Source organism: Sturnira hondurensis, unplaced genomic scaffold (assembly GCF_014824575.4).
Source record: "Sturnira hondurensis isolate 20B ecotype Veracruz unplaced genomic scaffold, ASM1482457v3 Scaffold0011299, whole genome shotgun sequence".
Classification (NCBI taxonomy): Eukaryota; Metazoa; Chordata; class Mammalia; order Chiroptera; family Phyllostomidae; genus Sturnira; species Sturnira hondurensis.
This window is the reverse complement of record NW_028083930.1, coordinates 13,026-85,114: the sequence shown is the minus strand read 5'-3', so window position 1 is coordinate 85,114 and position 72,089 is coordinate 13,026. Positions and strand designations below refer to the sequence as shown.

At 40.2% G+C, this 72,089-nt stretch overlaps 1 protein-coding gene across 3 annotated transcripts; it reads right to left on the bottom strand.

The window, feature by feature from the left end:
- Positions 1–36,327: 36,327 nt before the first annotated feature.
- Positions 36,328–70,483, bottom strand: SLAMF6 (SLAM family member 6). 3 transcript variants are annotated; one of them, XM_037059777.1, is made up of 8 exons: positions 70,385–70,483; positions 48,202–48,525; positions 41,930–42,193; positions 41,190–41,300; positions 40,813–40,851; positions 39,684–39,763; positions 38,124–38,198; positions 36,328–37,769 (listed from the first exon to the last, which is right to left on the bottom strand). In XM_037059777.1, the coding sequence occupies exons 1-8, from the start codon at positions 70,431–70,433 to the stop codon at positions 37,767–37,769; spliced, it is 945 nt and encodes a 314-aa protein (XP_036915672.1). In that variant the 5' UTR covers positions 70,434–70,483; the 3' UTR covers positions 36,328–37,766. The 3 variants fall into 3 exon arrangements, with proteins under 3 accessions (XP_036915672.1, XP_036915670.1, XP_036915671.1); XM_037059775.1 differs by having other exon boundaries at positions 36,328–37,751; XM_037059776.1 differs by lacking the exons at positions 36,328–37,769; positions 38,124–38,198 and adding an exon at positions 38,230–39,147.
- Between the last annotated feature and the right edge of the window lie 1,606 nt (positions 70,484–72,089).

Sequence of the window (72,089 nt, the reverse complement as noted above, 5' to 3'; positions counted from 1 at the left end):
ATTGGATGCTTATTTTTCCCTTTTGTTCCAGATCATTGCTTTGACTCCTCGTCTCCTTCCTGTCATTGTTGGCTCTCTGAATATTTTACTTTATTTCACTCTGGGTATCTTTCATTTGTTTTTTCATTTTTCAACCAAGGTCAATCAGATCTATGAGCATTTTAATTACCAGGGCTTTAAATTCTCCATCAGATAGGTTGGCTCTCTCCTAATTGCTTAGTTCTCATTCTGAGGTTTTACTCTGTTCTTTCATTTGGTCCATATTTCTTTGTCTTGGTGCACCTGATAAGTTGTAAGGGAGCAGGGCCTTAGGTACCCACCAGGGCAGGACAACCCTCTTTGTTGCACAGCCTATGAGGGAGGGGCCAGAGAGGGAACAGTGCAGCTTGCCTGCTTATCTCTAGTGCACTATCCAGTGGACTCTTCTGTGAGACTGGTAGTTTCTCCCACCACAGCAGCTACTGTAGTCCACAGTCAGCTCTGAGTCTCAGTTTTTGCCTTCAGCCAACCCTGCCACCTTGCCATGGTTTTTCTGAGTCTGCCCACGTAGTCCGCTGCCTTACCGGTCTTGTTGTTCTGGTTGATTTTTTCCTTAATTCCTTGGTTGTTGGAGTTCCATGCAGTTTGATTTTCTGGTGCTTTTGGTTGTTTATTGATTTTACATTGGTTGTTATCTTCCTTTTGGTTGTGTGAGGAAGCAAAAGGTTTCTATATACACCTCCATCTTGGCTGGAACTACTAATTATTTAATATTTTTCCTTCCTTTGTCTTTCTCTCACTTTATTTTATTTTATACCATTCTAATTTCTTTTTAAACCTAATGGCATATGCTTCCTTCCTCACACTCCATTCTACTCTTCATTCCCTTTCTTTATTCATGAGGCAAACTTTACCTTCTCTCCTTTCATTGTTCCAACTACCAACTCTTACCAGTGCTCCTCCCTCTACCCTCTCAAAATCATTTCTCTTTCAGTAGGGCATCTCATATCCACTTTTTTTATAATAGTCTTAATCTTGATACACCCCTGTTAATACTAGTTCATTAGCTATTGATAGGGGATTGTGAGCAAGAGTTATATTTGTGGGTGTGGGTTTGTTTCTTGGGCTCTGTGGTTTTGTTCAGGCACTGCCTGCACAACAGCACAAAAGACATTGTGAACAAAGTGACCCCCAGTGGCAGGGAAGAACTTAAAAAAGAATGACCCCAAAACAACCAAAACTTAATTACATCCAGAAAACAACGATAAAGGGCATAAAGGACATCCCAAGAACATGAAGGTCAGGTGGTCAAGGAGACTGAACCTCTGTATCTCACAGGCCTCCTATCATAGAAGTTCACACCACAGTCAGAAACTCAAAACAGATCAGTTTAAGAAATTTAAGCAAACAAGAAGAGTCCCACATGCAATGGAAAAGCAAAGAAACAAACCCCAATTTAAAGTAAAGGAGGAACCCTCAGAAAGTATGCTAAATGAAATAGAAGCAATTCAACTCTCAGATATTGAGTTCAAAACAATGGTTATAGCCCTGGCTGGTATAGCTCAGTGGATTGAGCGTGGGCCTGTGAACCACACGATCGAGGTTCGATTCACAGTCAGGACACATGCCTGGGTTGCAGGCCAGTTCCCGGCAGGGGACACACCAGAGGCAACCATACATTGATGTTTCTCTCCCTCTCTCCTTCCCTTCCCCTCTAAAGATAAATAAATAAAAATATTTTTTAAAAAAAACAATGGTTATAAGGAAACTCAATGAACTCAGTGAGAACTAACAAAAATTATAAGGAAATTATGAGGAACTTAATGCAAACTATATCAGCATTAAAAAGGACATGGAAACAATTCAAAAGGGCCAGGAGGCAATAAAGAATACAATTTCTGAATTGAATAACACAGTAGAAGGAATAAAAGCAGGCTCAGTGAAGCACAGGATCAAATCAGTGAGCTGGAGGACAAAGTAAAAAACACCTCCCAAAAAGAGCAAGGAAAAGAAAAAAGACTGAAGAAGAATGAATAGGGATTAAGAAAAATGCAGGATAACATGAAATGGAAAAATATCCATACAATAGGGATACCAGAAGAAGAAGAGGAGGAGCAAGGGATAGAACACCTGTTTGAAAAAGTAATGATGGAAAACTTCCCTAATTTGATGAGAAAAGAAGCCACACAAGTCTAGGAAGCAGAGAGAGTCCCAATCAAGAGGATGCCCACTGCAAGACACATCATAATTAAAATGGAAAAATTTAACGACAAACAGAATCTTTAAGTCAGCAAGGGAAAAACGGGAAGTAACACACAAGGGAGCCCCAATAAGACTATCAGCTGACTTCTCAATGGAAATGCTCCAAGTCAGAAGGGAATGGCAAGAAATATTCCAAGTAATGAAAAACAAAGTTCTGCGACCAAGACTACTCTATCCAGCAAGGTGCTCAATTAAAGTAGAAGACCAAATAAGGGGCTTCCCAGACAAAAGAAGCCTCAAAGAATACACCTTCACCAAACCAGCACTGCAAGATATGCTAAAGGGATTGCTTTAAGAAGAGGGAAAAAAAAACAGTGAAAGAAAGAGAAACAAAGGTACAAAAGGAGTAAAATGGCAATGAATAAGTACCTATCAGAGGACAACACAGAAGATGGCGGTGGTGTAGAACAAAGGATTTTGCTTCCCTCCACGCGCCAGAGAAAAACCGGGCTGATCTGCAGAGGAGCGCAGCGGATAGCCAACAAGGTCCCAGCATATAGGAAGGTAGGACTCCAGAAAGTGTAACGGACACTGAATGACCAGAGGTTGAGGAAAGGAGATGACTGCAGATCAACAACGTATGAGGGAACAGTGCAGAGGCTGCAGGCCCTCCGCTGGGCCACTCAAGGGCCCTGGCTGGGCTGCCCTGGTCTCTGAGAGCCGAGGGCGGGCAACAACACTGGGAGAGAACTAGTCACTGGCACCCTCCCTATCCAGCAGGGCGCAGATTGGAAAACACCAGGAGAGATCAGTTTGCCTGTAGTAGCAGAGAGAGGAGCAGGCATTGTGAAGCAAACCAGAGAATTCTGATACCCCGTGGAGTCAGGCTGCGGTTGCCGGGTTGCCGGCTTGGGAAAACTGAGAGCCACCTGTGTGTTCCATGTAGCGTGGGGTCAGAGCCAGGTCTGCCACAGACCCTGGGAGTCTCAGGTCACTAGCAATGCCCCTGGAAGAGAGCCAGTCACCAGCTCCCTCCCTACCCAGCCGGCGCAGACTGAGAAGCACCAGGAGTCAGGCTGTGGCTGTCCGCTTGGGGAACTGAGAGTCCCCTGTGCATTCCCTGTAGCAGGAGGCCTGAGCCGGCCTCTGACAGTCTCAGGGTGCCTTGGGCCACTAGCAAGGCCACTGGAAGGGAACAGTCATCATCTCCCTCCCTACACAGCCAGGTGTAGACAGAAAAATGGCGGGAGTCAGGCTGTGGTTGCCGGTTTGGGAGAATTGTGAGTTGCCCTGTGTCTTCTGCCACAGCACTGGGAAAGGTACGTGCCCAAGCCTGCAAGACCAGTAAAGCCTGGCTGTGAGTGCACACCCTCATGCCAGGCCAGGGCTGGGAGGCCTGGGGAAAAATGTGCTCTCAGTGGGGCGCTGGAAAGCAGCGCCAGTCTGGATCTTGGCAGGGAACTGGCAAGACCAGTTGAGTTCACCAAGACGTGAGAAAGGCCACACTAATAATCCCTCAGGCTGCTGCAGCTAGTGAGACCAGAAGAAAAGGTTTGACCACCTGGAAACCAACAAGAGGAGTAGGTGAAAGCAGAGAATACCAAGACACCTGCAAGAGACTGCACCACTGAATTTCACAGGTATCCTGCCACAGAAGTTCACACCATAAACCCATGGAACCAGAACAGATCAATTTAAGAAGCTGAGACCAACAAGAAGAGCATCACAAACAATGGGAAGACAAAGAAACAATCCCCAAATGAAAGAAAAGGAGGAAGTCCCCCCAAAAATGTTAGATGAACTAGAGGCAAGTCAACTATCAGATATTGAATTCAAAGCACTGGTTATCAGGAAATTCAAAGAACTTAACACTAGCTACCAGAAACTACAGGGGAGCTACAATGAACTCTCCGCAAACTATAGCATCATGAAAAAGGAAATAGAAACCATCATCAAAGGCCAAGAGAAAATGAAGAATACAATTTCTGAACTAAAGAACACAGTGGAAGGTATGAAGAGTAGGATCAATGAGGCGGAAGACTACATAAGCGAGATTGAAGACAGGGTAGAAAGAATCTCCTAGATGGACCAAGTAATGGAAAAAGAGAATCAGAAAGAATAAGGAGAGTTTAAGATAAATGCAAGACAATATGAAACGTAATAGTATCCGAATAATAGGAGTACCAGAAGGAGAAGAAGAAGAACAAGGGATAGAAAACCTACTTGAGAGAGTAATAACAGAAAATTTTCCTAAGTTGAGGAGAGATAAAGTCACACAAATCCAGGAACCGCAGAGAGTCCCAAGCAGGTGGAAACCAAAGAGGCCTACTGCAAGACACATCATCATTAAAATGGCAAACCTCCAAGACAAAGAGAAAATCCTAAAGGCAGCAAGGGAGAAAAAGGAAGTAACATACAAGGGGGTCCCCATAAGGTTGCCTACCGACTTCCCAATGGAAACATTCCAAGCAAGAAGAGAATGGCAAGAAATATTCCAAGTAATGAGAAACAGAGGCCTACAACCAAGGCTACTGTACCCAGCAAGGCTCTCAATCAAGATAGAAGGCCAAATAAAGAGCTTCCAAGACAAAAGAAGTCTAAAGGAATATGTCTCCACCAAACCAGCTCTACAAGAATTACTGAAATGGCTGCTTTAGGAAAGGAAGGAAAAGAGAGAGATAGAGAGGAACAGAGGTACACAAATGACAATGAATAAGTACCTTTCAATAATAACCTTATATGTAAATGGATTAAATACACCAATTAAAAGACATAGAATAGCTGAATGGATAAGAAAGCATGACCCACACATATGCTGCCTACAGGAGACCCACCTCAGGTCAAAAGACCACCACAGACTAAAAGTGAAAGGATGGAAACAAATTTTCCAAGCAAATGGACAAGAAAAAAAAGCCGGGGTAGCAATTCTCATATCAGACAAAATAGACTTCAAAAAATGGGCCACAAAGAGAGACCCAGAAGGTCACTTCATAATACTCAAGGGGAGAATCCACCAAGAAGACATTAACATTGTAAATATATATGTACCTAAAATAGGAGCACCCAAATATATAAAGAAAATTCTAGAGGACCTCAAGAAAGATATTGACAGCAACAAAATTATAGCAGGGGATTTTAACACCCCACTGTCTAAAATGGACAAATCTTCCAAACAAAATATCAACAAAGATATTGCAGCATTAAATGACACCCTAAACAAAATGGACCTAATTGATATATATAGAGCCCTCCACCCCAAAGAAACTAAATACACTTTCTTTTCAAATGCACATGGAACATTTTCAAAGATAGATCACATGATAGGACACAAAACGAGTCTCAATAAATTCAAGATGGGATGCATTGGGATTTATTGGTACCAGGACAACTAAGTGTACAAGAATACTGGAAATGTAAAAGAAGTCTAGAAACAAGCCAGAAAGGTCTTTTTAAGGAAAAGATCATATGGGAATTATTGCTGATTTAGAAAATTTAGACATTTAGTCAGAATTTGGGTTTTTTTTAGTACCAGCTGTTTGTCTTCTTAAATCTTCATTGATTACTTTTGTAATATAAAGATGCCTTGCATTTGCTTTCTGATTCAATACTTTCTTAATAAGATTTCATTAATGAACTTAGTAGAAAGAAAAGAAAGTATTCTTTTCCAAAAACATATACTGTGTTCTGTCAGAAGGCCTGAAGTAATGCCCTGTACTTTGATAAAAATGGAAAACCTAGTTATTCATTGATTTCTTAGACACATTAGCACAAAATCCTCTCTGGAAGGGCCAACAAGTATACTTATAGAAGCAAGTAATTGATATACAAGGCAAGTGTCAATTCTACAAATCCTGACATTCCTACTAGGGCAAATTAAGTTAACACTTCAGGTTTTCTCATGTATCTTATATCACCTAAACTTCATGTATATTTTATTTCAGTTGGTTGCATATTAGTTGTCTTTAAAATAGCATGCATATTTCAATATTCTACCTGAGAACATAGTGAAGTATTTATACAAAGATTTAAAAAATGGTAAGTACTCAAAATGCATTGTTTCCTAATTAATTCATTACACTTTACTATTTAATGCTCTTGAGATTTTTTATATCTATTGTATGTGGATAGTGGAAATACAACATAATGGTGCATGTCTTTATGCAAATCCGTGCACAGAAATGGACAAGTGCCACAAATCAGGGTGTTGTGGTTTTGTTTGTTATTTTTATTGGAGAGGTGGTTGTTAAACATTACCAGCATACCAGTTTCCTGCTCCCCCCACCCCTGCCCTGGAAGAAAAATGAAACACACCTGTTACTCTATTACCCAGACCAATTTAAACTCTTTGTAATAGTAGTTCCCTTTTCAGAACAGCTCTGGGGCCTAGATCTGAACTAGGAGGCCTACTGAGGAGTTTTTGTAAACCCCACAGCCTTTTACTGCTCAGATGAATTTTACCCCAAGCAAAACATTTTCAACTGTTGCTGTGGCTTCCTAAAAGTATTCATTTACAAATTTTTGATTAATCCTATTTTCATTAGTGACTATTGAACACAAGTATTTAATATTAAAATAGCTCAGGAGAAGTCAGAGTGAAGGAAGAGGGCAAGGAAGTTTGTCACAATTTTGTAAAAACTTAATCTCCCTTAAAGGAAGGAGTTAGGAAAGAATGAGTTGTTGAGGGGAAAATGCTAAAAATAAAGCTAACTGAAAGGCTCCTTTCTGCGAGGGGGATAAGAAAAGTGAGGGAAGTGTGCCCTTCTATGGTTTGAGTCATTTCTATTTTAATTCTTCCTGTTTGTCCTTGCTTTTTCTACAAATTAATTATTGAGTCTCTTCGTTTCACACTTATGTCTCCTCCCAGGTCATGATTACCACAGCCCTGGTGTTGGGTATACGTGGTGGGGACTTTGAAGCACTTTGATGTTGAAAGCTGTTAGAAAACCGGAAAGGACTTTTAATTTGCAAACTTTCCAGTCGCTGTGAGCCTATCTGATTAAACACATAGATACAAGCCCCAGACCTAGTTCTGCTCTAAATGTTGCCTCCTCTCTCTCTCTCTCTCTCCCTCTCCCTCTCCCTCTCCCTCTCCCTCTCCCTCTCACAGGCATGCTTGCTCTCACTCTCCCCCCTCTATCTGTTCTTATTCTTTCTTTTTGATCAGTTCCCCCTCTGCCACCCTTTCTTTTTTTTTTTTTTTTGAGTGTTGCTTTCAGTGCTTTAAATGTCTCTATTGGAAGTGCTGTCACAAGGAGAGGAAGTAAGAGTCTAAGCATAAGATTTTGAGGCTCATAACTGAATTACTTCTAGTCAACTAGAGGCATGAGAAAGAGAGAGATAAGAGAAAAAGGCAAAAAAGTGTCCCTAAGAAACAGGAAACATAAAAATAAAACTTCTTAGTCTTTTTTTTTTACATTTTTCCAAATATGAGTACCTACATCTGAGAAAAATCATAGCTCAACTTTGTGTGGCTACTTTCTTCTGGAGTGTTCATTCAAGTAGCTGAAAAGGGCATGGGCTTTGTGGTGAGACAACCCTGAGAGTAATTGTGGCCTCCTCTTCACTGACTATTTGACCTTGTGTAAGGTGCTCAACCTCTGTAAACCTGTTTCCTCAAGACCTACACACAGGCATGCCATGAGGGCATGGCCTACCAATTATTAATGACCAGTGTCATCCTGATCAGTCACTGACTATGTTGTACAAGTTGCTAAATATATTTGATCAATTCAACTTAGATTAAATGGTGTGTGTAAAGAACCTTTCACAGAGTCTGCCTGTGGACATAATAGTAGATGTTCAATAAATTTTAGTTCTATCAATTTTTTCCCTAACCACTCACCCCTAAACATCATTATCAACACAGTTCTTTGGGGAAGCAGTAAAAAAATGCTACTCTTATGCTCCCCAGCTTAGATAAGGGAAAACTTAGGCAAGAGGTAAATGGACTAAAGACACAATAGTTAGTCACAGACACCATCACTTGATCAAGACATCTCATGCCTGATTTAGAGCTTTAACTACAAGATTCCAGACCTCCCTGGTGATCAATTAACAGTTTTAAACTGGAAAGAACTTAAACTTTGGAGTCAGAAAGATCTAGGTTCAAATACTATCCTTATGACTTGGTATACACACAATCTTAAACAAGTACACAGGAGGTTTTCAACATGCAGCAGAGTAGGTGGAGCTTGCATTTCCATTCTTCCAGAGCCAAACTGGAAATTTACCTAAATTGGGGAAAAATCACCCTGAATGACCAACTGAAGACTGGCTGAAGAGATGATTTATAACCAAGAAGTTGCAAAAGAAGCCACATTGAGACTGGTAGGAAGAGCAGGGAAGCAAAAGGGGCAGGCCCTGTTCCAATGGGTGGCAGCTGAAACACCAGAGGGATATATAAGCTGCAGGAGTTTCCCCCTGAGAGTCATGAGCCCTAAACCCCAGGCCTGGCTACCCAGCCCAGCACACCAGAGCCAGGAAAAGATACCCATATAGCATCGGGTGGTAAAAAGCTGGGGGTTTCTGTCCATGAAGGAGAGGCAGAGTCCACTGGAAGCACAGGCACTCTCAAAAAAGGTGTTCATAGTCACCCATCTTTACTCCAGTGGAGGGAGGACAGTGAGGACTGGAGTCACCTGAGGAGAGTCTGGGGCTTGTGCCTCTGGGGCGAGACATGATGGCACATGATAGCCATTATGACAGGTATGAGATAATATCTCATTATGGTTTTAATTTGCATTTTTCTGATGATTACTGACACTGAGCATCTTTTTAAATGTCTATTGGCCATCTGTGAGTCCCCTTTTGGATCAGGATCTATTCAGATCTTTTGCCCATTTTTTAATTGGGTTGTTTTTTTGGCATACAGTTTTGTAAGTTCTTTATAAATTTTGGATATTAACCCCTTATCAGATGTATTGGGGAATATTCTCCCATTCTGTGGGTTGTTTTTATTTTGTTTATGTTTTCCTCTTCTGTGCAAAAACTTTTTAATTTGATCTAGTCCCACTTGATTATGTTTTCAGTTGTTTACCTTGATTGGGGAGATATATCTGATTTAAAAATTGCTACAAGCAATGTCTAAGATTTTACTGCAGATATTATCTTCTGGGATTTTTATGGTTTAAGGTCTAAATTTAAGTCTTTGACCCATTTTGAACTTATTCTTGTGTATGGTATAAGAAGGTAGTCTAGTTTCCTTTTTCTGCATGTACCTGTCCAATTTTTCCATCACTATTTATTGAATAAACTATCTTTAGCCCATTGTATGTGTTTTATTCCTCTGTTGAATATTATTTGACTATAAAGGTGTGAGTTTATTTCTGGGCTCTCTGTTTTGTTCATTGATCTATATGTCTTTTTATGCTGGTACCATGTTGTTTTGATTTTATGGTCTTATAGTATAGTTTAATATTAGGTAGTGTGATTCCTCCAACTTTATTCTTCCTCAGGATTGCTGTTGCACCAGGCAAAATAAGGCCATTTGTGTTGATTGTTCTAGTTCTATGAAATGTGTCACTAGAATCTTGATATAAATTGTGTTGAATCTATACAATTGCTTTGGGTAGTATCAACACTTTATTTTTATTATTTATTTATTTTTTTAAATAACTTTTTCATTTAATTCTTGTTCAAGTACAGCTTTCTGTCTTATATTCCCAACCCTGTCCACCCCCCGCCCCATGCTCCCCACCTCCCTCCCTTTTCCGCCACCCACCCTTAGTTATTGTCCATGTGTCCTTTATACTTGTTCATGTGAGTCCATCCCCTTTTCCCCTATGATTCTCTCCCCTCTCCCCTCTGGACCCTGTCAGCCTGTTCCCTATTTCAGTGTCTTTGGTCATATTTTGCTTGCTTGTTTGTTTTGTTTAGATCCCTGTTAACGGTGATATCATGTGGTGTTTGTCTTTCACCGCCTGGCTTATTTCGCTCAGCATAATGCTTTCCAGTTCCATCCATGATGTTGCAAAGGGTAAGAGTTCTTTCTTCCTTTCTGCAGCATAGAATTCCATTGCATAAATGTACCATAGTTTTTTGATCCAGTCATTGACCAATGGGCATCTAGGTTGCTTCCAACTCTTGGCTATCATAAATTGTGCTGCTATGAACATCGGGGTGCATAGGTTCTTTTGGATTGGTGTTTCAGGGTTCTTAGGATATACTCCTAACAGTGGAGTTGCTGGGTCAAAAGGCACGTTCATTTTTAGTTTTCTTAGAAAATTCCATACTGTTTTCCATAGTGCTTGTACCAGTCTGTAATCCCACCAACAGTGAACTAGGGTCCCCTTTTCCCCACAACCTCTCCAGCACTTCTTGTTTGTTTCTTTGTTTATGATGACCATTCTGACTGGTGTTAAGTGGTATCTCATTGTGGTTTTAATTTGCATCTCTCTGATAGCTAGTGATATCGAGCACCTTTTCATGTGTCTCTGGATCCTCTGTATGTCCTCCTTGGAGAAATGTCTGTTCAAGTCCTTTGCCCATTTTTTAATTGGGTTGCTCGCCTTGTTTGAGTGGAGTCATGTGAGTTCTTTGTATATTTTGGAGATTAAACCTTTGTCTGAGGTATCATTGGCAAATATGTTTTCCCAAGCTGTTGCTTTTCTTTTTATCTTGATACCGCTTTCCTTAGCCATNTTAGGTTTATTCCCAGATATTTTATTTTTCTTTTTGCTATATCGAATGCGATTTTTTTTCTTGATTTCTGCTTGTGCTGCTTCATTGTTGGTATACAAAAATGCCTTTGATTTCTGGATATTGACTTTGTATCCCGCTGTTTTGCCAAATTCATCTATTAGTTTCAGCAGTTTTTTGGTAGAGGCTATAGGGTTTTCCATGTACACTATCATGTCATCTGCAAACAATGACAGTTTTGTTTCCTTCTTTCCAATTTGGATGCCTTTTATTTCCTTTTCTTGTCTGATTGCTGTGGCTACAACTTCTAATACTATATTGAATAGAAGTGGTGAAAGTGGGCAACCTGGTCTTGTTCCTGATCTTAGTGGAAAAGCTTTTAGTTTTTGCCCATTGATTATGATGTTGGCTGTAGGTTTTTCATATATGGCCTTTATTATGTTGAGGAATGCTCCCTCTATTCCCACTTTGCTGACTACCTTTATCATAAATGGGTGTTGTCCCTTATCAAAAGCTTTTTCCGCATCTATTGATATAATCATGTGGTTTTTGTCTTTGCTTTTGTTTATGTGATGTATTACATTTACTGATTTGCGTATATTGAACCATCCTTGCATCCCTGGGATGAATTCCACTTGGTCGTGGTGTATGATCTTTTTGATGTATTGTTGGATGCAATTTGTCAATATTTTATTGAGTATTTTAGCGTCTATGTTCATCATCAAAATTGGCCTGAAGTTTTCTTTTTTTGTTGTGTCTCTGTCTGGCTTTGGAATTAGGATGATGCTGGCTTCATAAAAAGAGTTGGGGAGTTTTCCCTCCTTTTGGATTTTTTTGAATAGTCTTTGAATAGGTGTTAACTCTTCCTTAAAAGCTTTGTAGAATTCTCCTGTGAAACCATCTGGTCCAGGGCTTTTGTGTGATGAAAGTTTTTTTATTACTTCTTCAATTTCATCTGCTGTTATTGGCCTGTTCAGGTTTTCTGCTTCTTTTTCATTGAGTTTTGGAAGATTATATTTTTCTTGAAATGTGTCCATTTCACTGAGGTTTTCAAATTTCTTGGCATACAGTTCTGCATAGTAATTTCTTACAATCCCTTCTATTTCTGTGGTATCAGTTGTAATCTCTCCTCTTTCATTTCTGATTGTGTTTATTTGTGTCCTCTCTCTTCTTTTCTTGATGAGCCTACTTAAAGGTTTGTCTATTTTATTTATCTCTTCAAAAAACCAACTCCTAGATTTATTGATCCTTAGAATTGTGCTTTTAGTCTCTATGTCATTTAGTTCGGCCCTGATCTTGGTTATTTCCTTCCTTCTACTTGCTCTGGGCTGTCTTTGTTGTTGTTCCTTGAGTTCTTGCAGGTGTTGGGTTAGGTTGTTTGTTTGAAATGTTTCTATCTTCTTTAGGTAAGCCTGTATTGCTATGAACTTCCCTGTCAGGACTGCCTTCACTGTGTCCCATAAGTTTTGAGGTGTTCTGAGTTGATTTTCATTTGTTTCCAGAAGTTTTTTTATTTCTTCTCTGATTTCAACCTTGACCCATTCGTTGTTTAATAGCATACCATTCAGTCACCATGCTTTTGGGTGTTTTGGGGTTTTTCCTGTGGCATTGGATTCCAATTTCAGTCCCTTGTGATCAGAGATAATGCTTGGTATGATTTCTATTTTTTCTGAATTTGTTGAGTCTCGTTTTGTGTCCTATCATGTGGTCTATCTTGGAAATTGTTCCATGTGCATTTGAAAAGAATGTGTATTTAGCTTCTTTGGGATGGAGGGCTCTATATATATCAGTCAAGTCCATTTCATCTAGGGTGTTGTTTAGTGCAGCAATATCTTTGTTGATATTTTTTTGGAAGATTTGTGCATTTTTGACAGTGGGGTGTTAAAATCCCCTACTATAATTTTGTTGCTGTCAATATCTTTCTTGAAGTGCTCTATGATTTTTCTTATGTATTAGGGTGCTCCCATGTTGGGTACATATATATTTATGATGTTAATGGCTTCTTGGTGGATTCTTCCCTTGAGTATTATGAAGTGACCTTCTGGGTCTCTCTTTATGGCCCTTTTTTTGAAGTCTATTTTGTCTGATATAAAAATTGCTACCCCGGGTTTTTTTTCTTGTCCATTTGCTTGGAAAATCTGTTTCCAGCCTTTCACTTTTAGTCTGTGATGGTCTTTTGTCCTGAGGTGCGTCTCCTGTAGGCAGCATGTGTGTGGGTCATGCTTTCTTATCCATTCAGCTATCCTATGTCTTTTAATTGGAGCATTTAATCTATTTACGTTTAAGTTTATTATTGAAAGGTACTTATTCATTGCCATTTGTGTACCTGTGTTCCTCTCTGTCTCTCTCTTTTCCTTCCTTTCCTTAAAGCAGCCCTTTTAGTAATTCTTGTAGAGCAGGTTTGGTGGAGGCGTATTCTTTTAGACTTTTTTTTTTTGTCTTGGAAGCTCTTTATTTGGCCTTCTATCTTGATTGAGAGCCTTGCTGGGTACAGTAGCCTTGGTTGTAGGCCTCTGTTTCTCATTACTTGGAATATTTCTTGCCATTCTCTTCTTGCTTGGAATGTTTCCATTGAGAAGTCGGTAGCGAGCCTTATTGGGCCCTCCTTGTATGTCACTTCCTCTTTCTCCCTTGCTGCCTTTAGGATTCTCTCTTTGTCTTGGAGTTTTGCCATTTTAATGATGATGTGTCTTGCAGTAGGCCTCTTTGGGTTCCACCTGCCTGGGACTCTCTGCGATTACTTGATTTGTGTGACTTTATCTCTCCTCAACTTAGGAAAATTTTTTGTTGTTACTCTTTCAAGTAGGTTTCCTATTCCTTGTTCTTCTTCTTCTCCTTCTGGTATTCCTATTATTCGGATATTATTATGTTTCATATTGTCTTGCATTTTTCTTAAGCTCTCATTTTTTCTGATTCTCCTTTCCATTATTTGGTCAGTCTGGGTGATTCTTTCTACCCTGTCTTTGATCTCGCTTATGCGGTTTTCCTCCTCATGGATCTTACTCTTCATACCTTCTACTGTGTTCTTCAGTTCAGAAATTGTATTCTTCATTTTCTCTTGGCCTTTGATGATGGTTTCTATTTCCTTTTTCATGTTGGTATAGTGTGCAGAGAGTTCACTGTAGCTCCCCTGTAGTTTCTGGTAGCTAGTGGTAAGCTCTTTGAATTTCCTGATAACCAGTGCTTTGAATTCAATATCTGATAGTTGACTTGCCTCTAGTTCATCTAACATTTTTGGGGGGACTTCCTCTTTTTCTCTCATTTGGGGATTCTTTGTCTTCCCATTGTTTGTGTTGCTCTTCTTGTTGGCTTCAGCTTCTTTAATTGATCTATTCTGGTTCCCTGGGTTTATGGTGTGAACTTCTGTGGCAGGATGCCTGTGAAATTCAGTGGTGCAGTCTCCTGAAGTTATCTTGGTTTTCTCTACTTACCCTGCACTACAGGGAATGCACAGGTGACTTTCTGTTCCACAAGCTGACAGCCATGGCCTGACTCTTGTTCCTTCCCAGTCTGCGCCAGCTGAGTAGGGAGGGAGCTGGCGTCTGGGTCTCTTCCAGGGGCCCTACCAGTTGTCCGAGACTCCCCAAGACTGTTCCAGAGCCAGCTCAGGTCCCGCACCATAGGAAACGCACAGGCAACTCTCAGTTCTCCCAGGCCAGCAACCATAGCCTGACTCCACAGGTTATTAGAGCTCTCTGGTTTGCTTCCGAATGCCCACCACTCTCTCTGCCACTACAAACACCAGATCTCTCCTGGTGTTTTCCAGTTTGCGCCCTTGTTGATCTGCGGTCTCCTCCTCGAGTCCTCAACCTCTGGTCATTCAGTGTCCACTGTACTCTCTGGAGTCCTGCCTTCTTATATGTGGGGTCCCAGTTGGGCGGCTGCTGCACTCTCCCGCAGATCAGCCTTGTCTTTCTCTGGCGCATGGAGGGAAGCGAAATCCTTTGTCCTACTCCACCGCCATCTTCCTGATCCCCCCTAAATAAAAACAATAGTGTCTTCTTTAGGTCAGGACAACTCTGGCCTTGTTTCCTCTCCTTACATGTTCTCCCTCTCTCCATTTTTTTGAATTCTTGTTGCTTCATTGTGTTCTGGTTCAATGTTTATTTCTTCCATTTGTTTCAAACCATTGATTTGAGTCCTGATTTCCTTCCTGTCACTGTTGGTCCCCTGAATATTTTGTTTTATTTCACTTTGGTAGCCTTTATTTGTTCTTTCATTTTTTGACCAAGTTCAATTAGTTCTGTGAGCATTTTGATTATCTGAGTTTTAAATTCTCTCTCCATCAGATAGGTTGGCTATCTCCTCATTGCTTAGCTCTCTCTCTCTCTCTCTCTCTTTTTTTTTTTTTTTTGGAGTTTTGCTCTGTTCTTTCATTTGGGCTATACTTCTTTGTCTCATGGCACCTGTTAAGTTGTGATGGGGTGGGGCCTTAGATATTCCCCAGGGCTGGGCAACCCTCTTGCTGCATTGTGTCACTGTCTGTGGGGGAGGGGTCAGAGAGGGAACAAAGAAGCTCACTTGCTGGGCTCGAGCCCCACTTTCCAACAAACTCTTTTGGGAGACTGGGAGTTTCTCTCACCACAGGAACTGCCATAGTCCACAGTGAGCTGAGTCTCAATTTCCTGTTCAGTAAGCCCTGCCTGCATGGCCAGCTGCCTCACTGTGGATTCTCTCCATCTCTGCCTTACCTGTCTGGTTGTTCTGATTGACTGTATCAATTCCTTGGTTGTCAGAGTTCTAGGCAGTTGATTTTCTGGCACTTCTGGTTGTTAACTGATTTTAAATTGGTTGTTATATTCCTTTTGATTGTGTGAGAAAGCAAAGGGTTCCTGCCTACACCTCCATTTTTTTGCTGGAACTCTCTGGCCTCTCTTTTTGTACCATTGATCTATGTGTCTGTTCTTATGCCAGTACCAGGCTGTTTTGATAACAGTGGCCTTGTAATATAGTTTTGTATTGTGATCCCTCTTACTTTGTTCTTCTTTTTCAAAATTTCTGTGGCTATTTGGGTTTGTTTATGGTTCTATATAAATTTTGAAATGTTTGTTCTGTATCCGTGAAATGTGTTATTGTATTTTAATAAGGAGTGTGTTGGATCTGTAAATTGGTTTAGGTAGTATGAATATCTTGATGTTAATTCCTCCAACCCATGAACATGGTATATGCTTCCATTTATTTGTGTCTTCTTTAATTACTTTCTGAAGTGTTGTGTAGTTTCTTAAGTACAACTCTCTTACCTCTTTCATTAGGTTTATTCCTAGGTGCTTAATTTTTCTCAGTACTTTAGCAAATGGGATTTATTCCCTGATTTCTGTTTTTTTAATATATTTTATTGATTATACCATTACAGTTGTTCTATTCCCCCCTTCATTCTCCTCCACACACACGCTCCCTCCCCCATTCTCCCCCCCTTAGTTTATAACCACGTGTCTCAAGTTCTCTAGATTCTATATTTCCCCACTTTTCTCACCCTCCCCCTATCTATTTTCTACCTACCATCTATGCTATTTTCTGTGCCTTCTCCCCCCTTTTCCCCCTCCCACCCCCCTGTTTCTAACCCTCCATGTGTTCTTCATTTCTATGGTTCCACTCCTGATCTACCTGTCCTCTTGGTTTGCTTTTGTTTTAGGTGTGGTTGTTAATAACTGTGTGTTTGCTGGCCTTTCACTGTTGATATTTTTCATCTTTTTTTTCTTAGATAAGTCCCTTTAGCATTTCATATAATAAGGGCTTGGTGATGATGAACTCCTTGAACTTGACCTTGTCTGAGAAGCACTTTATCTGTCCTTCCATTCTAAATGAAAGTTTTGCTGGATAAAGCAATCTTGACTGTAGGTCTTTGGATTTCATGACTTGGAATACTTCTTTCCAGCTCCTTCTTGTCTGGAAGGTCTCTTTTGAGAAATCTGCTGACAGTCTGATGGGTACTCCTTTGTAGGTGACTGTCCCCTTATCTCTTGATGCTTCTAGGATTTTCTCCTTCATTTTGGTCTTGGCTAATGTAATTATGATGTGCCTTGGTGTGTTCCTTCTTGGGTCCAACTTCTTTGGGACTCTCTGAGCTTCCTGGATTTCCTGGAAGTCTCTTTCCTTTGCCAGACTGGGGAAGTTCTCCTTTATTATTTGTTCAAATACGTTTTCCACTTGTGGCTGTTTCTTTCCCCCTTCTGGTACCCCTATAATCTGGATGTGGAACGCTTAAAGATGTCCTGGAGGTTCCTAAGCCTCTCCTCATTTTTTTGAATTCTCATTTCTTCATTCCTTTCTGATGGGATGTTTTGTTCTTCCTTCTGGTCCATTCCATTGATTTCAGTCCCCGTTTCCTTTCCATCACTATTAGTTTCCTGTGCATCTCCCTTCATTTCAATTAGTTTAGCCTTCATATGTTCCTCTAATTTGCGACTATGTTCCTCTAATTTGTGACTATGTTCCTCTAATTTGTGACTATAATCTACCAGTTCTGTGAGCATCCTGATAAATAGCGTCCTGAATTGTGCTTCTGAGAGGCTGGCAATTTCTCGGTCGCTGAGAGTTATTGGCTCTGGGACTTTGAGTTCTTCTTGCACCATCTTTTGGGCTGTTCGTGCCTGTTCCATAGCAGGATCAGAGCCCTAAAGTGTTCACTAGAACAGGGCAACTAAGTCGCTGGGTTGTGACATTGTATGTGGGGGCGGGCTTAAAGAGGGACAATGGCTTCCCTTTGCCGCCTGCTGCCGTGGCCCGCACCGGCACCGCAGCCACCACTGTCACCAGGCCCACGTGTTTCGTTCCACTGCACGTGAGTGTGCCACCACCGTCAGCCCTCCACCACTGGGTTCGCCCCCTGGGGCCTGTGTGGTCCGTCTCACTGTGTGCGAATGTGCGACCTTGGTCAGTCTGCCCCACACCCTGACTGGTTCCGGGCTGCCTGCGCTTCTAGGTCAGGGGATCTTTCCTGCCCGACCCAGCTCCGCTGCTGGCTCTGCCTCTCTTACAGACCCATTGAACGGTCTGTAGTTGTCGGACTCCCGTATAATTCGGTTTTCTGGTCTTTGGGTGTGTCCTAGTTCTCCAAACCTTTGTTGTGTTCAAACTTGGTTGTGGGAGAAGGCACAGTGTTTCCACCTATGCCTCCATCTTGGCGGAAGTGCCCCTGATTTCTGTTTCTGATATTTTATTGTTGGTGTACAAAAATGCTTTTGATTTCTGAATACTGAGTTTGTATCCTGCTGTTTTGCCAAATTCATTTATTAGGTCCATCAGTTTTTTTTTGTGTGTGTGTGGAGTATATAGGGTTTTTAGTGGATTATATAGGGTTTTCTATGAGCAATATCATGTCATCTGCAAACAGTGACAGTTTTACTTCCTCCTTTCTACTTTGATGCCTTTTATTTCTTTTTCTTGTCTATCACTGTGGCCAGGACTTCCAATACTATATTGAATAAGAGTGGTGAAAGTGGACATCATTGCCTTGTTCCTGATCTTAGTGGGAAAGTTTTTAGTTTTTGGTACTGAGTATGATATTGGCTGTAAGTCTCTCATAAATGGTCTTTATTATATTGAGGAATGCTTCCCCTATTCCCACTTTGCTGAGTGTTTTTTATTATAAATGGGTGCTGTACCTTAACAAATGCTTTTTCTGCACCTAATGATATGATCATGTGATTTTTGTCTTTTGTTTATGTGATGTATTATATTTATAGATTTGCAAATATTGTACCTTCCTTCCATCCCTGGGATTACTCCCACCTGATCATGGTGTATGATGTTTTTAATGCATTGCTGGATACGGTTTGCCAATATTTGTTGAGGATTTTATCATCTATGTTCATCAGTGATATTGGCCTATATTTCTCTTTCTTAGTTGTGTCTTTATCTGTTTTTGGGGATTAGGATGATGCTGGCTTCATAAAAAAGTTTGGGAGTCTTCTTTCTTATTGGATTTTTTTGATTAGTCTGAAAAGAATAGGGGTTAACTCTTCCTTAAATGTTTTGTAAATTCTCCTGTGAAACCATCTAGCCCAGGGCTTTTGTGTGCCAGGAGTTTTTTGAAAACTGCTTCAATTTCTCTAGCTGTTATCAGTCTGTTTAAGCTTTCTGCTTCTTCTTCATTCACTTTCAGAAGATTATGTTTTTCTAGAAATGTGTCCATTTGTCCCAGGTTTTCAAATTTCTTGGCATATAGTAGTAATTTCTTATAATCCTTTGTATTTCTGTAGTATCAGTTATAATCTCTCCTCTTTCAGTTCTGGTTTTATTTATTTGGATCCTTTCTCTTTTTTTCTTGATAAGTCTGCTTAAAGGCTTTTTTATTTTGTTAATCTTTTCCAAAGACCAGCTCCTGGATTTATTGATCTTTTGAATTGTTCTTTAGTATCTATGTCATTTAATTCAGCTCTAATCTTGGTTATTTACTTTCTTCTACTCGCTGTGTGTTTTGTTGTTTTTCTTCCAGTTTTTGTAGATGTAAGGTTAGATTGTTTATTTGAAATGTTTCTATCTTTTTTAGGTAGGCCTGTATTGCTATGAACTTCCCTCTGAGGACTGCCTCCACTGTGTTCCATGAATTTTGGACTGTTGTGAGTTCATTTCCATTTGTTTCCAGAAACTTTTTGATTTTTTCCTTGGTCTCCTTATTAATGCATTCCATATTTAATGGCATGCTATTCATTCTCCATGAACTTGAGTGTTTTTGAGTTTTTTCCTTGAGGTTGGTTTCTAGTTTCAGTCTCCTTTGGTTAGAGAAAATGTTTGATATGATTTCATATTTCTTGAATTTGTTGAGGCTTGTTTTGTGTCCTATTGTGTGACCTATCTTTGAAAATGTTCCATGTTCATTTGAAAAGAATGTATATTTTGCTTCTTTGGGGTGAAAGTTTCTATATATGTCAGTTAAGTCCATTTGATCTGAGGCATTGTTCTATGCTATAATATCCTTGCTGATATTTTGTTTGGAAGATCTATTTATTTTTGACAGTTGGATGTTAAAATCCTCTAATATATGTGTGTTACTGTTTATATATTTCTTGAAGTCCTCCAAGATTTTCCTTATACATTTGTGTACTCCTATGTTGGGTGCACATATGTTTTCCATATTTATTTCGTCTTAATAAATTCTTTGCTTGAGCAGTATTCAGTGTACTTCTGGGTGTCTTTTTATGGCCTTTATTTTGAATTCTATTTTGTCTGATATAAGTATTGTTACACCAACTTTTTTCCCCTGACCATTTGCTTTTTTCCAACCCTTTACTTTCAGTCTGTGTAGGTCTTTTGTTCTGAGATGGGTCTCTTGTAGGCTGCATATATGCAGGTCATGTTTTCCTATCCACTCAGCTACCCTATGTCTTTTTATTGCAGCATTTAATCCATTTACATTTAAGGTTATTGATATGTACTTATTCATTGCAATTTCCCCCCTTCGTACCCATGTTCCTCTCTTTATCACTCATTTTATTCCTCTTCTTCAGGCAGTCCCTTTAGCATATCTTCTAATGCTAGTTTGGTGGAGGTGTATTTTTTTAGCCTTCTTTTGTCTGGAGAAACTGTCTATTTCACCATTCATTTTAATTGAGAACCTTGCTGGGTAGAGTAGTCTTGGTTACAGGCCTTTGCTTTTCACTACTTAGAACATTTCTTGCTATTTTCTTCTTGCTTGAAACGTTTGGATTGAGAAATCAGTTGCTAGCCTTATTTGAGTTCCTTTATATGCTACTTCTTGTTTCTCCCTTGCTGACTTTAAGATTCTCTCTTTGTGTTTAAAACTTGGCATTTTAGTTATGATGTGTCTTGCTATAGGCCTCTTTGAGTTCATCTTCTGTGCTTCCTGAACTTGTGTCGCTTTCCTCCTCTCCAGGTTAGGGAAGTTTTCTGTCATTATTTTTTCAAACAGGGTTTCTATCAGCTGTTCCTTTTCTTCTCTTTCTGGTATTCCTGTGATTCAAATGTTGTTGCATTTCATGTTGTCTTGCAATTCCCTTAAGCTGTCTTCATATGTTTTGAGTCTTTTTTCCTACAGCTGCTCTATGTGGGTGTTTCTACCTTGTCTTCCAGCTCACTAATTTGGTCCTCTGCTTCATCCAGCCTGCTTGTAATACCTTCTACTGTATTTTTTTTTATTTCAGAAATTGTGTTCTTCATTTCTTCCTGGTTCTTTTTTATAGTTTCTATTTCCTTTTCATACTGTCATAGTTCTCACTTGATTTCTTGTTATTGTCTGTGAGTTTCTTTTTCTTTTTTAAAATATATTTTATTGGACTTCTGCCAAGATGGAGGTGTAGGTGGAAACACTGTGCCTTCTCCCACAACCAAGTCTGAATACAACAAAGGTTTAGTAAACAAAGACACAGCCAAAGAACAGAAAACTGAACTATACGGAAGTCTGACAACAATGAACTGTTCAACTGGGACAGGTAAGAGGGGCAGAGCCAGCAGCAGAGCAGGGTCGGGCAGGAAGGATCTGCCGACCCAGGCGACCCAGGTGACCCAGGCGACCCAGGCGTGCAGGCAGCCAGGGTAGCATTGCGGACCCAGTGAGGGTTTGGGGCAGGCTGAGCGTGGTCACACATTCATGCACAGATAAACCAGTAAAGGTGTGAGCAGTGAGACGGACCCCGGTAGACCCCAGCAGTGAACCCAGTGAGGTGGCGGAGCAGGCTGGCCGCGGTTGCACATTCGTGAGCACAGATAAAACCAGCAAAGGAGTGAGCAGTGAGACAGACTGTGTGGCCCCGGCAGCGGCGGGAGGAGGCATGGGGGAGCGCCATTGATTTCCTTTGACTCTGCCCCCACATACAGCATCACAACCCAGCAACTTAGGTTGCCCTGCCCTGGCGAACACCTAAGGCTCTGCCTTTCATACATAACAGGTGCGAACAGATCAAACATTATGACTCAAGAACAGCTCAAAGCCCCAGAGCCAATAACTCTAAGCGACCAGGAAATAGCCAGCCTCTCAGATGCACAGTTCAAAACTCTGGTGATCAGGATGCTCACAGAACTGGTTGATTATAGTCACAAATTAGAGGAACATATGAAGGCTAAAAACTGATTGAAATGAAGGGAAATGCACAGGAAACCAATAGTGATGGAAAGGAAACTGGGACTCAAATCAATGGAGTGGACCAGAAGGAAGAATGAAACATCCAACCAGAAAAGAATAAAGAAACAAGAATTCAAAAAAATGAGGAGAGGCTTAGGAACCTCCAGGACATCTGGAAAAGTTCCAACATCCCAATTATAGGGGTACCAGAAGGGGAAGAGGAACAGCAACAAGTAGAAGTTATTTGAACAAATAATAAAGGAGAACTTCCCCAGTCTGGCAAAGGAAATAGACTTTCAGGAAATCCAGGAAGCTCAGGCAGTCCCAAAGAAGTTGGACCCAGGGAGGAACACACCAAGGCACATTATAATTACATTGCCCAAGATGAAAATGAAAGAGAGAATCCTAGAAGCAGCAAGAGATAAGGGGACAGTCACCTACAAAGGAGTGCTCATCAGACTGTCAGCTGATTTCTCAAAAGAGACCTTCCAGGCAAGAAGGGACTGGAAAAAAGTATTCCAAGTAATGAAATCCAAAGACCTACATCCAAGGTTGCTCTAAGCAGCAAAACTTTCATTTAGAATAGAAGGGCAGATAAAGTACTTCTCAGATAAGATCGAATTCAGGGAGATCATCATCACCAAGTTCTTACTATATAAAATGTTAAAGGGAGTTATCTAAGAAAAAAAAGATGAAAAATATGAACAGTGAAAGGACAGCAAACTCACAGTTATCAACAACCACACCTACAACAAAAGCAAACCAAGAAGACAGCTAGATCAGGAGTGGAACCATAGAAATGAAGAACACATGGAGGGTTAGCAACAAGGGAGTGGGAGGAGGAGAAGGGGGGAGAAGGTACAGAAAATAGCATAGATGGTAGGTAGAAAATAGATAGGGGGAGGGCAAGAATAGTAGGGGAAATATAGAATCTAAAGAACTTGAGACACGTGGTTATAAACTAAAGGGGGGGAATGGTGGGGGAGGGGTGGGCAGGGTGGAGGAGAATGAAAGGGGGAATAGAACAACTGTAATGGTATAATTAATAAAATATATTAAATATATATATACAACCAGAAAAATATATTTTATTGATTATGCCATTACACTTGTCCCATTCCCCCCCTTCATTCCCCTCCGCCCTGCACACCCTCTCCCCCCATTCCCCCCTTTAGTTCATGTCTATGTGTCACAAATTCTTTAGCTTCTACATTTCCCATACTATTCTTGGTCTCCCCCCATCTATTTTCTACCTACCATCTGTGCTACTTATTCTCTGTACTTCTCCCCTCTTCTCCTACTCCCACTCCCCTGTTGCTAACCCTCCATGTGATCTTCATTTCTATGGTTGTGCTCTTGATCTAGCTGTCCTCTTAGTTTGCTTTCTTAGATAAGGCCCTTTAACATTTTATATAATAAGGGCTTGGTGATGATGAACTCCTTGAACTTGACCTTATCTGAGAAGCACTTTATCTGTCCTTCCATTCTAAATAAAAGTTTTGCTGGATAGAGCAATCTTGGATGTAGGTCCTTGCCTTTCATGACTTGGAATACTTCTTTCCAGCCCCTTCTTGTCTGGAAGGTCTCTTTTGAGAACTCAGCTGACAGTCTGATGGGAACTCCTTTGTAGATGACTCTCCCCTTGTCTCTTGCTGCTTCTAGAATTCTCTCCTTCATTTTAATCTTGGCTAATGTAATTATGATGTGCCTGGTGTGTTCCTCCTTGGGTCCAACTTCTTTGGGACTCTCTGAGCTTCTTGGACTTCCTGGAAGTCTCTTTCCTTTGCCAGATTGGGGAAGTTCTCTTTTATTATTTGTTCAAATATCTTTTCCACTTGTTGCTGTTCCTCTTCCCCTTCTGGTATCCCTATAGTTCAGATGTTGGAACTTTTCCAGATGTCCTGGAGATCAAAGGTCTCCACCTTTGATCAATCTGTAAGGTGCCCTGCATGGGAGAAAATCATGCCCCCACCCCTTTTCTGGCCCAGTAGCTTTGAGTGAGAGATTGATACACAGCAGCTGAGAGAGTTTTTTTCAGTAATTCCCTCTTGTTTGCCACAGGCTGTTCCTACCTTACCACGATCTTCCTCCCTCTGCTTTCTAAATATAAAATTATAACATTGATGATGTCTTTTTAAATTATATTTTCTATTGTCTCTCATAAGCAGGCTCTTTTCCTGTACCTTTCCACCTCTTCTTTTCTAAGAAGTTAATGTTCAAGTTACTTTCCTTTTTGTCTTAAATTGCCCTATGAATTTGCCCTATAACTTGGATTATTATCAGATCCTGAGAGAGCCTTTGATAGGGATATTCTTCTTTCCTTGGGTCACTAAGAGTATTAATCACATTCAGTCTATGGAAATGAATGAAGGGAGAAAGAAAAGTAGAATTTAAGATGATTGCAGGGCATTTAGGAGGTGTTCAGTCAGTAGAATCTATAGAAACAAATCTATTTATAGGAAAGGAATCTTAGGAGAAGTCAAGCCAAGGACAGTTAAGAAGGAGACAGAAAAGACTAGGATGGTGTGGCTTACTGAAAGCTAAAAAGAGGGAAAACATCAAAATAGAGAGAAAAGACTCCTGCATCTGGACATTGTTGCCTTTTTTAAGAATGCAATTCAGAAAAGTGATTTTGCCAGGTATGAGGAAGTAAAAGTTTTGGACATAAACCATTCATTCTAATAGTCTCCTTCCTTTCTTCCCATAGGAAGTATATTTAGCTAACCACTGGGAAGAGTAAACTCAGGGAATCAGACTTCCTATCTCTCTAGTTGAGAAGGCACTTCTCAACCCATTCTCATCACCTTAAAATATAGAGTGAAATGTCTGTTTAGTGACTCTGGAGCAGGGTTACCTTCTCTTTGTTTTGCACCAATCTTTAGCAATCTTCTTCATATCTACATATACCTTGGACCCTAAGGGAGGCTAAAGGTTCAGGTAAATGACCTAAAGTCACACATGGTCCAAGTGTTGTTTGGGGGTGGAATAGGGAGTGTGCAAGTGATGCGGACTCTGCACAGCAGGGTCCATATTTTGTGGATGCAACAAACAAATTCACACGGACTGCAGAAGTCCTGCGGAGAAAAAGGGATGGCATGGCCACTCTCTAAGTGAGAGAGTACCCTAACCCTTGCCTGGACAGGCTTTTATTGCTTTTCTGGGAGCATTACCTCAAGGAAGGTCTTCATTCATCATTGCCAGGCAGTAATGATCAAACAATAAATAACATTTAAAGAACTCTGAGGGCTTATTCTGAGTCTGGGTCAGTTAGCTAAAGGGCTATAAAACTTTGGGAAAGAAACTCATTTCATGCTTGGACCTTTACCAGAAAATTGAGGACATTCTTAGCAGAGCAGGTTTCACAGGGTTTTGTGCATTCTTTCTTAGGCCTGATCACCCAGGGAACCTTCCCTTTCTAGCACAGGGCTGCACCACCCTCCAGCATTGTTTCAGGCTTAAGTCAGTCAGGGGGAGTAAGGCAGCCAAGAGATTAGGAGACTTATTGTAGACAAAATGAGGACTCAGGCTATGTCAAAGCTGAAGGGTGAAGGTCCATCACCCCCTTTTTCTATAGCTCCTCAAGTTCTTCCCTAAGGGCCCCTTCATGACCATGTCTGTCTTAGGTCATCCCTCCCTTGAGGACTGTTACCCATCTTTGGATAACAAGTCATCTGCCTAGGTCCAAGCAGGGTAAAGTAAGAGGGAGCAGAGGCGGCACCCCTACCAGGAAGATAAGATTTGTCTCCTTAGTGGCTTATGGTCCCAGGGTCTCTTTACTCAGCCTTAGTCATGGGGGTTATAGCTTCCTAAACCAGGCAGGGTGACTCCCAACAGGCAAGGGAGATGAGGCTTTGTTATTTTGGGACTTAGCTTATTTGCTTCTTTTACTAACATGAGATGGAGTAAACATCATGGCTTAAGCTAGAGGTTAGAAACTTAAATGTTTATAGGTATCAGGCAGATATAATAAATGAGTAAAGTAAGCAGGGAAGGCCAGGAATGAAGTGTAGAGTCCCAGCCCCATTTAGAATAGAACAAATGCTGCTTAGCACCAGAAAATTGTTGTCCTGTAGGAGTGTAGTTCCAGTGTGGTCAGATAGCTGGAAAACATTTTTAAAGAAAAGTATAAAATCAGAATTTCCAGGTGCATTTGTCTCAATTTTTTGCACTGCATTTTTTAAAGCAACGTTGGGGCCAAGTATCTGTAGATAGGATCCAGGTCTCCAGCTGCCAGTTTGTGATTTCAGGTTTAAGATTTAGGAAAGTACATCAAGGGAATACTCTCCTTAGCCCTTAATTCATTACTGGCCACTACCCACCCCACAACACTTTTGTCTTATTATCCCTCATTTTCTTTCCTCAGATACAAATTGGACTTGCACTGTTTACTCCACCATCCTCAGCAGCTGGCTCTGAGGGAAGAAGAATGGGCAATGTACTATAGGTAGGAATGAGGGAAAAATTGGGGATGTTTCAACTGTAGTTTAGTTTCTCAAGTCCATAAGGATGTCATCAGTTTTCTCCTAAAGTACCTGAAGATAAACACATAACCTCACTGAGATTAATTTCTTCTTGAAGACTACGCAATGTAATCTACATGCAAAAAATGCATGTTTCTCCTACTAAGTAGAGTGTGTAGTTTAAAATATAGGCATATACTGCAGATATTATAGGTTTGTTCCAGACAACCATAATAAAGTGAGTATCACAATAAAGCTAGTCACACTCATAGAGAGGTTTGCCTTTAATTTATTAAAAACACCTGTGAAACACAGTAAAGCAAAGTTTAATAAAATGAGGCATGTCTGTAGTGCTGCCTGAGTCCCCGGCTAGACCAATTAAATCACTATTTCCGGGATATAAAGAAGCTTTTATAGTTTACCATAACAATGGTGCCATTTACTAATATGAGAAACAGAAGGAAAGACTTGGAAAAAGAAATTTGGAGTTTTTCTTTTCTTTCTGACATCTGAAATTTGATATGTATATTAGATGTGTAAATGGAGATGCCAACTAGGCAATTGGTGGTGTGAGCCAGGACACAGGGCCAAAGATATAAAATTTGGGAACTATTAGCATATGAAGGGTGCTGAGGCAATGGAAATGGTTGACATTGCATAAAAGGAATATGTACATGGAAAGGTGAAAGGGGCCCAGGTCTGAGCCTTAATCCCAGTCTTTACTGGTTCTGCAGAGGAGAAAGAGGTTCAGAATGAGGTAAGGAAGAAGGAAAACTAGGAGAATGTTGAAAATGTTCAAGGAAACGTAACAATCAAAAAGCCTATATTAACTGGTCTACAGTGAAATCTAAGTTTAGTTTTTCTTATAAGCACTTTTCTTATTCATCTCTTAGATATTAGTGGCTATGTTCCTAGTTCTTGTTTTAGTAGTGATCATCTCCAGTGCTGTCTAGAACCTGGGCAAAATATGGTAGATTTCCTGTTCTAGAAGGATTAGCAGTCTCTTCCATGATAAGGTTCCTAGTTTTTCTGCAGGTTGTGAGCATTTTAGATGTTGAAACATTTCTTGTACTTGAACAACAATGAAGAAATTAGAAAAAAAAACATCTAAAAGTAAATAAATAAATAAATAAAGTTGATTCTGGTGTGGAAAAAAAAGGAAGCATTCATTACCTGCCCCAATTTCACAGATTATTACTTTTTCCCTCTGAAGAACCTTGGAAATTTTACTTTCCCCCCATCTCTTGATTTCCTCGATAAGGAAGACATTATTTATCTACCCAAAGAGATTTTCCCTGAGCTTTAGGCCATCTAATATGGACATAGCAGCAACCCTCTTTTCTTTTCTTTGATGACATCATGACTCTATCCCTGAAAGACTTTCCTTCTTCCTTCTTCCTCTTCCACTGACTTATAATGTAGTTAATAACCAGTATTTGACATTGATTTAACTTTGGTGAATTTTGTTTTGCTATATGGTTTGCCACCATTAATTTAACTTTGGTGAATTTTGTTTTGCTATATGGTTTGCCACCATTATTTCAGTTCTTTCCTACTCCAATTGCCTCATCTTTTCTTGAAGTCCTGAGAACTGGTCTTCATTACATAGTCTCTAGCATGTGAATTCCTTTCAATAGTCCTGAACTGTTTAAAATTTTGTACTTAACTTTAAAAATTGACTTAAAATTATAGAATAATTTGGTTTAAAGTCACAAAACAATACACTATCACTATAACTATTTAAATAATTCACATATGTGTATACACGTATATATTTCTCTCTATATATCTATATGTCTATTTATATCTATATCTATTTATCTCTCTCTCACTATATATATATATATAGAGAGAGAAATATCTCTCTCTCTCTCTCTCTAATAGTAATATATATAATAATTGTATCTATATAATATATAGATACAATCTATCTATCTATCTATCTATATATATAGAGAGAGGGAAAATCATGGGATATAAAATTTTTTAATTTTAATTTTTTAAAATTTAATCATGGGATATTAAAAATATATATATATATACATATATATATATATATATATATATAGAGAGAGAGAGAGAGAGAGAGAGAGAGAGAGAGAGGAAAAATCATGGGATATAAAATTTGGGGTATCTCACAGAGGAGGTAGGTAAAAGTGTTGCCTAAGATGATGGTAAAAAGAAATCTAAATTGCTGTGTATCAGGCATAGAAGATAACCAGTTCATAATGAAATATAAGCTCAGATGCTCCACATTATGTAACAGATTTACTGGGTAGAAAATTATATTGAGAATCACTTTTGCAGAGCTAATGGATGGTATGGGAAGATAGTCAAATGATTAATGAAAACACGACAAGGAAAAAATGAGGCAATTAACTCCAAGATAAACTAAAAGCTATACAAGAAGGGAAATGTAATCATAATCACTTCTTGGCTTAGAACCAACAGTATTTTACATGGTCATAATAATGAAAGCATTTGAGTATGTATTTAACAGAAATTGAGATGTCTTTATATTAGAAGGATAGGGCAAGCAAAGAATAAATCTATGAATAAGAAGTCAATAAATAATGTGTTGCTTGTGTATGTATGAAAAAGGGGAAGTATGAGAGTGGGGAATATAAAAGACTTGTTAGTTGTTACATACATTTTAAAGCACTATTTGACATTTACCTATTTGTAGGTAAAACTGAAAAAAATAATCAAAAGCAAGAAGAATGTAGCAGAACAACATATTCTGACACTAGAAAGTTGTTTGAGATATTCTTAAGCAAAAACAAAAGTATATTCTAAAAAATATTTTATTCTGGTAGGAAAGTTATTTTTTAATATAAAACCATTAATAGTAGTTATCTCAGAGATTATAGTGAATTTTTGTTTGCAGAATGTTTGAATTACTTATAATGATCATGTATTTATTATTGGGGGGATCATATAAAGAAACTAAAAAGAGATATATTAGAGTGATATCAGCTAGATGGTGGAATAAGAGGTCTTAGCCCTGGTTCTCCCAAAGAAACAGCATGTTACTACCATTCATACACAAAAATACATTTTTAAGAACTCCAGAGTCTAGTTGAGAGGTTCAGCACTCCAGTGGAGCATAAGATCTGAGAATAGCGACATCGAAAAATAGAAAAAGGACGTTTTTTTTTTCCTTTACTCATATTACCTTGTCCCAAAGCTGGGCGAGCTCAGTGTTGAGAAAGATTCCTTGTCTCTGATTTCTTCCACAGGAGAAATAGGGAATGAAATGAGTGTCCTGCTTCCCTAGCCTTTTTAATGCTGCCTGATAAATCTCCTCTGCCTTGTCTAACCCAGAATGCTGAAGGAATTCACATATCTGGCTAATCAAGAGACATCTGAGAACAAAGAAAAAAAGGGTTAGGGAATCACAAAAACTAATGTGTGGACCTCAGCAATCAATCTAAGAACCTAGCCAGTCAGCTGGCTACCCAGTGGGCTCCAGTAGCTAGCCTGAATATAGCCTTGCAGGAGTGCCCCATTGTTCTGTGAAAAGGCCATGGGGGAAAAGTGGCCTCCACATGGAAAAATAGCTGATAAGCCAAAGAATGAGGCAGACAAGTCCAACTTGTCAGTTTAGAGAATTTAATAGGAAACTTATGTACACAAATTGTCCTGGGTGGCAGTAGGGCAATCAGATCTCCCATCTTTCGCCTCTTAGACAATTCTCTTTTATCTCCCTTAGAGATGAACTTATGTGCTAGGAAAAGAGTCTGTGGGTGACTGGGGAGACCAAGAGGCCAGATACCACCAAAGTTTGGTACCAGGGAGATAGATAACATTTAGGGCTCATTGCCCCATAGGAAGGACTAATGGAAACTCTGTGACTAGCCAAAAACCCCTGTTTCTATTCCAGAGTCCACCCAGGGAAAGGAGAGGGGGTCCAAGATCTGGACTCATTCACTCAGAACTGGTGACTCAGTTTCAGATTAAGCCAGCTTTTCAGATGGAGTCAGATCTGTCTGCATACCTGTATGTGCCCCCTCAGATGGCACCTCATGTCTGACCCTGAAAACAACACAGGGATCTCAGGAACCTGCTGGACTCTTCAGGCTTGGGAGAAGGCACACAATCCTAGATAAAAGTGGAGCTTGCACCCAGTGATCTGGCATTTCAGAGCACTGCCTAGGGAAAAGGAGCAGGTGGTGCTTAGCACCCAGCACAGATGTGCAGAGTTAAGAGAAGGCACACAATACCTAAGACTTCACCACCTGTGCCCCAGCTGGGTGAGTGAGGAGTAGGGTGGGTATACCCATAAAAATTTGCAAGATTCTCTCCCCCTAAAATGTCTAGCTTATTGACTATGAAGGTCTTTACCTTCTGATACTAGTCTGTAAAGAGTGAAAAAAGTGGCTGCTTTTTCAAATGCACAGACACCAAAGCAAGGCTACAAAAACTATAAAGATGTCAAGAAGCAAGGAAACATGACACCACAAAAGGAACAAAATAAAGTAACTAACCTCAAGGAAAACAAGGTCTACAAATTGCCTGAAAAAAGAATGAAAAAATAATCATCTTAAAGAAGCTCAGTGAGCTACAGGAGAATACAGACAACTAAACATAATCAGGAAAACAATATAAAATGAACAAAATGAGGAGTTCAACAGAAAGAGAGAAACCACAATAAAGAACCAAACGAAATTCTGGAGCTAACTGAACTGAAAAATTCAAAACAGAGCTTCAGTATGATTTCAGTTAAGCAGAAGAAAGAATCAGCAAAGTTGCAGACAGGTCATTTGAAATTATTTAGTTGGAACACCAAAAATAAAAAAAGGATAAAAAGGAGTGAAGAAAGTCTATGAGACTTATGAGACACCACTAAGAGAACAAGTACACATGTTATAGGAGTCCAAGAAGAAGCAGAGAAAGAGAAAGTGGAAAGAAAGCTTATTTAAAGAATTAATAGCTTAAAACTTTCCATATTTGGGGACAAAAATATCTACATACATAAAGTCTAAAAAATCCTAAATAGTTTGACTCTAAAATGGTCTGCACCGAGGTACATTGTAAATAAATTGCCAAATGTCAAATACAAAGAGAAATTTTGAAAGTATCAAGAGAAAAGTAACTTGTCACATACAAGGGAATTTCCATAAACTATCAGCAGGTTTTAAGCAGAAAGCTTGCAGCTCAGGAAGGAGTGAAATGATACAATCAAAGAGCTGAAAGAAGAAAACTGCCAACAAAATTTATGTAAAATCTCAATGGATCCAAGACAGCCAAAACAACCTTCAAAAAGAACAAAGTTGTAGGACCCAAACTGGCAAACTGTACTTTAAAAATAAAGAAGCAATAAAGACTTGCCCAGACAAACAGAAACTAAGGAAGTTCATCCCTACTTGACCTGCCTAACAAGAGGTGCTAAAAGAAATTTTTATGTTGAAAGGATGATAAACAACAACACAAAGCATATAATAATATAAATTTCATCAGTAAAGGTAAATATTAGACAAATACAGAGAAATGTAATATTGTAATGGTAGTGTACAAATCACTTTTAACCCTGGTATAAAATTTAAAATATAAAAGTATTAAAATAACTATAAACAAAAACTGTGGAATGGCCACACAGTTAAAAAGATGTAAGTTATGACATCAATAACATAGTGTGTGGGGGTCAAAGTAAAAATGCAGGCTTTTGTATGTAGTTGAAGTTAAGTTGTTATAGACTGAATGTGAAGGAGTGAAAAAAAGCTATTTCATGCAAATGGAAACCAAAGTAGAGCAGAAGTTGTTATAGTTATACCGGAAAAAAACATACTTTAAGTTAAAGATAGTTGTAGGAGATAAAGTTTTATAAATGATGAAAGGGTCAATTCAGCAGGAAAAATGTAACAATTAAAAATAGATTGCACCCAACACTAGAGCACCTAAGTATATAAAGCAAACACTGACAGATCTAATGGGAGAAATAAATAACAATACATAACAAAGGTGACTTCAATACTCCATGTTAAGTGATGGATAAAACATCCAAACTGAAAATCAATAAGGAAAGTGCAGACTTGAACAACGCTATAACCACATGGACCTAACAGACATATTCAGAACATTTCACCCAACAGCAGCAGAATGCACACTCTTCTCAGTGCACATAAATCTCTAGGATAGATCACATGTTAAGTCATAAAACAACTCGTAACAAAATTGAGAAGTATCTTTTCTGACCACAGTGGAATAAAACCAGAAATCAACAAAAGAAGTAAACTGAAAAAGTTTACAAATAAAAACAAACTTTAAATATGAAGGACTTAGGGAAAGAAGAACAAATTGAGCCCCCAAAGTAGAAGAAAGTAAATAATAAAGATTAGAGCAAAAATAAGTTAAGTAGAAAATAGAAGAAACAAGTTAATTTCATGAAAAGATGAACAACATTAATAAACCCTTAATTAGACTAAGAAAGAAAAAAGAGGACTCAAGTAAATAGGCTCGAATATTAAAGAGGAGACATCACAATGATGCGATAGAATTAAAAACAGTCATAAGGGACTATTATGAAAAGTTATATACCAAGGACAATCTAGAAAAAGTTTCTGGAAACATACAACCTATTAAGAACAAATCAAGATGAAGGAGAAAGTTTGACAGGTTCAATAAAGATATTGAATTAGTAATAAAAGAAAACCCAGGACCAGATAGCTTCACAGGTGCATTCTACCAAATATTTAAAGAAAAATTAATATGAATTTTTCTTAAAGTCTTCCAAAAAATATGAGGAGGGAGCATTTCTGAACTCATTTTATGAGGCCATCATTACTCTAATACCAAAACCAGACAAAGGCGTGAGAAAACTATAATGCAAAAATCTTCAGTAAAATATTAGCAAACCAAACTCAATAGCATATTAAAAGGTTCATACACCATGACTAGGGATTTTATCCCTAGAATGCAAGGATAATTCAATATACACAAATCAATCAATGTGATATACCATATTAACTAAATTAAGGATAAAAATTACATGATCATCTTAATAAATGCAGAAAAAGCATTTGACAAAAGTTAACACCCTTTCATGAAAAAAGCCCTTGACAATTTCAGCATAGAGGAACTTTCCTCAATGCAATAAAGGCCTGATATGAAAAACTTACAGCAAATGTCATATTCAATGGTGAAAAACTGAAAGCTTTTATTCTACAGTCTGGAAAATGACAAAGATGGCTGCTTTTGCTACTTCTATTTAACACAATACTGGAAGCCCTAGCCAGAGTAATTAGGCAAAGCAAAACAAAAGCAGAAAACAAGAAGAAAAATTATCTGCAGAAGAAAATTTTATCTGCAATACTAAGAATGCTCTTTTAAATAAAACCTACTTTAAAATTTGTGCGGAATCTCAAGGGACCCTAATGGTCAAAACAACCTTCAAAAAGAACAAAGTCGGAGGAATCACATGCCTGATTTCAAAACTTAATACAAAGCTACAGTAATTTAAATGGTATGGTATTGACAAAATAGACATAGAGACCAACTGGAGTGGATTAGAGAGCTCAGAAATAAATCTTTGACTATGTGGTAAAAGATCTTTGACAATGGTGCCAAGAATATAAGATGGGGAAAGGATAGGGTCTTTAATATGTGGTACTGAGAAAACTGTATATTCACATGAAGAAGAATGAAATTTGGCCCTTGTTTGATGCTATACACAAAAATCAACTCAAAATGAATGAAAGACAAACATAACCCTTGAAAGTGTAAAACTTCTAGAGGAAAACATAGGAGAAAAGCTTCTTGACATTGGTTTTAGCCATAATTTATTGGATTTGACACTAAAAGCAAAGGCAACAAAAGCAGAAAAGAGACAAATGGGATTACATCAAACTCGAAAGCTTCTACATAACATAGGAAACAATAAAATTAAAAGATGACATATGGAATTGGAGAAAACATTTGCAAACCATACATTGAATAAAGGATTAATATCCAAAATATATAAGAAATTTCAACAAATTGCAAAGAAACAAATAACCCAACTTCAATATTGGCAAATATGAAGAGACATTTATTCAAAGAAAGTATGTAAATGGCCAACAAGAATATGAAAAGGTGCTCAACATCACTAATCTTTAGGATAATGCAAATCAAAACCACAGTGAGATATTACCTTATATCTGTTAGAATAGTTATTACAAAAAAATAAAATAAAAAAACACGTGTTTCCCTGCTGGTTGAAGCATCATGCAGTACACCAGAAAGGTGCGAGTTTGATTCCCAGTCAGGGCACAGCCCTAGGTTTCAGGTTCCATACCCGGTTGGGGCATGTGTGGGAGGCAACTGATAGATGTTTCTCTCTCTGACACTTCCCTCTCTCTAAAATCAATAGACATATGCTTGAGTGAGATTCAAAAAAATTTTTAAATCCATGACTGGTATGGCTCAGTTGGTTGGGTGTTGTCCTGCAAAATGAAAGGTTGCTGGTTTGATTCCTGTTTAGGGCACATACCTCAGTTGCAGGTTTGTTCCTGGCTGGGGCTTTTGAGAAGCAATGGATTGATGTTTCTCTCTGACACTGATGTTTCTCTCCCTCTCTTTCTCCCTACTTTCCCCTCTCTCGAAAAACAAATAAATAAAATCTTTTTAAAAATAACAAGTGTTGATGAAGATTTGGAGAAAAGGGAGCTCCTGTACACTGTTGGTGGGAATGTAAATTGATATAGCTGCTGTGGAAAATGATATGAAGTTTCCTCAAAAAGTTAAAAACAGAATTTTTTAAAAATTATTTTATTATTGTTCAATTACAGTTGTCTGCATTTACCGCCCCCCCATTCCCTCCCCCAGCCAAAACCGCCTCCCTGTCTTGCTTCTCCCCCGCCCCAACACCATCCCGCTCTTGGTTTTGTCTGTGTGTCCTTTGTGGTTGTTCCTGAAAACTCTTACCCCATTATCCCCTCCCCCCTCCCTTCTGGTTACTGTCAGATTGTTCTTACTTTCAATGTCTCTGGTTATATTTTGCTTGCTTTTTTTGTTGTTGATTAGATTCCTGTTAAAGGTGAGATCATATGGTATTTTTTCCATATGATCCAGCAATTCCACTTCTGACTATATATATCCAAAAGAAATAAAATTTATGGATGAATGTTGAGGACATTGTGCTAAGTGAAATAATGCAGCCAGATACACACACACACACACACACACACACCATAAGATCATACTTATTTAAGGAACTTAAAATAGTTAAACTTATAGAAGCAGAGAGTGAATGGTAGTCACCAAATGACAAGTGGAGGGGGAATAAAAAAGATGTTGGTCAAAGGGTACAAAATTTCAGTTATGCAAGAGGAATAAGTCTCAAAGATCTATTGTACAGCATAGTGCCTATAATCAACAATACTGTATTGTATACTTAAAAATTTATGAGGGTAAATATTATGGTAAGTATTCTTATCACACACAAACAATTACAAATTAATAAAATAAAAAAGGATAAAGGAAACTTTTGGAGATGATGAATATGTTTACAGTGTTGATTATAATCATGGTTTCACAAATGTATACTTATTTACAAACTCATCAAGTTGTATGCATTAACTATGTATAGTTTTTGTTATGTCAATCATGCCTCAATAAAGTGTTCTTTAAACATTAAAAAATACTTGAACACACAAAAATCAGAGAACTCTTCTCAGGAGAAGAGGAGCATTATTTTTCATATGGGGTAAAATAATGGAATTTGAGAAAAGGTAGAAAATGATAGGAAAGCAGGGCTCAGACAATGTATCTTTTCTCCTTTATTAAAGGTTTGTGAGAAAATTGTGTCAGTTCAGAAGAACGTAAATTAATAGTAATAACAACAATAACAACAAAAGCTGACTTTTATGGGCTAAGCACCATGCTAAAGGTATCAGGTACATTGTCTTATTTAATTCTCACAAAACTTTATTATGTATTTATTTATTTATTAAAAAGATTTATTGAACATTTGATATGTGCTAGGTACTATGCTAGGGGAACAGTGATAAATAAAATCATTCCTGGAGGGTTTATGGTATAGGAGGAGGAAAATACATTAAACAAATAAAAATGAATATTTATTGACATGTGATAAATGACATGGAAGGTATGACAGTATAATGGGGAGGGCACTTCAGATGGAGTGTTTGAGAAGGTTTTATTTATTTATTTATTGTATTTTCATCCTCACATGAAGACATTTTTTTATTGCTTTTTAGAGAGAAAGGGAGAGAAACATCAATATGAAAGAGAAGCATGTATGGCTGCTTCCCCTACACATCTACCTCATGGGGGAATGCATGAACCTGAAAACCGGGCATGTGCCCTGGCCTGGAATAGAACCTGCAATCCTTCAATTATGGGGCAATGCTCCAACCAACTGAGTCACACTGGCCAGAGCTGAAAAGGTTTCTTTTAGAAGACATATGCAAGCTAAGCCAGAAAGAATAAGTCAAGCAGGCAGAGGAAGGGGCTTAAGTCAGATCTGAATAACTTCAACATAAATAAATCTTTCCTCTGATAGAGCAACAGAAGGAAGATCAGGGAGGATAAATAGAGATAGAGGTGGGAAAGTGATGATAGCTGAGGCTGGAGATGAGCCAAATCAGCCAGAGCTGTGGAGGTGAAGTTTCATTCCAGTGCATGGGAAAATCTTGCAGAGCTATAAGCAGACAAGTAAAAAATCCAATTCATATTAAAAATATGATGCTGTCTTGTGGAGAATGGAGTGAAGGAAGATAAGAGCAAAATTTGGGAGAGTTGTTCAGAGTTTATTGTAGCATTCCAGAGTAGAGACAATGATGGTTAGATATAGAATGGTGGTTGAAGATTTCCAAAGAAGTGGATAGGTTTAAGATGTATATTTGGAGGTAGACTCCAAAGGGCCTAGTGAAGGAAAAGCTAAAGTCAAAGATAATTCAAGCTCCTGGTTTGGGTTACAGCTGATGTACTACCATCCTTCTTTTTCACTCAGGGAGACCAAAGGCCCAAGATCTTCAGTAGCATGTACTAGGAGATATGTCTAAGGTAAATGACTTGAGCATGGGTCCATCCAACTCCAGAGACCAACATGTAACATCCAACTCCATGTAACTAACATGCTGTACTCTCTTCCATTGAGTCACAATTCTCCTGCTTTCTAAAAGGAGAGAAATGGTTATCTTCTGAATTATAGTCTCTTTGTCAACCGTAATCCCATTTGCTTAGTTTCCAGGTGTATTATCTGAAGCATGTTTTGTTCTGGAGCAGACTAGAAAATGTTATTTGGATCGCAGCCTGAAAATGATGTTATTCCTTAAATTTTTGAGTTAGATAAGCAGGTTTAAGTCTGGAGGGCTGGAAGTGATAATCTTAGATATTCAAATTCTGTTTCCAGGCAGAAACCAAGCTCTCTTTTCTCCCATGGGATCAGGAGAAGATGTGTCACTCCTGAAATCCTTTGATAGCTTTCAGCAACTTAGATGATGACAGTTGCCCTGGAATAAATAGGTTTACTTTAGTAGGAAAAAGAGGAAAGTGAAATAGGTTAATAGGGACCAGAGTTCTAAGCCACCCCTCCCCCCCAGGACTACAGAGAAGGTAAGGAAAGGACTAGAAGGCAGTAGGGGTATTGATAGCATAAGGCAGAATTACATTAAAAAACAAATAGGCTGAAATCTCAGATATGTGTGGTGATCCTAAAACAAGGTAACTTTTTGCATGTGTTTTGCTGATGTCCTGAGACTTTCTGTATGCTACTGGCATTTGTGCATCTGTAAAATGGCTCCTTAACTTTTACTTCATTTGCAAAGTTGTAAGTCTGATAAGAGAGGTAAGAATCTAAGAACATGAGACAATCATGAGCTTACCTGTTTGGATTGAGAAATTGTGGAGTAAATTGTAGAGGAATCATTGTTTTTCATAGATATTGGGATTTCTGTTTTCTGTAATAAATAATCATACTGATTTGTCTCACACAGACAAAGAGATATTCATGCATAGACATATTTCCAGGGAAAGGTAGTATGACAAAGTTCTTCCAGAGGAATGCTGGAGAGTGTTTAGCAAGAGGAGCTGGAAACCAAACACCACTGAAACATGTGAAAATTTAGTGGTATTTTCTGAACCCTAAACAGAAGCACACCCCAGCAAACCACTGGGCTCAAGAATCGGAGAGAGAGGCAGAAGGGTGACGACCTACTTGACATACGTTGTAAAGAAAATAAAACATTTTCATCTTGAAACCAACTCTACTGTCTTTTGCCTCAGATCTTTACTGGTTATAACTGGAGTTATTACCTGCTCCATTTTGTCCCTGTGATTCTAACTGCTTGGTCATCAAGTCTTTGGGTTCTCCTCAAACAGAAGGAACTGGTAGAGTAGCAGAACCATGTGGTATTGAGAGTGGCTCTGCTTGGAATACAAAGTATAGCAATAACAGCAGAAGTCCCCTATGCTCAGAGATTTTGACATTTAAAATTAATTAAGGAATATTAGGGTATTATCAAGACCTCTGAAACTCTCCAAAGTACAATTTTGTACTAACAAAAAAGTAAAATTTGCAGATTAGTTTCTTGGTTTGTTGAGAGTGATTCATCTTGTCTCCAAGAAGAAATTGAAAAGACAGAAATAGCTGAACAAGTAAGAGTATCCCTCTGTGTTTCCTTCTTCAAGGAGCCTGCTTTGCAAATACCTGTGAGGGGCTGTATGAGGTGATCCAAGATTTCTATCTAGACCATTGCTCCCATCAGTTGGAGAATGAAGAGTTCTTTGGGCTGTTTTTCAGTTGACATGGAAACTGGCCTCTCAAGATGTATAGTGTTCTTCAGAAATATGCCTCTTGCAGGTGGTAGGAAATTGTTGATGCCTGACCAAGGCCATCTGGCTATGTTGCTAGAGGGGTGGGGAGAATTGAGGGCTGGTCATGCCTATAGTGTCCTCTACTGTGGAGGACTTGCAAATTCTTGCTCCTGTCCTCCTCTCAAGAGACTGCTGCTGAGCACCCCTGTTTTTTGCGCATCCAGGTGAGAAGCCCTTACTACAGAATTGTCTTGTTTGCAAACTTTCAGACTTAATTGAACTCAGATCTATTCAGTAAGTATTTACTGAGCATCATGCTAAGACGTAGGGAAAGAGAGAGGAAGACCTAGTTTTCACTTTTGGGCAGCTTGTAATTAAACTGAAGGGACCACTTACTAAAGCATTAAACAGTTAGAGAACAGTGTCAATAAGGACATGAGTGAACATTCCACTGGGGGCAGAGCAGTGGAGTCTGGAAAGGTCCCTCAAAGAACTTTGCAATGCCTGCAGCTCCCTTCTCCTTTCCTCAATGGTGTACATAATTTGGATTAATCAGATAATTGTGGTGACAAATTTGTGAATGACTAAAAATAATGATAATGATGAAGTATAAAGCTGAAAGGACTCACCATGTTTGGATGAGTGACCTGAGTATACACAGTGTTTCCTGGAGAGATTGGGTCATACTCTGAGTTTCTTAGGATCTCTGCTGTGAACAGAGAGGGAGTGTCAGTGGCAAATGCACTCTGGATCTGCTCTCCCAGGAACTTGCCTACCCCAGGGGGCTTTCTGGTCCTAACAATGCAGTTGTTTGAGGCATTGCCCTTCCTTATGGTTCATTCATTTTTGACAATTTTTGGAATTCTGGGTGGAACCAGGAACTTCTCAGTCATGTGATCTATTTCTGACCTCATCTCTTGGGGGTGCATTGTCTTGTGGTAGCCTAAAGTTTTAGAGTCTCCCACTGTATTCACATGTAAGCAAGGAAGCTCCTAGGACCAAATGGTACCACATATATAACACTTTGAGAACCTCACTGGCCAGCATAGTGAAGCTGGATTATTTCATGTACATGTTATTAAACTTTTCAGAGGTCCTTAAGGTGGGTTTGATTATATTAGAGATGAGGAATTGTAAACTCAGAAAAGTCAGTTAACTTGGTACAAAATTACAGAGGAAGTGGTGGAATAAGGAATGCAAGTGCATGCCTTCTGACTCCAAACCTTATGCCCTGCTCTCTACACATGACATCATATATCTCTTCATTCATGAAATGAGACTCAGTGCTAATCTGAGTCCAGAGTCTGCATTCCAGTCTCTCTATTACATTTTCTCTTTTGATTCTTTTCTCTCAATACCCAAACCCTGAATGGATAAAGTGATGTGGTCAGGCAGTTTGTCTATGGGGCTTTTGATGCTCCAATCCTATCCTTGCCCTGGACTTTTTGAGTGATAATGGCTAGGCTATGAGCACTTTCTTTGAAACTTAGTTTTTCCATAAGCAGGATGGGGAATGACCCTAATCTGACTCTAAGAAATAGTGTCAGTGACTGGTTCACATGTATGCAAGGGACCCTGTAGGTCCCACAGGGGACAAACTCACAGTTACATATTCTCCCCTGGCACCACCTGGTTCATCTGAGTAATGACATTCTGACTCTATCCTCTATTATCCAGGCCTCTGACTGGCCCCTTTCTTCTTTCATTTGGCTCTTCCCATCTGTTTTATGATTGGGATTTAAGAGTCTGGAAGCTCACCAGGATTCTGGGCTTGATGAGTAGAAAACTGTAAGAAACCTGGAAAATAAAATCAGGTAAATTGAAACTTGTGACTAATGAGAGAGATCTTCCATGCTTCCACCCCTATAGGTATCTCTCCAGAAGATATGATGGAAGGGGACCAGAAAGGGAAGGGCAGGCAGGCCCTGAGTCTGGGTCCTACATTTCCCAATAGGACACCCTTGTCAGGAAATTAGCAGGTGTGTGGTTATACTCCAGATGTTGTCCTAGTGGACTAGCTAAACCAGTATTTACATCCCTCTCTTTACCTGTCTTCCAAAAGAGACAGGTAAAGGGAACCCCAGACTCTAATTGTCTGAAACCTTAGAGAGGAAACAAGTAGGAAGAAAGAAAACCTGTTATTCTTTTCCTCCAAACAAACACTGGACACACAGTGATACAAATAACAGAAACCACTATTATAATCCATATGATATTTGGGTGTTGATTTTTCTTGTGAAAAACACCTGAAAAGAAAGAAAAAAAGAAGTTACACTTAAGACACATTAAGGGGGCTGGGAATCGTCCTGCAAAGCAAAATGTGGCTGGTTTGATTCCTGGTCAGGGCACATGACTGGGTTGTGGACCAAGTTCCTGGTTGGGAGTGTTCAAGAGGCAACTGATCAATGTTTCACACTGTTTATCTCTCTCTTTTTCTCCCCTGCTTCTGTTCTCTCTGAAAAGATTGAGGTTCAGTGTTCTTCTCATAGCCTAAACTTAACCTCTGCTAGGCCACTTTTAGGGCTGGGTTTATTTATACCCAGAAGCTCTGGGGCTCTGGGCAGAATTTCTGGGAGTGGGAGACAGGGTAGGGTAGAGCCTGTTAGTGCCAAGAGAAGGAAACAATTCTGCCTTCCCAAGGATTTTGCTCTTGGGCTCTGAGTGTGTTGGAGAAGGGTTGGGAATGTGATGGGGGAGGAAGGTAAGACCTCTGGGGTTAGTGAGAAACACAGAGCACCAGAGGGTGTCTGTCTTCTCCCAGCATCTTTGGCTGCTTCCTACTGGGCTACTGTTTTGGAAATCATGTAGGTCATATAGTCATGCCATACCCCACAGCCACTCAAGGCTCTTAGAAAGACCTGAGAGAGACTGTTACCTTCGCAGAGACTTTGGGCAGAGAGAGAAAAGGATAAGTTGCTGACAGGATTCATAGCCGTGCAAGTGTAGGTTTGTTCACTGGAATTCTTGGGGTTCCAAGAGATAGTGAGGTTTGCTTCCTCTAGAGGTATGTTTCCTATGACCTGCCACCTGAATGAGACATGGTCGTTTGGATTCTCCACAGAGCAGATTAGGTGGATTTCACAGGTCCCACTGTCAGAGAGTTCAGTGTGATTAGTAACTTGTAAGTTCCTCAGTCGTCCTGTGTGTAGAGAAAAGACTTGGATTAGGACAAACTGCTTGGCTCATCCCTCTGTGAAAAGTATCTTTCTCCTCAATGTTTCTGTATTCCATCTGACACTCTGCTGTATGCTGTGATCTGTATATTCTGTAAATAACTCTGTTTCTGTTTCCTAATTGATGTGATCAACATTTGGGGTGAGCAAATGATAAGGGACATCATTATGAGACAGAGTAGTCAGTGTGAGAAATGAGAAGTAAAAGACTGAGGTTACTGCGAAATAGTTTGGGCTGGTCACCTTACTTTTCTGTACTTCAGTTTATTACTGGGATCCTTTCTAGCCTTTATTTTCCATCCCTTTGTAAAAACAATTTGGATACCAAGCCAAAGGCCAGCCTTTCCTTAGCCATATCAGAAACCAGAACCAGGCACAAGAGCCATGTTTCCTTCATAATCAGAATTCCCTAGCTGGGGTGGAAGATGGAAGCTTAACTTCCTTGGGAATTATATTCCCCATAAGTCTACAGGTATCCTGGTGCTCATTGTATCTGATGTCAGCTGCAGTGGTGACAAAGAGACCCTGATGCAGAATGTCAGCAAGAAGAAAGGGATGCGTTGAGAACCAGAAAACTGGGGAAGAAAGAAATGAAGAAACTGAGAGAGCAAGCAAGGTATTCTGGGCAGCAAGGAAGTGTAATGTATTTAGACATTTGATAAAACATTTACTACAGAAATTTTTGATAGCAGAGACCAGGAAATATTGACTAGTGAGCTGTCAGTAGCTATGGGTCAAAGGGGACATGGGAACAGTATAGAAAAATGTCAGTAACCTAGACTTGTCCTAAGGGTTGAAGTAAAGGTGGTCCAGTAAAGAATAGAATGACTGTAACTGTATGATTAGAAGAGGCAGAATAATGCTTTAAGTTAAGTTAACTGAGTAGAACTAGTGTAACCTATTTTTGCCAGAATAGAGCTTTTATCTAACAGCAAGCGTGTTGAATTTGGAGTTAGGATGACCTAGGTTAGAATTGTTACCTTGTTATTTATTGGCTACATGACCATGAATACATTGTCTATTGCTTCAAGCCTCTGTAAAACTGGCAATAATAGCTACTTCTTAGGTAATTATGATTAAGTGACACAGTGCCTAGCACAGAAATGGCAAATATTTGGTGCGAATGCCGCATCTCCCTCAGCCTATGTTCATGGCTGACCTCAAAAAGCTATCTTATTACTTTTTTTCCGCTTGATAAATATGTAACTGCCTACTTGACATTTCCACTTGAATACAATGTGTACTTCAAACTCAACATGTTCAAACAAACTCCCTCCTGTTTTTCTGTCCAAAACCTGCTCCATCTGCAGCCTTCTCCACTTTAGTTGATAACAAGTTCCTCCTTCTAGTCACACATGCTAATAGGTAAGAATATCCAGAATCCAACCACTTCTCACCATCTCCCCTGCTCCCATCCTAGTCCAGGCCAGCATCATCTCTTGTTTGGATTGTTGCAATAACCTCCTGATTGGTCCAGTGGCTCCCACCTTTGTCCCTTACAAACTATTCACAATGGAGTAGCAGAGGGATCTTTTAAGTAAGCAAGTCAAACCATATTACTTCTCTGTAAAACCCTCCTATGGTTCTCAATCTCACTGAGATTCAGAGCCTTACATGATGTGGCCCCTACTACTCTCTCCCCACTCTGCTCCTTAATGTTCCTTGAGCATGCCAGCACAGGAGAGTGTGTGTACTTGATGTTCTTCATCCATATATCTTTATGGCATACTCCCTTATCTCCAACAGGTCTTGGCTTAAATGTCATCTTCCCAATGAGGCTTATTATGACCACGCTAATTAAAATTGGTCTCTGCTTCCTGTTGGCACTTTTGATGGCTCCTTATGTTGTTCTAATCTCTTTACTCCACAGCACTCAAGGCTTCCTTATATACTATGTCATTTAAGGGTGTCCAACCCACAGCCCATGGGCTGGCTGTTCATGGCCCTAGATGACTATGAATGTGGCCCAACACAAAATTGTAAATTTACTTAAAACCTTTTTTTTGCGCATCAGTTTTGGTTATGTTTGTGTATTTAATGTGTGGTCCAGGGCAACTCTTCTTTCAGTGTGGCCCAGAGACACCAAAAGACATCCTTACTATATGCTTGTTTATTAGTACCTCCTATTCTCCACCCAGAACGTCAGCTCCATGAAGGCAGTGATCTTTGTCTGTTTTGCTCACTGATGTATTTCAGGTGCCTAAAACATTTACTTATACATTGTCTATGGTCAACAAATGAATACATGTAGCATGGTTTCAACCTTCCTTAACAATGAGCTATAGGTAGTTACTCTCAACTAATTGGTCTTGGCCATAAAGATAAGTCTTTGCCATTCCTAGCCTGGCACATGAAGTAACTGGTCAATATTTTAAAAAACCTTCCGCCAAGATGGAGGCATAGGTGGAAACACTGTGCCTTCTCCCACAACCAAGTTTGAATACAACAAAGGTTTGGAGAAACAAAGACACAACCAAAGGACAGAAAATTGAATTATACGGAAGTCCGACTACATCTAACCGTTCAACAGGATGGTAAGAGGGGCAGAGCCAGCAGCAAGCAGAGTCGGGCAGGACAGGGCCCCCGACCCAGGCGCGCAGGCAGACGGGAACCAGTTGGGGTGCGGGGCAGACTGCGGGCGCATATTCGCGCACAGTGAGACAGACCACGCAGGCCCCAGGGGGCGAGGGCTGACGGCGGTGGCACACTCGCGTGCAGTGGGACGAAACGCGTGGGCCCGGTGACGGCAGCAACTGCGGCACCGGTGAGGGCCGTGGCGGCAAGCGGCAGACAGGACGCCATAGTCCCTCTTTGACCCCGCCCCCACATACAGCATCACAACCCAGCGACTTAGTTGCCCTGTTCTAGTGAACATTTTAGGGCTCTGATCCTGCTATGGAACAGGCACGAACAACCTGAAAGATGGCACAAGAAGAACTCAAAGTCCCAGAGCCAATAATTCTAAGCGACCAAGAAATTGCCAGCCTCTCAGAAGCACAATTCAGGATGCTATTTATCAGGATGCTCACAGAACTGGTAGATTATAGTCACAAATTAGAGGAACAAAGTCACAAATTAGAGGAACATATGAAAGCTAAACTAATTGAAATGAAGGGAGATGCACAGGAAACCAATAGTGATGGAAAGGAAACAGGGACTCAAATCAATGGAATGGACCAGAAGGAAGAACAAAACATCCCACCAGAAAGGAATGAAGAAATGAGAATTCAAAAAAATGAGGAGAGGCTTAGGAACCTCCAGGACATCTTTAAATGTTCCAACATCCGAATTATAGGGGTACCAGAAGGGGGAAAGAAACAGCCACGAGTGGAAAATGTATTTGAACAAATAATAAAGGAGAACTTTCCCAGTCTGGCAAAGGAAATAGACTTCCAGGAAATCCAGGAAGCTCAGAGAGTCCCAAAGAAGTTGGACCCAAGAAGGAACACACCAAGGCACATCATAATTACATTAGCCAAGACTAAAATGAAGGAGAGAATCCTAGAAGCAGCAAGGGATAAGGGGACAGTCACCTACAAAGGAGTACCCATCAGACTGTCAGCAGATTTCTCAAAAGAGACCTTACAGGCAAGAAGGGGCTGGAAAGAAGTATTCCAAGTCATGAAATCCAAAGACCTACAGCCAAGATTGCTTTATCCAGCAAAACTTTCATTTAGAATGGAAGGACAGATAAAGTGCTTTTCAGATAAGGTCAAGTTCAAGGAGTTCATCATCACCAAGCCCTTATTATATGAAATGCTAAAGGGACTTATCTAAGAAAAAGAAGATGAAAAATATGAACAGTGAAAGGACAGCAAACACACAGCTATTAACAACCACACCTAAAACAAAAGCAAACCAAGAGGACAGATAGATCAGGAGTGGAACCATAGAAATGAAGAACACATGGAGGGTTAGAAACAGGGGGGTGGGAGGAGGAAAAGGGGGGAGAAGGCACAGAAAATAGCATAGATGGTAGGTATAAAATAGATAGGGGGGAGGGCGAGAATAGTAGGGGAAATATAGAATCCAAAGAACTTGAGATACGTGGTTATAAACTAAGGGGGGGAGAATGGTGGGGGAGGGAGTGTGCAGGTGGAGGGGAATGAAGGGGGGGGAATAGAACAACTGTAATGGTATAATCAATAAAATATATTTAAAAAATATTTTAAAAAACCTATAGAGTTTGTATGTTGAATTTTTTTTTGCACTATTGTAAAACATACTGGTGTAGCCTTACACATCTCTTGATTTAAAGTACCTTTGAAGGAGAGGGACTTTAAATGATTCCAAGGAGGGCTGGACATTGAGCCTTAAGAATGTGATTGTTGCAGAAGTGATGCCTAGTTTTCTGAATGGTAGCAGAAGAACATTGTCTCAACAACTGTAATGAAACCTGATGCAGGGTATGTTCTCAGACTTTCTGCTGAATGTGTTTCTTCTCTCCAGGATCCTAGCACTGCCTTGCTAATCACTGATTACCCAGAGAGATTCTGCCTATAGTGGGTTGAATGAGGACATCCCAAAGATATTCTTTCTCAGAATCTTTTTTGGAAAAAAGGCCTTTGCAGATGTAATTAAATTAGATAAGATCATCCTGGGTGAGCCCTAAATCCAGTAAGTGTCCTAATAAAAGCAGAGAGATATTTGCAATAGACAGAAGAGGAGAAAACACAGGAAAGAGGAAGAGGTAATGTGACCCTGGAGGCAGAGATTGGAGTTATATAACCAGGGGCCAAGGAAAACCTAGAAATGCCATCAGCATCCAGAAGCTGAACAAGGCAAAGAACAGATCTCCTGTTCTCTCTGGTCTCCAGAGGAACTGTAGCTATTCCCATACCTTAATTTTGAACTTTTGGCTTTCAGATCTGTAAGAAAATAAAATTTTTGTTGTTTAAGCTACTAACTTTGTGCTATTTTGTTTCGGCAATCTCAGGAAATGAATACACTGCCCCAGGGTAATTTTGTCCTTTAAATTGGAATTTCAGTTTTGAACTTTCACAGACATCCTCTCTTTGCCATGACATTTACTTGTCATGTGTTCTATTCTTTCAGGAACATGACTGACTAATCTAGCATGGTTACCCTGCCAAATATTCAGGGGGTACTAAAGGTTAACATGTTACATTTTACTTGAACAGCATTTTTTCAGATAGCATGTCTTAACCTAAAGGACTTAGTGAATTTTAGACACTGGGTTCTTTAGTAGATAAGAATTACATAATCTCAGTGGCCATTAAAGTTGCCAATTTAATGATTGAATCTCCTGTACAACATTTCTGCCATTCATGGCATCATTGCTAGAAGATTTTTCTGACATTGACTCATAAATTGTGTCATTACAGTTTCCATAATTTTATATTGAGGACACAAGCTATCTGGGGAAAATATTGTTTTATTAATTAAACAACCTTGATAGAAAACACATTCTCTATTCCAGGTCATCCTTATGGAACATTTTATATGTAGACCTCTGTTCTGAACATTGACCACTGGGTCAGAGAGCCTTTGTGTTAAGAGAGGCATCACACCTGCTAGTTACATGGGAAGCTCTCCCACTTACTGTTTTGTGACTGTAGGGGGTTACTGTAATTGATGCTGTTTCTCAGGGGTAAGGATAGTACTTACCTCATGGAGCTTTTGTGAGGATTATGTGACAGATACATGTAATACACATGGTAACAAGATTATAGATATTTCATTACTTCCTCTACATTTCTAGTTGAAAGGGACCATTTTATGAGGAGGAGTGAGGTAATTCTGGACTGAAAGTCACAAGACTTAGGTTCTGTTCTCAGGTCTGTCACTAATTAGTTGCAGGATGCCATTCAGTAGCTTTACCACCAGATCTCAGTCTAGCTCAAAATGCCATATTCTTTACCAGTAGGCTACATTGCATATTTGCAGTCACATAAAATTGAAATATGTATTATTTTTTAGTCTATACATAATTAAACCCAAAGTTTTGACTCACGGAATATCCCCAGATTGTATTTGGAAATCTCTATGGAGTCTGTTGTGCTTATCTGGGCGTAATAGCATCCGCTGTCTGCCATAGTCAGGTTGTTGATCTGCAAGGAGTAGAACTGGGCAACATGCAGTCGATCTTTCCGTTTTGGATCAACCACCTGGATTTGTGCTTCCTTTGACTGTATGATGATGATAACTGTTTTATCATGACGCCAGATGACATTGATCTCCTGTTCTCCAGGAAACTTCAGGGGGAGAGTTACTGACTCTCCCAGCACCCCATTCACCACCTGCAGTGGAGTTGCTGTGGTTTGTGTAACTGCGTTTCCTGTAAACACAGAAGAGAAACTGCTATAACTTCCCCTTTTCCACCATCCTCCTACACTCTTTCTCTGTAACTCTGCTGGTCTGTTAGAGCTCTCTATTGAAGCCCATAGATAGGAAGAAGATGGAAAACATTAGGAAAACTGTTGAAATGGCCTATCAGAAAGATACTACCCCAACAAAGTGTCTTGGTAATGGTCAGTTAGCCCAGATGATACTGGCTCAGTTCACCCACCCACACTGGCTGGTTACCTTGGGTCATACACACTATCTTATCCCAACCTCTGAGTTCTTTCTCTGGGCATGAAGTGGAGGGGGACTGGTAACTATATCAACTTCCTGACACAGACTCCAAGTCCACAGGTGTTTGTTGATAATGTATAATAATTAAAACTCAACATTTACTGATTGCATACTGTATGTCCAACATAGTAGAGTTGTGAGATTTAGAGGACTAATAATCAGAATTTACAGTTGTTTTTACACATTACTTCAATGTGTGCACATTACTTGCTTACACCAATTTCGGTTAGGTGGGTAAGGATGGACACTGTTACAATAGCTCAGGGCTAAAAAACAACCTAAGTGCCCATCAATAAATGAGTTGATTAAAAAACTATGGTACATTTACACAATGTAATACTACACAGCAGAAAGAAAGAAGGAACTCCTACCCTTGCAACAGCATGGGTGGAACTGGGAGCATTATGCTAAGTGAAATAAGCCAGGCTATGAAAGACAAATACCATATGATCTCTCCTATAAGTGGAACCTAATCAACAAAACAAGCAAATGAGAAGCAAAATAGAACCAGAGACTTGGAAATAAAGAACAAACTAACAGTGATCAGAGCAGGGATGGGGTAGTGGGGGAAAGACAGGGAAGGGAAAAGCAAAAGAACATGAATAGAGGACTCATGGGCATGGACAATTGTGGGGAGATTGACTGTAGAGTGTGGGGGATGGGTAGGGGAAAGCAATGGGGAAAAAGGTAGGACAACTGTGACTGAACAATAAAAAATATATTATAATCTAGAAGAAGAGATAAACATAAAAGTAATAAATATCTCAAAAGGACATATAATGGCCATATTCTCATGAGACTATCTTAGAGACAAATAACATTTGAACAATAAAGGTAAAATAGTCACAATAATTCTTAAAGAGGATACTTCCTTATTTATCAGTAAATAACTATAACCATGACCCCAGCCTTCTTGAAACCTCCTAATTCTCAGGAGAAGATCTGAGTAGGGGAGGAAATGTTCTTGGAATCCTGACACTCAGCTCCTGGGTGAGCTCACACTTCCTTTTTTCTAAATTGTCATGTGAATGCTAGGCACATGAACATGACTATCATCATTCCCACCTATCTACTATGTCTCTCCCATCAGCACTTGAACACACTCTTATTTATCTTGAAACCACCTGGGTAAACAACACAGGCAAAATCTTGAGCAAAAGAAATTTAGATACGAATAGAATATAATGGTATGATTCCATTTATTTACTTAATAAATAGGAAAAACAAATCTATGTTGTTAGAAGTCAAGGTAGTGGTTACCTTTGAGGAGGAGGGAGGGATGGCAAGTTAGGGGAGGGAGCATAAAGGGGGAATTATGGGGTGCTGGTAATGTTATATTTCTTGACTGATGTCTGTATACACACATTTATTCATTTTATGGTAATTCGTTCAGCTGACACTTAAGATTTTCTCACGTATATTACATTTTAGTAAAAAATCTTAAAACAACAAAAACCAAACCAAAACAAAATATTGACCATGACATCTATGGACCAAAATGTTCTGGTCATTTTTCTCTCTTCTTAATTTCCTATAAGTGTTCCTTCTGTTCACTTTGCTCCAACTATGCTGACTTGTCTATTCTTTGAGATGGCCAGTGATGGTACACTTGCAATTTACTCTACCTGGAATGTTCTTCTCCCAGGTGTACATGTGTTTTATTTTTTTGTCTCCATAGGTCTTTAACACAAACATTCCCTCTCAGAGAGATCTTCTGTGGCCACTCTTCTCATCACTCACACTTACTTCTATACACTCAATTGTCTTTGAATTTGTTTTTCCCCGTAATACTTACTCTCTAGCATACCTTATAATTTGTATATTTGATTTTTAAAAATTCTTTTTTCCTTCCACTAGAGGGTAAGTTTCATTAAAGCAAGATTTTTTGTCTTTTGTTTGTTTTTATAGTGAACATCTATACACAGTGCTTGGCACACAGTAGGTACTCAGTGGGTATTTGTTGAGTGAATCAACACATCTTCATCCCTTCTTTTGAATGTTATCTATCCAGAATATTAAGGATCTTTTTGCAAGGAGCCTGGGAATACCCTGTGGCTGAAGGACTACCCAAGAACTGTTTATATGGTACCAACACATTTCTTTAAGGCTCCTTTGTTTTTATAGATTGCAAATATTTGTTTATTTAACAAGCCATTCATTCTAGTATTTTCTCAGTTCAATGCCAACTTAGTGAGCAAAGCCTTAGGAAACATGGAATTCAGACCATATATATTAGGTTCCTTGTGTGTACCAGTTTCTGGGCTGAAGACTTGGAATACAAATATAAATAACACACATCAGTCCTCTGGGCCTAGCATGTGGTAAAGGAGTCTGACTGGTATACAGTAGCTATGATGTGGTGAGTTAGGCTTTGACCTAGGTAAGATAGAGCTTGCCTCCACATTGTCCTCAAACCACTAATTGCACCCTGTGTACTCAATATCAAGAACTTCTTTCTTTTTGTAATGAGATTGTTTTCCTCTCTTTTCCATAATCTTGAAGATAGGAATTATGTTTATTATCTCTGTATTTCTAGTACTTAGCACAATTTCTAGCTCAATAAATGTTGAACTGATAGAGGTATGTGCTTTGTGAGAGCACAAATTGTGAGAATGATGGTCAAGGAGAGTTGAGGGTTGTCAGGAAACACTGTCAGGAAACAGAGGAGATAAAATTGTAGCAGGGTTTTCAATAACAACTGAGGTTCTCCATTGCTTGATTATTTGTGATTCTTCCAAGAATGTCCTGCTATTTCTTTGCTCTAATGTTCTCTTTGCCTGAAATACTCTTCACCTTTTCTAAGAGGTGAGCTCCTATTGATCCTTAAGGGAGACAAAGAAGAATGGCCCCAATGAAAGAACAGATAAAAACTCCAGAAAATCAACTAAGCAATAAGGACATAGCCAACCTATCAGATGCAGAGTTTGAAACACTGGTAATCAGGAAGCTCACAGAAATGACTGAGAATGGACACAAAATAAAGAAAGAAGTGAAGGCTTTACAAAGTGAGATAAAGAAAAACATACAGGGAGGCAACAGTGAAGGGAAGGAAACCAGGATTCAAATCAATAATTTGGAACAAAAGGAAGAAATAAACATTCAACTGGGACCAAATGAAGAAACAAAAATTCAAAAACAAACAAAAAACAAACAAGGAGATGCTTAGGAAACTCCAGGACAACTTTAAACATTCCAACATCTGAATCACATGGGTGCCAGAAGGAGAAGAGGAAGAGCAAGATATTGAAAACTTATTTGAAAAAATTAATGAATAAAAACTTTCCCAGTCTGGCAAAGTAACTAGACATGCAAGTCCAAGAAGCTCAGAGAGTCCCAAAGAAGTTGGATTCAAAGAGGAACACACCAAGGCACATCATCATTAAGTTATCCAAATTTAAAGACAAAGAGAATTTTAAAAGCAGCAAGAAAAAAGGAGACAGTTACCTGCAAATGAGTGCCCCTAAGGCTATCAGCTGATTTCTCAAAAGAAACCTTACAGGTAAGTAGGAGCTGGAAAGAGGTATTCAGTCACGAAAGGCAATGACCTACATCCAAGATTACTCTATCCAGCAAAGCTTTCATTTGGAATGGAAGGGTAGATAAAATGCTTCCTGGATATGGTAAAGTTAAAGAAATTCATCATCACCAAGATCTTATTATAGGAAATGTTAAAGGGACTTATCTAAAAAAAGGGAAGATCAAAACTATGAACAATAAAATAACAACAAACTCACAACTATCAACAACTGAACCTAAAAAACAAAATTAAAAACAAAAACAAACTAAGCAAACAGGAACAGAATCACAGAAATGAATATCACATGATGGATTACCAGTGAGGAGTGGCAAGGGGGAGGATGGGGAAAAAGGCATGGGACTAAGAAGCATAATTGATAGGTACTAAATAGACAGGGGAAGGTTAAGAATAGTATAAGAAATGGCAAACGCTATGAACAGTAAAATGACAACAAACACAACTCTCAACAACTGAACCTAAAAAAACGAAAACAAAAGCTAAGCAAATAACCATAACAGGAACAGAATCAGAGTAATGGACATCACATGAAGGGTTACCACTGGGGAGGGGGAGGGGAAGAGTAGGGGAAATGGTACAGGGAATAAGAAGCAAAACTGGTATGCATAAAATAGACAGGGAGAGGTTAAGAATGGTATAGGAAACAGGCATTAAATAAATTATGTGTATAACGCATGAACATGAACTAAGGGAGGATGATGGAGGGTTGGGGGGTGCAGAGTGGAGTGGGGATAAAGGGGAAAAATTGGGAAAACTGTAATAACATAGTCAATATAATATACTTTTAAAAAATAATAGTATAGGAAATGGAGAAGCCAAAGAACTTATACATATGACCTGAGGATATGAACTAAGTAGGGGGAATGCTGGTGGGGGTGGTGCATGGCAGAGTGGGATAAAGGAGAGAAAAAAAAATGGTACAAGTGTAATAGCCTAATCAATAAAATATACTTAAAAAGGTGAGATAATATGGTATTTGTTTTTCACCACCTGGCATATTTTGCTTAGCATAATGCTTTCCATTTCCATCCATGCTGTTGCAAACGGTAGGAGCCCCTTCTTTCTTTCTGCTGCATAGAATTCCACTGTGTAAATGTACCATAGTTCTTTGATCCATTCATTTACTGATGAGCACCTAGGTTGCTTCCAGCACTTAGCTATTGTAAATTGTGCATATATACATATATATATATATATATATATATATATATATATATAATTTTTTACTAAAATTAGAAATTAAAAAGTGGACATTACTACAGAGTTTATAAACATAAAAAAGGATTACAAGATAATATTATGAAATACACAAATTCCTAGAACAGATTATCAAGACTGACTTAAGAATAAAAAGAAAATTTGCCTTGGCTGTTGTGGCTCAGTGAATTGAGTGCCAACCTGTGAACCAAAGTATTGCTGGTTCTATTCCCAGTCAGGGCACATGCCTGGGTTATGGGATAGGTCCCCAGTAGGGGGTATGTGAAAGGCACCTGAGAGGTTTTCGTAGATTCCGCTGAGAAAGAAATGCCAATCAGCCATAAAATAGGCAATAAAGAGCTTTATTGGGGTTTGTGCACCCGGGTGAGGTTCTCCTGGTCTGCAGGATGAGGCTGGGAGAAGTCACACCCAAGCAGGGAATGTAGTGGGGTTTTATTTTTGTTGGCTCCCTATGGGAGCTGGGGATTGGTGCCCTCTGAACAAAGAAGCAATACAGCATTGGCAGTCTCTTCCTCGGACTCAGGTTACTGTGAGGATGTCCGTCTTGGCAAAGTTCAGCTGGAGCTTCCTCCTATCCCTGCCCACCCTAACACTTTGATGTTTCTTTTCCTATTTCTCCCTATTTTCCCCTCTCTTAAAAGTTTTTTAAAATCTAAAAAAAATATAGAATGAAAATAAAATGTGAGAGGACCTATAACAAATAAAGATATTGTATCAGTAATCAAAGATACATTGGCAAATGAAAGCTCAGGACCTGATGGCTTCACTGGTGAATCCTACCAATTATTTAGGGAATAATTAACACCAATTCTTCTCAAATGCTTCCCTAAAATAGAAGATAAAATACTTTCTAATTCATCCTATGAAGTCAGCATTACTCTAATACCTTTATCAAAGTCAAAGACAACTCTCCAAAAAAGAAAAAATACCAACCAATATCTTTTATGAATATTGATATAAAAATCCTCAACAAAACACTAACAAACTTTATCTTGGAGCATTTTAAAAGGATTATATATCATGACCATATGGAATTTATCCCAGGATGCAAGAGTGGTTCAATGTATCAAAATCAATGTGATAGACTGTGAGAAAAAAAGAAAAAAATAATCATCTCAAACGACACAGATAGAGTATTTAACACAATCTCATACCATTCCACACTTAAGAATCTAGGATTAGGAGGGAACTTTTTTACCTTGGTAAAAGTCATTTTGAAATCCCATTCTATTTAAGGGTGAAAGGCTGAAAGACTTCCACAAAAACCAGGAACAAGACAACAGTGCCTGCTTTCACCACTTTTATTCAACACTGTACTGGAAGTTCTAGCTAGAGCAATTAAGGAAGAAAAAGAAATAAATGATATCTTAATTGGAAAGAAATAAGTAAAATTATTCTTATCTTATAGATAGAAAATAATAAAGAACCCCCACACAAAAAAATCATTACAGCTAACCATTACAGCTAAAAAAATCATTAAATTTAGCAAAGTTGAAGGATAAAAGATCAATAAGGAAATTAAGACAATTCCATTTACAATAGCATCCAAAATAATAAAATATCTAGGAATAATTTAACCAAGGAGATTAAACACTTTATACTGAGAACTATAAAACACTTCTAAAATAAGTTAAAGAAAAAATTAAATGGAAAGACATCCTATCTTCATGGATTAGAAGACTTAATATTAAGATGGCAGTACTACCCAAAGCAATTTACACATACAATGCAATCTCTAACAAGATTCCAATGAATTTTATTACTTTTTTTCAGAAATGGAGAATCCAAATTCTCAAATTCTCAAGCCTCAAATTCATAAGAAATCTCAAGGGGCCCAAATAGCCAAAACAATACTAAAATAGAAAAACAAAACTGCAGAACTCACACTTCCCAACATCAAAATTTACATACCTACAGTAATCAAAATGGTTTGGTGCTAACATAAGGATAGATATATAGATATCTATATGGAGTTGAATTGAGAATGCATGAATAAATAAACTCATATGTTTATGGACAATTAACTTTTGACAATACTGAAAAGACTATTCAATGAGGAAAGAAGTTGCTTCAACAAATGGTGTTGGGACAATTACATATCTACATGAAAAAAATGAAGTTGGATTTCTGACTCACATCTATACAACAATTGCCTCAAAATGTTTCAATGACTTAAATATGAGAGCTAAAATTACACAACTCAGAAGAAAACAGGTTTAAATTTTTCTGTCCTTGGGTTTGGCAACAGATTTTTAGAAATTACACCAAAAGCATGAGCAACAAGGAAAAAATAGAAAAATTGGACTTAATCAAAATTAAGAACTTTTGTTTTCAAAGGATAGTATCAAGAAAATGGAGTCCCATCTCTACCAAACAGCAAACAGAGCTTCTTAAAATGCAGTTCTGAGGACTTCTGGTCAAGATGGAGGCATAGGTAAACACGCTTTGCCTCCTCACACAACCACAGAAAGAATTACAACTAGACCTTAAAACAATATGCAGAACCATGAGAAAATCAAGCTGCCCTGGCTGGTGTAGCTCAGTGGACTGAGCACGCACCTGCAAACCAAAAGGACCGCAGTTTAATTCCCAGTCAGGGTACATGCCTGGCATGCAGGCCAGTTCCCAGCAGGGGACACACAAGAGGCAACCATATATTGATTTTTCTCTCCCTCTCTCCTTCCCTTACCCTCTAAACATAAAGAAATAAAATCTTTAAAAAAAGAAAAGAAAATCAAGCTGTATGGGAGTTCAACAACTGAGAATTTAAAGAAGCCACATTCATCCAGATGGGTAGGAGGGGCAGGGATGCAGAGACAGGCTGAGAGGTGTGGAAATGTGCTGTGGGCCAGAGAGGCAACAAGCAGTGGAATGGGTGGTCCTGCATGCATGTGTGGTGGATAAAAATCTGGAGGGATACCCTGCAAGAATGTGATCCCAGCCCAAGGCCAGACCACACAGTCCAGGGTTGCAGTGCCAGGAAGATAAATCCCCTACCTTCTGGCTATAAAATCCAGTGGGGGTTGCAGTGGTGGAAAAAATTGCCAGAATGTCAGGAAACTCTGCTTAAAGGATCCATAGGGACTTAAAACCTACACCAACAACACCCTCTTGGATTTATTACCAGGACAAAAACTGGAAGTGTGTGAGTTGTGCAGGGTGAGCACTGGGCAAATGTCCAGAAGACAGGCAGCAGCATTGTTTACTCTTAGAGCCATCTGCCCCCACATAGAGCCGTAAAGTGGTGAAGCAGTTTGCCCCACCCTGGTGATTACCTATGGCTCCTCCTCACACAATTTACAGGTGCCTTTTCTATATAATAGGTCATGCTAGTAAGACAGGGAATTACAGTGGCTCTACGTAATACACAGAAACAAACACAGGGAGGCTGCCAAATTGAGAAGACAAAGAAATATGGTCCAAATGAAAGAATAGAACAAAACCTCAGAAAAAGTACTAAATGAAATGGAGATAACCAACCTATCAGATGCAGAGTTCAAAACACTAGTGGTAAGGATGCTCAAAGAACTCATTGAGTATGGCAACAAAATAAAAAAGACCCAGGAAGAAATGAAGGTTACACTGAATGAAATAAAGAAAAATCTACAGGAACCAACAGTGGAGGAGATGAAGCTGGGTTTCAAATCCATAATTTGTAACATAAGAAAGAAATAAGCATTCAACCAGAACAGCAAGAAGAAAAAACAATTAAAAAAACAAGTATAGTATAAGGTGTCTCTGGGACATCACCAAACATACCAACATCTGAATCATAGCAGTGCCAGAAGGAGAAGAGGAACAGCAAAAAATTGAAAACTAATTTGAAAAAATAATGAAAGCAAACTTCCCTAATTTCATGAAGGACATAGACATATAAGCCTAGGAAGCACAGAGAGTCCCAAACAAGTTGGACCCAGAGAGGACACACCAATACACATCATAATTAAAACACCAAAGGTTTGTCCTGGCTGGTGTAGCTCAGTGGATTGAGTGCAGGCCTGTGAACCACACAATCAAGGTTTGATTCCCAGTCAGGCACATGCCTGGGTTGCAGGCCAGTTCCCAGCAGGCAACTCACGAGTGGCAACCATACATTGATATTTCTCTCCTTCTCTCCTTCCCTTCCCCTCTAAAGATAAATAAATAAAATCTTAAAAAAAACACCAAAGGTTAAAGATAAAGAGAAACTTAAGGGCAGCAAGAGAAAAGAGAGTAAGCTACAAAGAAGTTCCCATAAAACTATCACCTGATTTCTCAAAAGAAACTTTGCAGGCAAGAAAAGACTGGCAAGAAGTATTGAAAGTGATAAAAAGCAAGGACCTACAACATAGTATTTTCTCAAAAAATTAAACATGGAATTATCATATGATCTAGTAATTTCATTCCTAGTTATATACCCAGAAGAACTGAAAACAGGTTCTCAAACAAATACTTGTACACAAATCTTTATAGCAGCACTATTCCCGAAAGGGAAAAGGTGGAAACAATACAAATGTCTATCAATAGATGAATGGATAAATGAATGTAGTAGATACATACAATGGAATGTTATTCAGAAATAAAAAGGAATCAATTACTGATAGATGATACAACATGAACCCCCAAAGTTGTACAAAGTGAAAGAAGTCAGATATAAAAGGTCACATGTTGTATGATTTCATCATGTAAAATATACACCATAGGTAAACCCATAGAAGCAGAAAGCAAACTTATTTTTGGAGGGGTTGGAGAGAGGGAGAAATGGATGATTTCTTAATGGGTACAAGATTTCCTTTTGGGGTGACAGAAATGTTTTGGAGTGATAGAAGTGGTGATGGCACAACTATGTGAATTTGCTAAATTGTCCACTTTAAAATTATTATGTTGTTCAATAAAATAATTTTAAAAAGTAAAGGGCAGTTATTGACATTGAATATATTTAGATGTATAAAATATTTACTACATTAAAAAATAAAGTAAAATTATTATTTTATTATTTGAATATTACCTTAATGAAAAACAAAGAAAGAAACAAGTCTGCTTGTGGATGGAGACACAACTGAGGCTAGAAATGGACTGAAGTGTTGATAGGGGACTCAAGACTTGAAAAAAATTTTTTTTAAAGATTTTATTTATCTATCTTTAGAGGGGAAGGGAAAAATTTAAACTTAAGGTAAAATGTTATAAGTCTAGCAAGTAATGTGTATGTTAAATCTTTCATTTCAGAAACTACAGATAAGGCCCATCCTGGCTCCTGAGAGAAACAGCCAACCTCCTGGGGCACTGGCTAGAGATTACCACCTAGGGACAAGTTGGAGGCATCTGGGCCTTTTGTCTTCTGGGGTAGCAGACAACCATTCCCCTTGGAAATAGCTAACTGCTGAGGATAGGATTGTTGCAGCTTCTGAAGCTCAAAGCCCTCACTGCACCTTGCTTGTCCTCCCCCACCCCCTTATTTGGCCAGGAAAGAGAAGGGAAGATGGTTTGTTAGGGTATGAATGCACCATCTTCTTGGATTGCTGGCCATCTGAATAAAGTGCCCATAAAAGATTCGATCGCTGTCATTGCTTATTGGATTTGGTAGTGACAGGCAGCCTGAACACTGGTATAAAGTGTTTCTGGTTACAGTGTGAAAGAGTTGGAAAGCTGGAGGTCACAGTGAGGACTAATGGCAGATTATGAAAGGTAGAAAGACACAGCTGTCCTTGAAAATAATAATGAAATGTAAAACAACCCTCTGCCTGTGGTGAACAAGAATGAACATTAGACAGCCTGGATGATTGGTAAAAAGTAGATAGCACTGTTCAGGAAGGAAAATAATTGGATTGCAAGAACCTGCAAGTTTTTGACTCAAATCCCCAGAATCATTTGGCTAACCCACGTGTTGGTCATGCCTCCATTTACAACCACTGTTCTCTCCTGAAGAGTAAAATACCTGTATTTGCTTCTTGCAAATGCATTCAGAGAATTAATTCAATTTTTCTCCATGTAGCCCAATATGACTTAAGTCCCATGAAATCTAGAACTTTGCTACTCAAAGTGTGATCCATGAAGTAGGTTTGGGGTTACACAGAAGGTTGTTATAAATGGAGAATCTTAACCTCCATCTCAGAATCAACATTATAATAAGATTCCCTAGTAATTTATATGCATATTAACTAACATTCAACAAGCTCCCATCTAGAAAGAATAATGGAGAGACAAATGAGACTCATTTTCTCCAGGACACAATGATGCCTATTCCAATTATACCTATATTACGATTATGTTCAACACGGTTTTTCTTCCAGCTAAATGTTCTAAAAAGATCAAGTCGTGGTGTTCAACCCACTTGAGAAAATGTGGACTGGCATGAGTCATTGTCCTTCATACTTGTTTTCTAATTTGATTTTATTAAATTCACCTTCCTCTCTGTGTCTATATCCTCTCCTCCCAACTTTGTCCCCTTCTTTGGCTACCCTGGCTGAAATTTCATTGTCCCCACCTTGCACCATCTCCTCTCCTCCTCAACATTTATCACCATACAATATATTATTTCACTTATTTATCTTGCTTATAGTTTCTCTCCTCTGTTACAATGCTAACTCCATGAAGGTGTTACTAAATGGATGGGGGTGGGGATGAACAATATACCATTACTGAATGGACCCCCCCTTCTCCTGGGGCTCCCCTTGCTAGGTTCACCTTGCCCACCACCAGGGAATTATGTCTTTCAATGCCAGAGACTGATGAAAAGGAAAGGAGTTATTTATTCAAAGGTTATACAGACTTAGAGTAATGACTCAATGTCTTCATTAAGACACCCACACACACACAGTCTTTCCTTCCCTCCTTTGCCCAGTCAGGGATACAGTATTTCAGGAAAAGAAACAAGTCTATAGCTCTGGTAGCCCCTGGTTCTTCCCATTAATCCATGCTCAGCTGGCAGGCCTCCACTGGTTCCCAGCACCATCAGCTGTGTTGCCACAGCGATCTCCAGTTAATTCAAACCTGTGTGGCACCTTCTTGTGGCCCACCAGCAAGAGTCCTTTTACCCCTTTCCTTCCTGCAGCATCTCTCCTGCATTCTTCCAAACTGCTAAGAGAGAACTCTGCATTGCTGAGTTCAATGACACATCTTGCTTTCCAGCTTCCTAAGCTGCATGGCAAAGGGAGCCCCAAAGCCATGTAGTCCTCCCCTTCTCATCAAAGCTGCTTAGGTCCCCTCTTACTCCAAAGTTGCGTGGGCACTGTAACCAGGGGGAGGGAGCTGCCTCCCAGATACATCAAGTGTGGAAGTCACTCCCACTCCCTGGCTCAAAGCACATCCACTGCTATTTAACATATCCATGAAATGGGTCAAAAGTTATAGATATATTAAATAAGTATGCCTGAGGTTAGTTGCAAAACTGTTGCTATGCACAACAGCTCTCAATGGCCCTGCTCCATGTGTCCCATTCCTCGGTTCAGGCATGTGGGGGAGAGGACATCCTATATTTTTAAATATTTCCTGGACACTCTGAGTTCTGGACCCCATTACAAATTCCTATTTGGGTGACCCCCTGTCTGCACCCTGTTATAAGGGCAGAAATTTTTGCCCGCTTTGTTCTTGATATGCCTCTGGCAACTGGAACAGTGCCAGGTGACAGACATAGGTAGGCCTAGGAGGAATGAAAAATCACCAAGTGAAAAAATGGCACTATGGGAAACTGTACTGTGGGAAGCTGCCTGCAGACCCTACCCAGGAAAAACATGTCCAGCTAAGATTAAGATTAAGATTATGGCCTATCTGGCATAACAGGATGCAGCTTTAACTTGGGCCTGATAAGATGTATCAAGAACAATGGTCAGCAGAAATGGCACCCAGCAACCAGCTCTAGCCAATCAAACTGACACCACAACCAGTTACCCTTAGTGGAATTTTGTGCTTAAAAACCCTGACCTAAGAACAACTGAGCGAGTCTTAACCTGCTTTGGTTCGCTCCACTTTCCCTCTTATTTCCTGCCAAAACCCCCTGCTCCTTAGCTCACTGCATCTGTCTGGTTTCTTGAGTGACTCTAGCCTAAAATTTTTGGTGCTGGAACTTGGGACCCAGCACTCACATCTGGCACCCAGCTGGAGGCCCATGCCCTCATCACTAGGATTGGCCTCCAGTTGCTCTGATTCCCAGACCATGGAATGGTTCAGAAACCTTAGGGGATAGCAGCTCAAGCTTCCCCTCTGGCTCTTCCATCCTATTTCGCTCTTCATTCTGGAGGACCCTCCCTTTAAGTACCCTTGCCATGGAACTGGACCTTTCCAGTCAACACCGGTCACTGTTCTCTTGGGTGATTCTGTAGGAGGGTGCATCAGGGGGCCCCCAAAAGAAGAATTTGCAATGGGGCCCAGAACTCAGGGTGTCCAGGAAATATTAAGAAATATGGGATGTCCTCACCCCCACAAGTCTGAGCTGGGGAGATGGGATACATGGAATAGGGCCATTGAGTTGTTTTGCACAGCAACAGTTTTGAAGATAACCTCTAGAATGGTCATTTAACTTTTAACTGGTTTCATAGATATGTTAAATAGCTGTGGCCATGCTTTGAGCCAGGGAGAAGGGAGTGATTTCCACTCAAGATGTAGCTGGGAGAAAACTCCCCCAGATTACAGTGCCTGTGTGAGAGCTTGGAGATGATTGGCTCCACGCCATTGGGCCATGCCTGCCCAGACTCACTGTGGCAGCACAGTAAACCTGGGAGGATATGGGAGTCCTGGCGGGTGTAGCCAATTGTGGGAGGAGTCGGAAATGGAACTGTAGAGGAAGATCGGTGCTGGGATTTAAACACAGACTTGGCAGCCATTGAGGAGAGAACCACATGCTTTTGGCCAGAATGGGGACTCTCTCAGCCATGTGAGAGAGAATCACCATGTAGCTTTAGCAGAGAGAACCACATGGCTTTGGCCAGAGTGGGGGAATGCCCTGCCCCTCACAGCCATGAGAAGAATCATCATGCAGCTTTAGCAGAGAACCACCACGCTGCTTTCTATTTCTTTTCCTGAGATACAGTACCTTGGACTGGGCAAAGGGGGAAAGAAGGACTGTATGTTTGTGGGTGTTTTAAGGGACTTTGGGATTTTGATGAAGACATTAAGTCATTACTCTTAAGCCTGTATAACTCAAATAAATAATTCCTTTCCTTTTCACCAATCTCTAACTTGGAGAGCTATAATTCTCTGGTGAAGGGAAAGGTGACCAACCACCTTTCCCAGGGGGACCCCAGGAGAAGGGGGGATCAATTAGGTAACATTGTGGGACCCACTTCCCTAGCGGCAAATCTGGGAAAACCATGGGAGACCACATGTGCAGTAGCTTTACACCTACTTGTCACAATAAAAGCCTGCCAAAACTAGCCAGGAAGGATCCACCCTATAAGAATACAGTCCCTCCAGCCCACGAGGTCAATTTCTGCTTGGAATTGGCCTGCTCTCATGTTCTCTACTATAACCTGGGTGTTCAGTTCAAATCTTTGTCCCAATCACCAAGAACCTGGTTACCTGTGCCCACCTGTGACAAACCCACAGGTCCAAATTCAACATACCCCAAACACTTCTAATCTTGCTACTTTCTTTGCTATCCCTATCAATCACCCCTCACCTCACAATTGCCATGACTTCATAGACCAGTTCCTACATCCTTTCCCCAATATCAAGGATTCCCCTTTACTTCCTCCTGCTGCCAGGTTGTTCATAGGTGCTGGCACCTTCAAAGACCCTCTTTAAAAAGCAGGAAATGTCATAGTAACCTCCCAAAGGATCACTGAATCTAAACCCCTACCACCTGGCACCACCTCCTAACAGGCTAAGCTAATAGCTCTAACCAGAGCCCTTATCTTAGTCTAGGACCAACCCATCAACATACACACTGATTCCAAGTATGCCTTCCATATCATTCACTCCCATATTTCTATATGGAAAGAAAGGGGTTATCTCACTTCAAAGAACTCCTCACTCATTAATTAGACTCTCATCTTACAGCTGTTCAAAGTGGCATAGTTGCCAAAACAAGTTGCCATTATACATTGCAAAAGACACCAGAGCAATAAGGATCCCATTTCCAAGGACAACAATAGGACAGACTTGGAAGCCAAAAAACAGGCCCATACCACCAAGCCACATTCCCAATTCTTGCTCATGCCTTCCCAGACCCCCAAATACACCCCACAAATACAGTTCCATCTAATTGATGGAACTGTAGAGGAAGATCAGTGGTGGGATTTAAACACAGACTTGGCAGCCATTGAGCCATTCTTGGCACCCCACAAGAATACACAGATATAGCCCAGCTAGGGGCCACATACAATGAAGAGTGGTATTACCTACACAATAAGGTAATTTTGCCCCAGCAACATGCTCACCAAATCCTCACAGACCTCCACAATCAATTTCCCATAGGTGCCAACCCCTCCTCACAGCACTCCTGTCACAGACCATCCATCACCCAGCCCTTTATTCTGTTCTAACATCACTAAGCTTTGCTCACATGTCAACGCACCTCCCCCCCGGGAGTGGTAAGACCCTTTCCCAAACTCATTCTGCTAGGCAAGGGGCCAAATCCCAGAACAGGATTGGCAGATCAATTTTACATACTGGCCCCCCATCAAGAAATTCAGGTACCTCCTTGTGTTCATTGACACCTTCACTGGCTGGGTAGAAGTGTTCTCAACTGTCTCAGAGGGAGCCATCCAGGTCACTGAAGCCTTACTGCAAAGCGTCATCCCAAAGTTCAGTCTCCCTACTTCCATACAATCAGACAATGGACCCACCTTAATTTCATAGGTTGCTCAACAGGTTTCCAAGGCCTTAGGAATAAAATGGAGGCAATATATTCCTTACCATCCTCAACCATTAGGAAAAGTTTAGCACATGAGCGTCATTTTTAAATTATACCTCATCAAACTTAGCACACAAACCCAACTGCCAAGACTAAAACTCCTTCCCTTGGCCCTCCTTAAGATTTGAACAGCACCCAGAAAACCCCACATGTTTAGTCCTTTTGAATTTATGTATGGCAGGCCACTCATAATGGGGAAATCTTCCACTCCCTGCCTCTCAATATGGAGATTATCTGCCTGTTTTAACCCAGACTTGAGCTCTCCTTAGGGACTTTGCTAATACTGCCCTCCCAGCAGCAACCCAAAAAGCTCCCATCATCACCATCACACCAGGGCACTATGTTTACCTGAAATCCCTACAGTCCAGATCTCTCACTCCGGTCTGGACAGGACCATAACTTGTCCTCCTTATCACACCCACAGCTGCCAAACTCTTAGGTGTGACCCCCTGGATTCACTTTTCCAGGCTAAAACCTACCTATCAGCTGGCTGACTCTCAAGACAAGATCCCTACGCTATCTCCAGTTCCCGAGGGGTCTGAGGAAAGTCAGCCACTGCAATACCAATGCACTCCCACCAGAGATCTCACCTTGAAAATATTGAAAACCACCTAAGTCCTGTCCCCTTGGATAGAGCTAGAGCCCTACCAGGCCCTTTCCTTTCTACAAACTGTACGTGTCCACCTGCTCCCCATCAATACATTTGAAGACCTTTCTCAATTCATCTTGGACCTCTGGTTCCAAGGTGACCTGCAGGACTTTACCCCTGACCAAATCTTCTTTGCCTTCTTTCTAATGCTACTCGTAGCTGACCTCCTAACCTAGTATTCTCTAGCCACGTGGCACTTTGGAAGTGCCCCTCCTTCTAGCCCTTCCCACTCTCTCCTTTAAATATCCCTTAGCCTCAATCGTACAACAAGTAACAACCCTTACCAACAAATCTGACTGCTGGATTTGTCCTACATACACACCTCATACCAAGACACTACAAGTCCTCTCTATATCAGTTAATGTTTCCACCTTTCTGTCCCTTAAGGCATCACCTATTCCTTTACCACCTCACAATGCCACCTGGGCAGTCTTCCCCCAGGCATCCCCAACTCAAAGGACACTTTCTAGATATGATGAAATGGATGGAGGCATCTCTGGGTATATTAGCCCACCTACCTGACTCACAGTCCCTTTGGCTCTTGCCACTATCCTGACTGAAAACCCAGCTGTCTGCTTCCAGACAAACTCCTCTAACCTGTCCCTTCAGCCTCATCAGGGAATCGGAGAACTTAACACCTCCCTCTGCAATCATACTATGTTAGTCTTTACAGGCCGGGGGTGGGGGCAATATCCAGGGAGTCAATATCTCTTCTTATGATAAACTCACCTCCCTCTATAACACCTTGTCCTTCTGGACCCCCTGCTTTAATATGTCACTCTTGCCAACCAACACCACTCTTAAATGTCTAGTATTTATCAACCTTAATGCTGGACAGCAGGGAGGCATAACAACATGATATAGTCTCTCCCAAAATGGTTGGTCACGGGGAATATCCCTAGCACACACGGGATATGTCTTTCTCTGTGGAGCCTGGGTATATCATTGGATTCCCACCTTCTGGGCAGGCTGTTGCTCCATAGTATACCTAATCCCTCAGGCCACCATCCACATATCCTCTAACCTGGTGACTTCGGGGGCCTTCCCCAATCTAGGGTCCATCTTAGCTACTGGCCTTCACCCCCAAAGACCCAGGGATTTGTCTGACTGGGATGGCTACTATCACAACAACCCCATCCTTGAATGTCCCAACAAAGGACATTCCCTCTATCATGGCTCCTTTTGGTTGGTAGAAATCCCTAAGCTAGAAAAGGCCATCCTTAACATCTCCTTATTTCTCCAAGAAACCTGGAATGCCACTCTCAATATACTACAAAAAGAACAACAATCCCTTAACAGCCTAGCAGGTGTTGTCTTCCAAAACAGGAGGGTACTGGACCTTCTTAGAGCAGAAGTGGGTGGCACCTGTTCTCTTCTTAATGAGACCTGCTGCTTTTAAATCAATACAGGAGGGACTTCCGCCAAGATGGAGGCATAGGTGGAAACACTGTGCCTTCTCCCACAACCAAGTTTGAATATAACAAAGGTTTGGAGAACAAAGACACAGCCAAAGAACAGAAAATTGAATTATACGGAAGTCCAACAACAATGAACCATTCAACTGGGATGGTAAGAGGGACAGAGCCAGCAGCAGAGCAGGGTCGGGCAGGAAAGATCCCCCAACCCAGGTGCTCAGGCAGCCTGGACACAGTCCGGGTGTGGGGCAGACTGACCTCGGTCGCACATTCGCGCACAGTGAGACGGACCGCGCAGGCCCCAGCAGGCAAACCCAGTGGTGGAGGGCTGACGGCAGTGGCACATTCGTGTGCAGTGGGATGAAACTCGAGGGCCCTGGTGACGGTGGTATCTGTGGTGGCAGCAGCAGCGGGAGGCAGCAGACGAGACCGCCATTGCTCCTCTTTGACCCCGCCCCCACATACAGCGTCACAACCCAGCAACTTAGGTTGCCCTGCCCTGGTGAATACCTAGGGCTCTGATCCTGCTATGTAAAAGGAATGAGCAGTCCAAAAGATGGCTCAAGAAGAACTTAAAGCCCCAGAGCTGATAACTATAAGCGACCAGGAAATAGCCAGCCTCTCAGATGCACAGTTCAAAACACTGGTCATCAGGATGCTCACAGAACTGGTTGATTTTAGCCACAAATTAGAGGAACATATGAAGGCTAAACTGATTGAAATGAAGGGAAATGCACAGAAAACCAATAGTGATGGAAAGGAAACTGGGACTCAAATCAAGGGAGTGGACCAGAAGGAAGAAACAGACAACCAAACAGAAAAGAATAAAGAAACGAGAATTCAAAACAATGAGGAGAGGCTTAGGAACCTCCAGGAAATCTTTAAATGCTCCAACATCCGAATTATAGGGGTACCAGAAGGGGGAAAGAAACAGCCACGAGTGGAAAACTTATTTGAACAAATAATAAAGGAGAACTTCCCCAGTCTGGCAAAGGAAATAGACTTCCAGGAAATCCAGGAAGCTCAGACAGTCCCAAAGAAGTTGGACCCAGGGAAGAAAACACCAAGGCACATCATAATTACATTAGCCAAGATGAAAATGAAAGAGAGAATCCTAGAAGCAGCAAGAGATAAGGGGACAGTCACCTACAAAGGAGTTCCCATCAGACTGTCAGCAGATTTCTCAAAAGAGACCTTACAGACAAGAAGGGGCTGGAAAGAAGTATTCCAAGTCATGAAATCCAAAGACTTACAGCCAAGATTGCTTTATCCAGCAAAGCTTTCATTTAGAATGGAAGGGCAGATAAAGTGCTTCTCAGATAAGGTCAAATTCAAGGAGTTCATCATCACCAAGCCCTTATTATATGAAATGTTAAAGGGACTTATCTAAGAAAAAGAAGATGAAAAATATGAACAGTGAAAGGATAGCAAACTCACAGTTATTAACAACCACACCTAAAACAAAAGCAAACCAAGAGGACAGCTAGATCAGGAGTGGAACCATAGAAATGAAGAACACATGGAGGGTTAGAAACAGGGGAGTGGGGGGAGGAGAAGGGGGGAGAAGGTACAGAAAATAGCATAGACAGTAGGTAGAAAATAGATAGGGGGAGGGCAAGAATAGTAGGGGAAATATAGAATCTTTAGAACTTGAGACAGGTGGTTATAAACTAAGGGGGGAGAATGGTGGGGGAGGGGGTGTGCAGGTGGAGGGGAATGAAGGGGTGGAATAGAACAACTGTAATCAATAAAATATGGTATAATGGTATAATCAATAAAATATATATATTATAAAACTAAAAAAAGTATAAATGGAGTATGCACCAATCAAAAGACACAGAATAGCTGAGTGGATAATAAAACACAATCTGCATATACGCAAAAGACCCACTTCAGAGCAAAAGATCTACACAGGTTGAAAGGGAAGGGATGGAAAAAAAATTTAAAAAATAAATCAATACATCAGGCATAGTAGAAGAAAACCTACAAATCCTCAAAGAGTACATTGACATTATTGCCCAAGCAGGAAAAAATGCCAAGCTCCTGGTTTGCTTGGCTGCTCTCCCAATTTTCCTCACCCCTTAAAATCCATTCTGCTGCCGCTTATCTCACACCTAGCTATTCTCCTCCTTCTGCTAATTGGTCCTTGACTCATCAGACTTCTCATCTCCTTTATCCACAAAATGGTTCAAGCTGCAACTACCTCCACGGTCAATAACATTCTCCTATTAAGTACCCCTAGGTATCAGCCAATGCTGGGAGAAGACCTTCCAACCGTTCCATAAACCCAACGTGTCCTACTCAGCAGGAAGTACCCTTAAGATGACATGATCCCCCTCATGCCTATATGACCTCCCCCACCCCTTTATATAAAAGAAAAAGCAGGAATGACAGACTTAGGCAAGCCTAGGAAGAATGGAAAATCACCAGGCAAAAAAATGGCACCATGGGAAACTGTACTGTGGGAAGCTGCCTGCAGACCATACCTGGGAAAAACAGATGCTCAGCTAAGATTAGGAGTCTGGAGTTGGCCTATCTGGCATAACAGGATGCAGCTTTAACTTGGGCCTGTCAAGATGTATCAAGAACAATGGTCAGCAGAAATGGCACCCAGCAACCAGCTCTAGCCAATCAGACTCTGACACCACAACCAGTTACCCTTAGTGGAATTTTGTGCTTAAAAACCCTGACCTAAGAACAACTGAGTGAGTCTTAACCTGCTTTGGTTCGCTCCACTTTCCCTCTTATTCCCTGCTAATAAACCCTGCTCTTTAGCTTGCTGTGTCTGTCTGGTTTCTTGAACAACTCCAGCCTAACACCAGGCATCCAGTAAGTGTTCAATGAATATTTACTGGATGACTTAATGAATTCACCTTTCCCCTCATTCCCATTGCCAGTAATTCTACATTTATGGTCACTCTTATTTCTGTTCTTTTTCTCTTGTGCTCCTGCCATGTTTGTTCAACATGTCATTGTTTCTCAGAACTACCACAATGGCTTGCCACCTGCAGGCTAATGAAATTTGGTAAGTTATTTATATTATTGTAGTTCCTCATGTAAAAATGAGGATAATAATAGTACAGACTGTCATGAGTCTTCTGTACATAATGCATGTATAGCACTTGGTCAAATGACTAGAAAACAGAATAGTCACTCAGCAAATATTAGTTATTTGTATATCCTACCCTGGGGCTCATTCTGACCTAGCTTTCCTGTCTTGTCTCCTGCCCCATATGTTCCTGAATCCTATGCTTTGGCCCCAAACATGGCCTACACCTTCATGTTTTACATAATGAACAGCAGGGAACAAGAAGCAGGCAGGGTCATATAATTCCTTTTTCTCTGCCATATAAAGTACTGCTGGACTACCACCTAACTCCTGATTTGTATCAAAGAAAGAGAGCTAGAGAAATCTTTTTTAAAAAATAGTAAACAGAAACTAACAAGATTATTTCTAGTGTTTTTTGTTAGGCCTAGAGGTTTTGGCTACCTTGATTCATGGATTTTCAGTATTTTAAATGAGAATAGTGAGGCCCAGGAGGAATAAATAACGTAACTGATGTTGCACAGCAAGACAGCAGCTAATTGGGCAAAATGATTTATTTTCCCAATCTTAGTGCTTCTTATTCTACAAAGTGCTGGTGATAAACCTGGAAGAGTCTTGTCTTAGAAAAACCCATTTCCCATGTCCCAAGAGACAATTCCCTTAACTGGAGACACAACTAATTTGGTAACTGAACCATTCAACATTCTAAACTGAGAGGAGGTAACAAGTTATCAGGCACCACTGTGAGCCCAACCCAGAACTTGGCAGAGAGACATTCAGACAACTATATATAGGTGCTTTAAAGTGAGCAAGCTGCACAAAACCAGGGAGTCACTCAGTAACTACAGGAGTCCATTTTAGGCATTTACCTGGGCCAAGGCAGGAGACAAGCGTGAGAAACTGGAACAGCCAAATCATGCTCTTAGCACAGGAGGCTGCTGCTGGAAACTTCACGGCAGCCAAGTTCATTCTGTGGTAATCTGAAAGTGCTTCTTACTGAAACTTCCCCTTCCGCTTAGAGGTGTAGCAATGTAACAGATGTGGAACGAGGTTCAGAGCTGAGTATAGGCTAAGAAGCCCCAAAATCCCCAACAAGCTTAGCTGGGGGTGGGGCTGGGAAGAGCAGCAGGGCAGCAACTGAGAGTTACTCTGCACATCGATAACAGTGGGCTAGCTTCTTCGGAATACTGAATAGTTTGTGTGAGCCTGGGAGAGGGGCATACTTTCATCTGTGGTGTTGCTTAGAGGTACCTCCTCAATTACAGTGATGGTTTACTCCATGCCCTGGGGCCACGCCTGCCCAGGGGCTACTCCATGCCCTGGGGCCCCTGGACTAACTATGGCAGCCAAGAAAGGTGAAAAATATGGAAGTGCTAGCAGATGTAGCTGTTTGTGGGAGGAGTCGGAAATGGGGTTACAGAGGAGGATCCAGGCCAAGATTTAAACAAATGGCCATGTGTGATGGGACAGTGCGTGGCCTTGTGGAACCATACGGGTCAAAATGGGGTGAAAGGACTCTTGCTGGTCAGCCATGAGGAGGTACCATGAGGTTTGGGATTAAGAACTGGAGATTTTGGTGACACTGCTGTTGATGCTGGGAACCACAGGAGGCCTGCCCAGGCGACAATGATTACTGGGAGAAACCGGGAGAGTGAGCTGCGGACTTCTGATTTTTTCCTTCTGGAAGGTGGTGCTTCCAACTGGCATGCTCTGAGACTGGCCTGACTGGGCAAAGGGGGAGGGCAGGGCTGTGTGTTTGTGGAGGTTTCTTTGTTTCAAATGAGATTTAATGGCAGAATTCTGCCATTATTCTAAACCCATATAACTTTTGAATAAGTAATTCCTTTCCTTTTTATCAAACCCTGACATAGAGAGCTACAGTTCTAATTGGCAGTGAGCCAAAAGAACCATAGAACAAAAGACCTACAAAGGATTTCTGTTTCAGTCACATGTTCTTTATATAAACAAGCAGTTCTAATTTTTAATTTAATTTAATTTTTTGAAGTTTTTGAGCATTTATTTTATTGTTTTTTTTAACATATGTCCTATTCCCCCCTTCACTCCCCTCCACCCTGCACACACCTCCCCTACCATTCCCTCCCTTTTGTTCATGTCTGTGTGTCACAAGTTCTTTAGATTCTGTATTTCCCATAGTATTCCTGCCCTCCCCCGTCTCTTTTCTACCTACCATTTATGCTACTTAGTCTCTGTACCTTCTCCTTCCTTCTCCTTCTCCCACTCCCCTGTTGCTAACCCTCCATGTGATCCCCATTTCTATGGTTCTGCTCCTGATCTAGCTGTCCTCTTAGTTTGCTTTTGTTTTAGGTGTGGTTGTTAATAACTGTGAGTTTGCTGTCCTTTCACTGTTCATATTTTTCATCTTCTTTTTCTTAAATAAGTCCCTTTAACATTTCATATAATAAGGGCTTGGTGATGATGAACTCCTTGAATTTGACCTTATCTGAGAAGCACTTTATCTGCCCTTCCATTCTAAATGAAAGCTTTGCTGGATAAAGCAATCTTGGCTGTAAGTCTTTGGATTTCATGACTTGGAATACTTCTTTCCAGCCCCTT

Excerpts from the sequence above, each read along its gene's own strand:
- SLAMF6 (XM_037059775.1), bottom strand. The coding sequence starts at position 70,433 with ATGATTTGGCTGTTCCAGTTTCTCACGCTTGTCTCCTGCCTTGGCCCA. Across the intron at positions 40,852-41,189 it reads TTGGAGGAAAAGAATAACAG|GTTTCTTACAGTTTTCTACT; the intron begins GTTTTCTTTCTT and ends TTTATTTTCCAG. Across the intron at positions 37,752-38,123 it reads CAATTTCTCAATCCAAACAG|GGCAACTGTCATCATCTAAG; the intron begins GTAAGCTCATGA and ends TATTTATTCCAG.